The 69,553-nt window shown below is 52.7% G+C and overlaps 1 protein-coding gene across 3 annotated transcripts; it reads left to right on the top strand.

Moving 5' to 3' along the window:
• Positions 1-28,653: 28,653 nt before the first annotated feature.
• TBX3 (T-box transcription factor 3) lies at positions 28,654-43,379 on the top strand. Of its 3 annotated transcripts, none has more exons than XM_057411310.1 (8): positions 28,654-29,107; positions 32,320-32,764; positions 34,518-34,785; positions 35,979-36,125; positions 38,324-38,400; positions 39,688-39,845; positions 41,195-41,898; positions 42,480-43,379. In XM_057411310.1, the coding sequence occupies exons 2-8, from the start codon at positions 32,370-32,372 to the stop codon at positions 42,924-42,926; spliced, it is 2,196 nt and encodes a 731-aa protein (XP_057267293.1). In that variant the 5' UTR covers positions 28,654-29,107; positions 32,320-32,369; the 3' UTR covers positions 42,927-43,379. The 3 variants fall into 3 exon arrangements, with proteins under 3 accessions (XP_057267293.1, XP_057267292.1, XP_057267291.1); XM_057411309.1 differs by lacking the exon at positions 28,654-29,107 and adding an exon at positions 31,036-31,722; XM_057411308.1 differs by lacking the exon at positions 28,654-29,107 and having other exon boundaries at positions 31,036-32,764.
• Positions 43,380-69,553: the final 26,174 nt, after the last annotated feature.

The raw sequence follows: 69,553 nt of genomic DNA, 5'->3' as shown, positions 1-69,553 counted from the left end.
ATAGGAAATTCTGACGGGAGATCTATTGTTTTTAGGAAAGATCCGAACAATAAATGTCATGTCAGGCTCTGCGCGTGTAGATGTGTTAATTAGAGGCTGTTTAAATAAGCGCACGTATGTATAGAAGTGGTTTCCAGAGCTGGGCTATAGATTACATTAGAAACAAAAGAAAACGGGGCTGGTTTTTAATCACAGCGCATGAAACCTTACTTTTCTTAGCGCCGACCTTCCTGTCCCTCCCTCACCCCCAAAGAAACAAAAACGGGGAAAAGTCGGGATAAGCGTTGCCTGAAGAGTTTGGATAGTTTTAATTCCTCGCCGCTTCCTTGACAGCCGAAATTCCCTCTCCGGTGCCAGGAGCCCTTCGCACAGCAGCGGGGAGGAGGGATAGGGCAAAGCCCTTCCCTTAATTCCTAGGAGAGGAAGTGGGGGAGTCCTGGCCAAGAGAGAGTTGGAAACGCTGGATTTGGGGCTGCCAGGGTGGCACTTTTCCCCCTTTGCCCCCCTACCCCGTGTTCCCAGTTGCGGTGGGGGCTCTGCCCTCCCTGTCCCTGTTCCCCCAGCGCTGTCCCGCTGTCCCTCCACACCAGGCTGGCTTTGTCTTCAGACCTAAGCCTCTTGCTTCACCCCCCCCAGCCCTGGGGTGCGGGAGCGTCCGCAGCCCGCTCTCCCCGCCTCCCTCCCTGGGTTTAACATCGATTTCATTCCTTGCTCAGAGCCTCCTACAAAATCGCATTTGCTGGGGTGTTTTTACCCTGGGCTGCCTGCGTATTGTCACTCAGCGGCAGGGCTCCCTCCGTCCTCCCTCCTTTCGTGTCCTTCCAGCCCTTCTGCTTAATTGTATTCCCAATTGCATTTGCTTTGATGGATTTACTTCCTTTTATAATTTCCCAGTTATGGACCCTGGTTTTGCCTTCCCAACACTTTTGTGGAACAAAAAAAAAAAATCTCTTCTGTGCTCAACTTGCGGAGAAATAGCTTGTTTTGAAGATTCTGCTAGGATGTTTGGGGGGGGGTCCATCTTTTATGGGGCCTTGATATCTTTTCAGCCGTTCTGTTGTGTGTCCCCGTTCCTTTGCTGGTGCTCTTTACACATCTATAAATACTTAAAAGACAGGCAGAGAGCAAAAGCTGTGAGAGCCTTAAGGAGGATGAGGAGAGGGAACGAGGGAGGCTGAGGGCACAGGCAGCAGTCACTGCAGGCAGAGCGTGGCACAACCGGGGTGACCTGCAGCTCGGGTGCTCCCTGTGGCTGCACACAGGCAGCTCGCTACAACGCTTGATGTAGACAGCGTATTGTTATGCAGAGTGATGGAGATGAGGGGGTGCGCGCTCGCCCTGGGCGCTTAGAGGATGCGGAGATGCTGATGGAAATGGACCGAGTTTAGGCAGCGAACAGACAGCTGGGGCTTGCTAGGCCGGCAGTCGGGGGCGGGCAGGGACCGGGGGCTGCCCCTGCCCCATCCCCCGAGAGGGGAGAAGGGACTTGCCCTGACACGGGCACCCTTCCCGGGCCGGGCCGTCCCGTCCCACCGCCGGGCTGCCTGCGGAGAGGAGGCAGAGCCGGGGCCGCCCAACGCGGGGGTTACGCTGCGCTCCGCGGGCGAGGAGGGGATGGTTTTGGGGGGGGGGGGGGGGGGGGGCGTTGCTTTCAGTCTGTTGGAAGCACTTGAGCGGCTTCTATGGAGAGCCCTCGGCCCTGTTAGTGAGGGAGAGGAGCTCTTGGCTCCCCAGCGCCTGGCTTCGGGGCTGCCTGCCCGCGGCTGGGAGGTCCGGGGGTCAGGACCCGCAGCCTGGGGTATTGGGCGAGCAGGGGTCAACCCCCTTGTGAAGGTGCTGAGGGACAACAAACCTTTACTCATCAGGGAGGGCCGTAGTTGAATGGGGCGAAACCCCGAGGGAAGGAGCCCCGGTTATGCGGGAACAAGGGGGGCCAGGTGACAGAGCCCCCTGGAAGACCCAGGGCCCAGGCGGCCCTGGGTGGGAGGAACGCTCCTCTTGCCGCCTCGGTGGGGGTGATTTCGTTTACGTCCCCATAGAAATAAGAGGTGCAATGCGCCGGCATCAGGAGATAGCGGTTCTTCTGCTGATCCCCCCCCCTATACCGGATAGGAAGATGGGGAAAAGCGAAGGAGGGGACCCCAGGACCACCTTCACCATGGGGAGGGAGGGGGATGCTGTGCTGGTGCCTCCTCAGAGCTGATGCTTTTTCTCTGCTTTCGGGAAGATGCTACTTCCCCACATCATCTTCTGCCCGAGCGCGGCACCGAGCCCCGGGGGGGGAGCCCTCTTCATCCCCCACCCTCCAGCTGTGGCAGCGGCCCGGGCTGGAAGTGAAGATGCGATAGATACGTGGTGGATGCGCGGAAGCAACACGGGGGACGGATGGGCAAGTGGATGCGGGGCTGGGACCTAAAAGCGGCAGAGAACAACAAAAACAGCGGAGCTGGGGGGGAAAGGAAGGGAGATGCGGCCGCTCCGCGGGTATCTCAGCTTGCTCGATGGACACACCACCTCCGCGGGCGCGGAGCGGCTCCCTGCGGACGGGGGGGACCTGCGGCTTCGCCTACCTGCGGGAGCGAATAAAACCAAAGCGTTTCCTTTTCTCTTTCCCTTCTTTTCTCCCGTTTCCGCTGTGCGGAGCGGGGCGGATTCGGGGTGCGGAACGGGTTACACCTTTGCGCGGGGGCTGAGCCCCTTTACCCTCTCTGTGTGTGTCTTCCCCCCACTCCGGTTTCACGAGTTCATTCATAGGCGGATGAATGAAGGGATGGATGAATGTCCGATGCGATGGCTCGATGAAAACGTCAAACCCACCCTCTCTGCACCCTTTTTCCCGGCTTCTCTCCCTCCCTCCCTCCTGGGTGAGCAGCTCCGACAGTGACCAACCCACCCCTGGGGAATTCGTAAGGGAATCGGGCAAAGCGGGGGGGGGGGGGGGGGGGGGGGGGGGGGGCAAAAGGTTATTGAGGCAGGAAATAAATCTCAACAGCCCGTTCCCCCCATGTCCTTCCTCTCGCCCCGTGTATCAACACGAACACCAACAGCCGGGCTGACACTGTAGCCGTTTGGGGAACAATCCTTTTAATCGGGGTATAATCCACAGGACACTTTAAAGAAAAGCTGCAGCATTAACCCTGTGCCCCAGTATAATTCTTCCAAGGAGCATCTGGTACTTGTATCACAACATGGGATTAGCTTTCTCCTTGCAAGATCAAAGGGGGTTTCCCGTGCTCGGCGGGGACCTTTGCGAGGTGTCCCCGCTCCTCCTTCTTGTCCGGGGCAGGCGGCATCCCCTCGAGCCGCAGGACAGCGCGGGTCCCTACCGCGCCTCTGCTAGGAACAAATGGGCCCAGCAGAGCCTTCTGCCGGGGCAGGAAGGGAGGTTGAGGGCTCGCCTGGGTGCGGAATATCTTAGGGCTTATCCCAGTCCCTTCTGTGCCGCCGAGTCTCTTCTGGGCATCACGGCCCCAGATTTCGCGGCTCTCCAGCCCGGTGTGGATCGGGGTTTGGACAGAGGATGGAACCAGAGCAAGAGCTGCCCGTCCCTGTCCCCACTCCCTTGCTCATCCTGCTTCGACTCTTCTGGTTTAGGCCTCACTGGTGTTCCTGGGCTGGGTCGTAAAAGGATTTACAAGACACTGTTAAAGCAGCTATAAAAACAATTAACTTTAATGGCACCTCGGTTGGGTTTTTTTCCCTCTTCTCCTTTTCCCCCAGAGCCTGCAGCAGGCAGTGCGTGTGGGACCTAGCCGGGGACAGCACCCTGCTTTGGGTGCCTGAGGAGGGGGACAGCTGGGCTTTGGGGTGTCGTGTCCCCCCCAGCAACCCCAAAGGAGCTGCTGAACAGGAGCTCCCTGCGTCTTGGGGCAGTGCCGCAGGGCAGGGGTGGATGGAGGGGAACAAATCAGCTCCTCCACCCGGGGCTCTGCCCGTAGTGGAGCTGCTGCCTCTCCCGTTCTGCATCCCTGAGGGATGCTTTATTGACCCTTCTTGGTTGAGGCTCATCAAGTATCCAGTGTTCCTGGGTCCAGTCAAGGTATTTTTCTTTCTTTAACATCAGGGAATTAATTTCTCAGAAACTGAAGCTGTCAATGGCAGATATAAATCAGAACTGGACAGAGGATGAACATTATCCAAAGTAAAGCAATTTAGTAAAATCATCTCTTTCCTTCCATCTCCCCACTCCTGCTCCAATGAAAATTGAATTATTAGCTCAGCAGTATAAATGACGGTGTGGCCCCAGTTGGAGATGCTGGTTGGAGTGAGTTCATTGGATAGATGGCAGAGAGAAAGATGTACAAATATACCAATAAAAATTGATGTTCACATCTGCTGATCACCAAGGGGGTTATCTGTTAATAATGTGGTAGCAAATGTATTGCCTATAATGACAGAAGAGAGGGCCTCCTTTTCTTGGAATACCTCTGTATTGGCATTTGAGTATCTAGACAGATTGTACCAAACATTCTCTGCAAAAAAAGGGCATTGCTTTGTTGAACTCAGAAGTTATTAAAAAGGAAAGAGCTGGCAACAGAAATGAATCATAAAATACATTTGGGTTTCATATGAAGTTTCTACCCTCTTTTTGCGGAAGACAACAGATCCCAACCAAGTCAGGCTATGGAAAAATCCAAGTCAGCAATCCAAAGATTTCCCATCTTCCTAAATAATCCGCTTCTCCAAAAGCTTTGCTGATGGAGAGAAAACCTGTTTGTAAAAATAAATCCCTTCCGGGCAGAAGCCTGGCTCAAGCAGTGCTGCTGTAGCTGGTGTTCCCATGCCAAAGCCTTGCTTTTATATCTAAGACCACCACGTCAAGAGGCTCCAGCCGTGAGTTCTCCTGCAGGAGATGGGTAGGGAAGGCCTTGACAGGTTAACTCAGGTTGAAACCCTTCCTTAGCAGGAACATCCATACTCCTGGGATGAGCAGTGACAACGTTTGTCATCCATTCATCCTCCTGCTTTTTAAAGCCCAGCCAGCTTATTTCTCACGCTCCCAAACACAGAGGCACCTTCTTAGCACCCGGATGCCACCATGCAATTTGCTTTAGGTTTCTGCCTCGAGCTGTGCCTCTGTGCAAATGTCCGGAGAAGAAGAGAGAAGTGTAATTACCCAGCTACAGCTCTGCTGACACAGGGCAGGGCCACGCCAACAAGCCACAGCCTGCCAGCTTCTTGGCACTAACTGTCTGTGGGACTGCTCTTACCCATCCCCAATGGGAAGTCACCCGGAGCAGAGCCTCCTCCTTCCCTTCTCACCCCACCTAACTTCTGCCTTTCTTCTTCCCTGAAAATCTTTGTTGTGCTTCCAAATTCCTTTAAAAGCATCACAGTTTGCAGACTGAAAGTAGCCAGAGCACAGGTTTTGTCCAGAATAGACAAACCCTCTGTCTATGGTGGGTCTGAAAATGTAGAAACTTTACTCTGAAGTGGCCATACTAACTGCCTGCTGCTTTATTTCTCGATGCCTTGTGCTGGGTGTAGAGAGATGGCTGCTGCAATCCCATCGGCACTGACTCAAGGCACTCATCACACCCTGAGAATAAAAGCCCAGACAGGTAGTTGCATGCAATTAAACACTGTGAGTTGCCACTTATCAGTGGGGCTGTATTACCCAGCAGAGTGTGTGCTTTCAGCATGCTCTAGGCCCAGTGATTTCTGTCTCTTCTCCTCTAATGCTTTCCTTTATTCCCATCCCCGAGTCAGTTGTTTAACCCTGGTGACAAGTGGTTTGTTTTCCAGTTACCTTTGCGAACCTCTTAGCAAAAGCAGCTTTAGACTCTGGAAAACGCTACCCTAGCCTATTCCTGATCCGAATAAACCGAGTTTGCCCCAACTATCCATAGGGAGGACGCAGGCAGGCAGTTAATGCGGTTCAGCTAACGAGCAGTAACTCGTTAAGTTTCAGTGACTTAGTCCTTTATGTTCGCCTGTCTATGAGGGAGACCACACAGAAGCAGAAAGAGCAGCCGGCTCTCTGTGGCCCTGCTAGCCAGAGTCAAGGGGGAGGTGATAATTATTTGTTTGGGCTCTCCTGGTTTAGGAGAGTCCCCATTTGTTTGTTTTTCAACCGATCAGGAGTGGAACCCTGTTTGCTTTGTGCCTTTTAAGGCGGGCTAGAGGAGAGCAGAAGCATCCAGGCTGCGGGTGGCCTTCGAGCAGGGTGTAGGGGCGCGGAGCGTGAGGATGCAGGGGATGTGGGGATGGGACTGATCATTTGGGAATCTTGGCTAATGGTGATTGTGTGTTGGAGGTGTCACATGAGGGGTTAGGAGACAGGCACTCCTGATAGCTCTGTCTCTAGTGGGAGGGGGATTAAGGGATGGTTTCATATATGGCATTTAAGAGTCTTCCTCCCCCGATTTCACAACAGATAGCTAAAGGGAAGAAGAAGTATTCTGTTTCTTGCTCTCCCTAGAGCTCTCAGCCAAAGGGAAACAAAACCCAGGCTTATCTCCAAAGTGTTTCCCACCCCTTTGCCTCCTCTAATTCCAGTTGTAGGCCCTCTAATTCTCCTCCGGTGTTGGAGCTGAAGATGAGGCTAAGCATTTGCAGGACCCCCACACCAAGAGACCCCACAGCTTGACCCATGTCCCCATCTCCCACTCTGAAGCAGGGATGTATGGAGCTGCACGCAGCCAGTCAGGAGAAAGCTGTGGACTGTGGATCCTGGAGCTCGCAGGACTCTAAAGGTTCGCTGTCACCAGCCCAGTGTTTCTACTGGTAACATGAGCCCAAACCCTCTTATCTCCTCCCGTGGGAAGGCAATAGCAGCATCATGCATAACTCCTTGGGGCAGGAGAGCAACAACAACATTGAACTGCTGCTTCCAAAAGCCCTTTGCAGATATGCTTTTCCGCTTTTCCTTTGCTGGTTATACAAGCTCTGCTTAGGAAAAGAAAAAAACCCAAACAGTGGAGACAGACTTGAAACAACTGCACTCTGCTGGAAGAGCGTGCGTGTGAGATACGGAGTAGATTACAGCTTGACATGGCACGTAAAAACACTCTTTCCTTTTAACACCTTTATTGTGAGTTTTAAAGGGTAATCAAAATATGTTCTTAGCTGTTTGCTCCTGTGCTATAAAAGGACACTCATACCTGTGAAATCCTATGACCTACAGGTAGTAAAAAAGGTGTCTTTTTTGCACCAGTGACCTTTTGAGTGAGGCTGCAGAAATGAAATGGGAGAGAAGTGTTGGAGGTGTGTTGTACAACAGGAGCACAGTGGAAACAGTGCTGTTTTCCACCAAAGTGAGTGGAAAAAGAAGTGTTGTGAGCATTTGCTTAAGGGAAATTAATCCGGTCCCGAGGTACTATGGTTTGTCTGGAGTCAGTGGAACGGTGCCAGTGTGCATTGGGCGTCGGAGAAATGCACAATCCTGCTTGGAGGAAGGCACCTGTGCATGCTTTTAGATCCTTCCCTGCCTATCAAATCCCTGTCCCGTGGTTTTCCTTACTGCTTTTTCTCTGGGGGGGTCTGAGTGAATGGATGCAGATCTGATGGGCTTAGAAAGGAGTAAAAGAATAGGCAAAACATAATGAAGTATTGCTAATAAAACCCGATGGCTGCTGCCACCACGGCCCCTTGCCTGCAGCCAAAGGGAGGGTCCACGTAGCACTGAGCTGCAGTCACCCCCTCCTATGCCCATCCCTGCTTCCCCTCAGTGCCCTGCAGAGCCCCTGCTCCCCATCTTCCTGGGACAGGCATGGTCCTGCCTGTGAGCCTCGCCATGGCCCGCAGTGACAGCTCTCGGTGCCTCTGGCACCGGGTCTCCAGTAGCCGTAGCTCCAGGCAGGAGGGAAGGGCAGCGAGACTTCCCTCCCTGCAAACTCCATTCCCTTTGGTATTATTTTTATTCCTGCTGCTTTATGGTTTGGGGTTTTTTTTATTCCCTGAGTCAAACTCAATGAAAGTCTGAGAATGAAGTCGAACAAGTGAATTTTCTGGCCTTGCCTGCGCAAGGTCATGAGATTTTGCAAGAGACCAGGGACTGGAATGCCTTGAGCTCTTGAAGGCAGCACTGTGCTTTGATTCCTCAGACACACTGCAGCTCTGGAGGGTGGTTTTTAGTAAACAGGGCTCATACAGGTACCTGGCCCTGCTTTGACGTGGTGTTTGGAGAGAGGTGCGGGAGCGGTGGTAGCACTGGTTCAGCCGGATGGAGTCTGACTCCATCCCTCTGTCTGGAAATGAAGCAAATGCCTCTGCCCCCACTATCAGCTCTGTGCATCATATGATTCATGCTCGAGGAGTCCCAGAATTACAGCTGTAAGGCACATTGTGTTTAGGCTCACTAAAATCATTCTGTCATAAAAGGGCTGGCGTTGTGGGCGAAAGAAGAAACAGAAAGACTCACAAAGATGAGGCAGGCAACCAGCCATCTTGTGCAATCAATACTCCTGCAACCGCTTCTTTATTCGGAGCCCAGTCCTTTCAAAATGCCAAGCACCTTCTTGCTCAGAGCAGCTGCCTTGCTCTTCCCCGGGGCACAGGGAGGGCATGGACCCACTGTGAACATCCATCCGTGCTGCCTTTCATGCCCATGCATCAGCCACATCCAGCCTTTCCCTTTGCTGCCTTCAGCATGCCTAACATATATCAATTTTCATTTGTTTCCAAATGATTTTGAGATCACGTGCCTTGATTAAAGGCTGGTTGAAGCATACAATGCAATCTGGTTCATCTCCACACTGCTCTTCTTTTTTTTTTCCCCATGGATAACAAAGGGCTAGATATGGTGTGAAGGTTCTTTTCCAAGCCTCTGTCTTGGAGCAGAGCTGCTGAAGTGGGCAGCCAGCATGCAGGAAGCGTACCAGGTAGTTGATGTTTTGCTGCGTTTGGGAAGTGGGAAAAGGAAAAGGGCTTTTCACCATCATCTTTTCTAGATCTGCTTTGAGAAGAGATGCCACAGCAGTCCTGGGTTTTGTCCATGTACCCTGTGCCATACGTGGCACCTGCAGAAGGCCAGCATCTCCTTGCAGCATGCAAGAGAATCCCTTTGCAGCCAAGTAGGTCCCCATCCTCACTCCTTGCAGAGCATCTTTCAGCTCTGGAGGGCTCCTTGCCCAAACCATGGGGTGCCCCTGGTCATCTGAGCAGGCAAGGGCTTGTTGGACAGTCCCAGGGCAGCAGAAGCAGGTCTTGAGTGGCACTGGTGGCAGGACCGCTTCTCTCTCATCGCTCTCGAACTCAGGGGACTGACTGAGGAAGGTCTAGTTTAGGCTTATACCTACCTGCTGCTCAGTTTTATTTGCTGGTATCCCACCCTTCTGTATAACACTCTTGGATTCCCCTGCTCTTGGCAAGCATTCTCACCTAGGCTTGACTTAACTGGTTTGTAGCTGCTACCAAAGCACGCTTGCTTTCTGCCCTGGGTGTTTCTCAGCCAGTGGTCCCAGCTGTACAAGCTCAGGAAAGGCAGTTGGTGAAGGGAGGGAGAAGTGAGGGGGTGGGAATCACTGGAAACTTTATTGCAGTTGAAAGCCAAAGAAGAATCCTGCTCCTCCACTTTCCCAGGGCCAGGTATTTGTTGTCAGTGTGCTCTGGGGATGGCTGCCCATGACAGGAGCATGGGGACAGAGAGGTGGCGTTGAAACGTTCCTGTTCTTTCTTTTATGGGCAGTGAATGAGAATGAACAACACTTTTGGTGCTGTTGGTTTATTCCTGAAGTAATCAAAAGAAAACTGATGTGCTCTTCTAGATCAGACTCTTCTCTGCAGCACATGCAGGCAATGGGTACAGGCTCGACGCTGTTAGTATGCTTCTGTTTATTATTCTGCCAGTCTAATTGCTATTAGTCATAAAGTCATACTACAGTTAACCACTTTCCAAATTCATCCTGGGGACACCTCTCCTAAATTATTTCCATGCTGGTCATTTGCCATTTATTTCCTTCTCCTCTGTTTTCTGTCTCAACAAGTTTTTAATCTATGACAGCACTTTATCTCCCAACCCCATGATTATAAAATTTCCTTCAGAGACTCTACTGAAGGGCTTTATCAAAAGCCCTTTGAACCTCTCCATAAATTAGAATCTCTGTTCTCCTTTTCCTACTATTTTGTTAACTCTTTCAGGGGTTCATAGGGATAAAGAAGGTTTCATTCACCTTTACCAGGACTCTTTCCTTTACTCAAGGTGGTTAATTTACATCACTATTTTGATGCTGTTTTCTCCTTTTATCACCCTTCTCTCTCCCTGCTCAGCACATCCAGACCACTGGCTTGGGACCACATGCTTGTGCTCTCCTAACTGGGGTATGGCCGTGACTGAGCTCCCAGCTCCCCCTGATTCTACCACTAGTGATTGATAGCATGGAGCAGATCCTGCTGATGCTTAATGAGCGGAGCCCTGGCAGGCTGATTTGCTCCAGCCCGCATGTGACACCATCATTTTTTTTTGCTGGCAACAGACACTTTCTTCTCACAAGAATTTGGCATCCTCAGATGTTCTCCTCTTGGTATTTCTCCATGTGCTGCTCTTTGGCTGCTGCCTAGCTTCTCATTTTGATAGGAGGTGGTCCTTGCTCCTTGGTGTTATGAGCAGATCAAAGGGGTAGGTAGGAACAACCTTGTCTGAAGGACAGAGTGTTGGACTGGCACTCTGGAGCCTTGGATTCTTTCTCTCTGCCTCTGTTCTTGACCAGATAAGTAACCCTGGGTGAGTCAGTCCAATTCTCCTTCACTCTCCTGTTTTCCCTCCCACACTCTTTCTGTCTCTTCAGCTTAGATTTTAATATATCTAGTGCAGGAAATTGTCTCTCACTGTGTGTTTGCACAGTGCCCGCTGCAATAAGATCATGGAGGAAAAATCATAAGTCAGCTTGGAAATCTCTTCCTTGAATATCTGAATCTGCTTTCCCTCTTTGATGGATTCTTTCCTGTAACTTCTTCTCTGCCTGCATGTGGATAATACACAGTTATTCTTTTTTCTTCAGACAGTTGCTAGGAAAAGCAGGTTTAGGTAGCTTTGCCTTTCCCCTCCATCCCCTTCCCCTACAACCTTTTGAATGCAGATGTTGGTTTCAGTCAAAGTTGACCAAAGAGTGAAAGTTTCCTAAAACTTTTATTTTAGTGGGATAAGTGGAGGAGGTAGAGGGATAGAGGAATAGTGGGATAGAGGAGACCATCAGTGATTCCCACTAAAGCAGTGGGTGTTGTAGCAAGCATTCACTTCTGGACCTGAGGATCTCCACTGGGGACAGTTGCTTGGAACCCAGAGTAGGTGATGTAGCTGTCACTGGTATCTACACATAGTGGACACTGGAGAAACCACTCCACAGAGGCTCCATCCCTTGTGCAGAATCCTTGGGGACAACCAGGGGATGGTGAGTTCATACCTCAGCCTTAGTGTAACTGGAAGTGGGCAATGGGTGCAGATGTGCTGAAAACCAGGGCATGCTTGTTCTGTTCTGGTGCTCATGGCCCTACGTGCTTCTTGCAACAGAGGTGTCTGCTGGCAAGCACAGGCAGTGAGCCTCATGTGAAGCTGTTTGGAAAATACCTCCCTTCCTCCCACCCTTTGCCCACACACTGAGCTCTCGGGCAGAAGAGGGGGAAGGTATTACCTGTTTTCCTATTTTCCCCTCTAGATATCTCTACAATGAAAGTGCAGAAAGGTTGAGATTTGGGGCTCATTAATAACACACCCTATTATCAGCTGAGTGTAACAAACCACCAGTTTTGGATGCCCTGATTTCTTTCTGAGTGGGTGGTTTGGAAGATGATGGAGTTGACTTTCTGGAGCGCTGCAAAATCCTTCTGCCAAATATTTGGCTGCTCAGCAGGCCTGAATACTGAAGCCTTGAGGGCATTTTTGAGTTGGGAGTGTGGAAAAGGAGGAAGCCTGAATGAACAGACTCGTGAAAATTAGAGGTTCCTCTCTGCTGTGCCTCAGTTTACTCATAAGTAAATTGGGCAGAGTAATCCTTGGGCTTTTGCCTCAGGGGCTGCCGAGTCAAAATCCTTCATGCTTCAAAGTCCTTGAAGGCACTTGAATGAAAGACTCTGGGCACGGTAATTACAGAGCGTTGTGCTTGCATGAGGCTATGAGATAGGGAAACCTTTGCCAGGCAAGGTTTGGAGAAGAAAATCAACATCACATTGCCAAACCATCTGAGGGGAAAGTGGAAGATTTACTGTTGCGAGCATCAAAATCAGCTGTTGTCATTTAAGGCCGTTGCAAATGGATTTGTGGCAAGACTGCATTTGCACAAGCCCGGCTACCAGGAGGCAAGTGAGACTGGTGGTGGTGGGATTTGCATAGGAGCAGGTTAGGAGGCAGTGCCTGCCTGGCCAAAGTCAGCTCAACCTTCCCAACCCAGCCAAGCTCTGCTCATTTCCCTAAGCTGAATTTTTGGCTTCTTTCCTTGAAAAACATCTCCTCAGATTGAGAGAGAGGGAGAGAAAGGAGGTCAGCTGTGTCAGAGGATGTTTTGCCTGTCTCCCTTGGGACTCAGTTATGGATTTAACATGAGATTTCCTTAAAGCCCTGGGAAAAAGGCAGGCTTCAAATTGTAGGTCAGAGCTGTGATTCACCCCTTGGTTTCTGCTTCGCTTTGGGAGGAAGGGGAAGTAACTTGGGTCAACTCTGCCCTGTGCAAGGGGCATCTCTGCACCGTGCTGGCTCCGGTGTGGTTGCAGGATATGGGAAAGAGGTGGGAGCAGGGCTCTCCTGCCCACACTGCTCTGTCTTATCCCTCTTGCTGAAGAGGGAGATGTGGCCCTTGGAGGTCGATTTTCATCATCCAATGCTCTGCCTGGCATTGGAGATAGATTGGAAAGAGGAGAACATAGGGTGTCTGATATTGTCACTCTTTCCTGCTCAAAGGCAGAAAAAACACGCCTCAGGTCTTCCTTTTGCTTAACTATAGGAAGAGCTACAAGACCCCTCACGGCTCATTTTGCTGAAGCCTCTTTCAGAAGTGCCATTCAGGAGCTTTCTGCATCAAGGAAGATGACAGTGCAAGTTGATAAATGATGAGGTGCCTGCGTTATTGCTAAGGGCCCATTAAAAAAGAGGCACCTTTGAATTCACGAGATAATAACAGGCACGGGGTATGGGTTATTGCTCTCCTTTTTCAGCAGAGAAATGACAAATGTTCCTGCCGAAAGAAGTGCCACACCCCCCTCAAGCAAGGCACCCTTCCCTTTCCCATCTAAATTCCTAGGTCAAAGGAAAGGATTTGATTTCACTGTTAACACTCAGCCAGGAGAAATATGTGCTAGGTGCGAAAGCCACCTGTTCTGGGCGCAAACCTGGCAGGGGAGATGTGCAAAGAGGCTGCGAGGCAATTTGGCTGTCACTCATCTTCTCAGGAGCTTAGGAGTGATGTGCGTGTGTGGATGCGTGTGTGTGCAAGGCACGCACACACCCCTAGGAAAACTATCACTTGTGGTGCAAAGTGCAAACCATTTCTTTCGCCATCTCCTTTCTTTAAAAGAAACAACAAAATCAGGAGTTGCCTCGTTGGAAATAAAAGGGAATTGAACAATCTCGGGTCAATAATTTTTTGCCCGTCTACTTGCGAGGGGCCGAGTGTGACCCTTGGAAATCCCACTGCTGATGACTTTGCTCAATGCTAATCTCCAGGTCTTTTGATCTTCATACATTTAGGGCTTGACCTGAAGTCTGGAGAAATTAATGGGAGCCTTTCTTTCTCTCAGTGGGTATTCGCTTGGGGACTGATTGATTGATTTTTAGGTTTGTTGACTGTGCCTGTATCATGGACTCAAAGTACACCATGAAAGTTTAATGCAATATTAAAATGGGATATTTGTTGACGAGAGTGACCCTGTGTGTCACGCAGGAAAAACTGCACATTCGGAAGTGTCTTCTGGATGTCCTTAACTTCCTCCAAATCTGATGTTTCTCAGCCATGTGCTCCATCTTCAGGGCTTCTTTGGCTGGGCAAACTGATTGTGGCAGGTCTTGAGTAGGCTTAGAGGTCTGAGGTTTCTCAGCACACCCTTTTCCATGCCTGGAAATTATGTCTAGGCTGAACACATGCAGACTTCCCAGACGTGGTCATGCAGATAGGCTCTGTCTCGGAGAGATGCCACAAACCCAACGCTTCTGGGATGCTTGGGATGTGTTGTGTATGCTCTGCAGAAGGGGAGCAGTAATAGGAAGGAAACCCGTCGTGTTTGGAACGTGACAGGGCAGCAAGGCAGAACGTGCATGCTTTCCCATCTGGGATATCCTCGTTGGAAAAAAATGCGGATCTCCACCAGGAGGTAACCACATCCAGGCTTTGGTAAATGGAGGTGAGAAGCAGGTTGTCCAGCGAAGGGCCTCTCGTTGAGCAAAGCCTGCTGTCAGCGCTCCCTCCTTCACAAACTCCTCCTGGTATAAACTCCAGTGCCTTCTGTGATCCCAGAGTACAGGAGGGGAAGTGGTTTCTCTGAGACGCAAAGTCCAGATCCTTTAAAACAATGAGGACAAGACCTTGAACTTGACTTTGCGGTGGATCTGAGATCACCCAACGCAGATGTAATGCACCCTCTGTCTGAAATCCTGGCCAGCAACAGCTGAGTAAGTTCCTCCATGGAGGAGATGCATTGCAGTGTCTGACCCTGCGTGGTCATGCACCTGGATTGATGCCTCCCTTTAAAGGTCACCCTCTCAACTCGAGTGGCTGGGAAAGAGGCTGTTCAAACTAATATTGTATTCTATCCTCTCCTTCCCCTTGCCAATCCCAAAGAGCATCTCTGCCTCTTCCCTGAAAGGCATTTACTCTACAGAGTAGTCACATGCAAATTGCTGAGCTGAAGTATTCACATTCAGATGAGAAAACAGGTGCATCCCTGCTCCGTGCTCCTCTGCAGCCGCTGTTATCAGGGCGTTCACTCTTGCCTTGGTTGTGCTCTTTTGTAACCAGCCTGCAAAAGTGGTATCCAGAAACATGGAATGGGAAAGCAAAAATTAGCCAAAACCTTTTATTTCTTAAGTTTCCAAAGGATATCCTGGGCCTCATTGCTTCCTGCAATATTTTCGTTGCAGAATCATCCCAGTAAGCCTCAGCCTCCAAAGGGGAATGCAGTGGGGAGAGGCACCCCTGCTCCTTCCAGGCTATAAAGGGTTTAACTCTCCACCCCGTACCCCTTTGTGATATCCTTATCCATCTTCTTCGCTGTGGTGAAGCATGGCAGATACTCATCTCATGATTACTATGCAATCATAGGGGTGCATCGTAGGTGAAATGGTGAGTTATTAATCTTAATTATCATAGAGAAGGCACTGAAGTTGCACAGCCTATTTTCCTGGCCAAAGACTTCAAAACTCGGCTATTAAGAGGAAGCAAGCTGTGAAATCTATCTCCAGGCATCTGAAGAAGCCTTAAGAGATTGTCAGAAGTGCCGAACCCTTAGATGTTCCCAAAGATGTTAGAGGAATCTCGAGTGCTTGCCTCTGGCTATAACCCCAGCCCAGGGCTTAGGGCTGTCGCCATGAGCAGAGGGACCTGTTTGCAAATCCCCATGCTTGCCTCATTTGGGTCAGGTTCTCTATGCTTTCCTAGCCCCAGGGAGGCAAGAGTCCTCCTGTGAGGCATTCCCAGTCTTTTCTGTTGAAACCGTTTGACTTCGTGTCATTGAGAAATCATCACTGGAATGAACCCAAGAATAGGCACGGGGAGATGAAACACCTTCTCTGGGGGTTTTGTAAGAAGGGTTGACTTTGGCTCCGTTGCCTATTGCAGGGGAAGGACTGAAGCTAGAGATCCCAGGCAGAATGTGACACCTATCAAACTTCAGATGAAGGCGTTTAGAGAAGCTTAGGACCTGATGTTTCTTCACTCTATGCCCTGTGCATCACGTGCCTGAGCACTTTGCTGCCCAGACGCTCTGTTCTGCGAATGTGGGCATCTGGCATGGGCATGTGAGATCCATCAGGAGACCTCAGTTACATACTGCCACGTCATGTGGCTTTTCTACTTGGCTCTGTGAATATAACTTAAGAACCCATGGTGGAAGAAAGCATCCAAAGGTCCTGTTAATTGCTGTTTGCATGAGGTTGGGTGATGAGATGCTGGGCTGCATTGCTTGCTCACAGGACATTTTTGGCTAGGAAAACATCTTGTGGGCAAACAAAACTCATTCCACCCTTCTCTACAAGAGGGGACGGGACCCTCAGCACCAACCCCCGTGCCCTCAGCCTGAATGGCTGCAGCCAGCCCTTTGTCCAGGAGTGCTGAATGCAGGGCTTGAGTGGTCCTGGCTCCACCAGACGCCACACTTGAGAGCTGGCTTTGAGGAGAGCTTTCAGCAGGCACTAGGAGGTGGCAACAGGCCCTTGGGTTGGGAGATGGGGAATGCAGCCTTCATCTTCTCCACAGATGAAGATGGCAGCCGGGTCCGGCCAGATTCCAGAGGCATCTGGACAGCCTCTGTCATCGAGGTGGGATGGTTGTGGGGGGACAGGACATACTGGAGGTTATCTCCCCTCTGCCTTCTTGGCTCAGAGGGGATGGCTGACAATTGGAGGAGGCCAGTGATACAGCAGGAGGCTGTTGTGTGGTGGCTGCAGAGCCTGGGGACCCTGCACAACCAAGGAGGTGACAAGAAGGGGCTCCGCAGGGTTGGCTGTGATATTTGTCTTCCTGAGGCAGAAGGTGGCTGGGGGGAGCTTATCAGTGGGGTGATCTCCCTGTGGTTCATGTCGTGCCATAAGAAAAAGGAGGAAGGGAGTAAGAAGTGCGGGGGGGGGGGGTGTGGACAGAGAGAAAAACAACACGAAAAAGGCAGAGTGAACCTGCTGGCTTCCCCAGACTACCCGGCACCACTGGTCATTTCTGTAGGCTACAGGGGTTGTCGGAGTAAGCTGGAAGGACAGGTGTAAATCTGTGCTGTCATTCCACCCTTCCAGCATCTTCTCACCTGAAGGGCTCTCATTTACTGCAGAAAGTAAGCAAATAAACCCAGCCATCGTTGTGACTCGCAAAGGGCATGAAAAGACACCCCATGCCGCCGGGTAACCCCGTCCTCTGCCTTTCCCCTCCCGTGCGGGGCTTTTACAGCCAGCTTGAAAGTAAACACTAACCCCCCCCCCGCCCCAGGTGTTTGTTAAAGCAAAGCAAATAAGAGCCATTGCAGCCCAGACCAAAATCCACTTGTTTGCAGTCTGATTTTTAACTGCCATTCCCAGCAAAGAGAGGGCAGGGGGAGGGCTGGAGGCTGGCCCCAGCCCAGGGCAAGAGGGGCCATTTGTCTGCCAGGGGGAGAGGGGTTTCGGCAGCTTCCAGGGCGCTCTGGGGCAGGCAGGGGGGATGCTACGGGCCTCTCTGAATCAGGGGAACATCTGCGAAACGACCCCAAAGTGTGCGTCGGGTGGGGACGTGACCTCTGGATGCGGTTTCCCTGCTCAGGCAGGCGAGGCGGGTCCCTTCACCCAACTCCTTCCTCTCCTTCTCTTCTTCCCCCTGCAAACTGTGCTGTTGGCTTTTTGTCCTCAAACCCGGAGCGAGGCCTTTCTCTCCCTCTTTAAGACGCCATCCCCAGCATCAGTCTCCTCATGGTTTTCATTAAGAAGGGGATGGTGTGTTTCCCATCAAGAACAACTTTAATCTTGACTGAGTCCTGAAAGCTAAAGGTTTGCAGTTTTCTTCGGCCACCTTTGATTATTACTTCTTCTTGTTTTCCAACTCAATATTATAGATCCTCCCTCCCGACTGAAGTCCTTAATGGCCCGGTCCATCCCCACTCCCCCAAGTACCCATTCTGTGGATGTAGCAAACTAATTAATTATAACTTATCTCATGACTTGTCAGCATCACATGTTTGATCCTGTTTAGAAACCATATTCCCAGGGGACGAAAAGACTCGGGAGTAGGTTGATGCTACTCAACAGTGATTTAATGGACGCATTAATGCCGAGACAGATAACTGTGTAGCCATGTTAAGTAATACATCAAGAATCTTTCCAGAGAGGCAACTTTACAGGTCACTGCAGAACTGCTAACTGATATTAACCCGCTTTGCATTGTGCAGTGCATACGGGCGCTGGGAGTTCACACACTTTCTTTTGTTTGTGTTTTTTTTCGAGCAGCCTCTTCCCATTCCCCCCTGGAAGCGATGGGGATATTAGACGCCTAATGACAATGTTTCACACGCGGGGGTGGGGTGAAGAGGACAACGGGCTTGTTAGCAGGCTTGATCCTGAGCACGCCCGCTTGCTGGCCGGAAGATGCTCCGGCCTGGGCTGGGTTGGCGGCGGGTCCGCGGGTGGCTCCGCGCCGCCTCCCGCGGGAGGTGTGAGGAGTGAAGGGATGCGTTCTTTTTGCGGAGCATCCTCTCCCAGCCATTTCCCCCTTCCTCCACCCCGAGAGGGATTTCTTTCTGCTCCTGTACCGGGTGGGATGCCCTGCGCAGCCCCCCGGCCAGCTGCCACCCGTTTCTGTCCGGCTCAGTCCCGGGATAGAGAGGCGACGGAGACTTGACCCGGGAGGCCTGTTTGCTGGCCAGGAGGACGGTAGCAGCACCCGGAGAGGCTGCCCCTGCCCCGGCGGCTGGTTCGCGTCCCCGGGGCCCATTGCTGCTCAGCCCCTGAGGAGGGGTGCGGCTTGCCGGCGGGAGGGAGATCGCCGTCTGGTCCCGCCGCTAACTGCAGCACCGGCGTGCAGCGGGTTTTACCGATGGGAACGGTATGGGTCCGTCCGTCGGACTCTCCTAACCCCGGGAGATGATGGGGTACCGGGCCCCCCAGTGCTCCCATAACCATTTCCTCCCTGCCCACCAGACCCCCGCTCTCCGGTGCCTCCCAGCCCCGTCCTGCTCGGTAGCCGGTGGCTGTGACATGGACCGACCCGCCGATAGATCTTCCTAGAGACCCCTCACCTTGTGTTCTCCGAGCTGGGAGCACACAGAGCGGCTCGGGATGGGGAGAATACAGGGGGACACCCCCCCTCCCGTCCCAGCTATGAATTCCTGCGGGCTGAGGGCTCCCCCTCTCTGCTTCATCCCGGACGGGCTCTCGGGTAGAACCGGGGGACCCCGGCGTGTGGTTGCCGCCCCCCGACACCCCGTGCTCAGGGTACCGGCACGGCGGGGATTAACACTTGCTTTCATTGCCGAGGGTTTTTCCCCTCTCCTGCGGCTGGAGGGAAGGTGCTGCCGGATCCCTCTCTCCTTCCCATCTCCTTTTTTCCCTCTCCCCGCTTCCTGCCAGCCCGATCCTTCGGGACAGACGGCGGAGGGAGGGAGGAAAGAAAGAGTGCCTGGGAATTCTTGCTGAGAGCGAAGGGAAACTCCCTTCCTCCAGCCGGGGGACAGCCTGGCAGGACTCCGCACCCCTGCACCCTCGGGGCTCGGTGCCTGCCCGCCCTACCCGGCCCGGGGAGCCCCGCTCCTGGCCGCGGGGACCGGGAAGGCCGCGGGTGACAAGCCGTGACTTCCCTAAGGAAAACAAGCCGGGCGAGAGGAGAAACCAGACGGCGGTGCCGAGCTTGCGGCGGGGCTGGCTGGGAGCGGCGACCGAGGCTGCTCGACGGGTGGGCAGCGGGGAGCGCCCCGTCCAGGTCTGCGGGGAGAAATCCCTCCAGACACGAGCCCGGCTCCTTCCCTGCGCTTTAGGGAATGGCAGAGCCTTTGGGGAGACCCGGCCTTTCAAACACAGGCACGGGTGAAGCCCCACGTGTCCGACGGGGGACCCACCGCGCACCGCGCAGCCCCTGCTCGGGGGATTCCCTATGTTTCCGGGAGGGGCCGGGGTCTCCGCCGCCGCCTCCCAGTTCATAGGACAGTTTCACCCACTTGGGAAGGGGTGGAGAGGGGGGTCTGTCATTATTTCTCCTTCGGGCTGGCGTCTGCAGGGCGGAGTGAAGGGAAGGTGCCGTGGTTTGCCCAGGTTGCGAGGGGAGGATTGTGTGCCACTGCTGATTAAACGCTCTCCCCGAAAGATGGTATCCGACATGAGATAATGAGGCTCTGTGACCGGCTCCAGGTTCCCTTTAAGTTTTCCCATGGACTCGAGCTGTCGCCAGTTCACAAAACGACAGTGTAAGACAGCACCACGCTACTCAGATCCAATTTACGGCGCACAAAAGCTGATCCCCAAATCCCCACTAACAAACCGGGACCCGCAGACAATTCCGATAATGTTTAGTTTTCATTCATTTCTCGACTAATTAACTGGAATCCCACCTCCTCTTCCCCCCTCTTGACAGTGCCCAATTAATCCGCAATGTATGTCAAAGGTCTGGAACCCACTGTAAACTGCTAAACCTTTGCAAAGATTTGTGTGTCTCTGTATTGATCTGATTAGGACCTGGATGCTTTTGCCTCGCTATTACTGCGTGCAAAATACAAATGTCGCGCTCTTTTTGTCCCCCCAAAAAGCGCTTTACTTTCCACAACTCTAATAGGATTTCTCCAAGGCACCTTCAACCCTCCCTGGGTGCTCATGAAAAGACTGGGGGGGGGGGGGGGGGGTATGAGGGGCTCTAAGGAGAATCAAGTGAAATGAAGTTATCTGCGAGATAGGAGGGGGGCTGTGATATGGGGGCAGACTAAATCTGGATTCGCTGCGAAATGTTTCATCCTGAACATAAATACGAGCGGGAAGGGATAGGAGTGGGATAAACCTTTTCTTTGGAGGATAAACCTCGGGGGGGTTTGGAGGGGGGGGGAGAGGCTGGGATGGTGCAAGGCTAGGAGCGGGACTCCTCGGTCAGAGGAGCGGTCGGATCCCAGCCGGCCGAGGCTGCCTCCCCTCTCAACTCCAGTGCGCCGTGGCTGGGGCTGGGGAAGCTCGTTTCCAATCTTCGGAGGGAGCGAATATAAAAGAGGAATTTATTAGCTTTCAGGCCATCAGAGGAATAAACATTGATTTTATTGACCTAATTATGGGCCAAATGACTCCTTCCATCGATCACGTAAAATACTTCATTTGCAGAAAAACAGGCGCGGGCGCCCGGAGGCGGGGAGGAGAGCGGGTGGATGTGCTGCAAAAAGGGGAGAAAAACAAAAGCTAGAAAATGTATGGAGGGGTTTTAATGCAGTTAACGTGCCCGTCGCGCTGGAGCTCAAGCCCTGTCTCCCAGACGTTACAGTGCGGATGTTTTGCAAACTAAAGCTTTTATGTCGAATTCCAATCCGGCCAGTCAATTTGGCTAAAATAGCATTAAACAAATGGACAGCGGTTTATTTATATTCCACTCCCCCCTTACCCCTCTGTATTTTATAGAGAAGAATTACTTGAAATGCATTTTACAAGCATAAGACAACGCGTCGTTTCAGCCCGAGAGCAGCGTTTTCTCGTAATTAGAGTAGGCTCGACACTAATAAAGAAGCAAACAGGCTCTTTTCTGTACTTAAACCCAGCTACTGTCCTCAGCGCTTTGCTACGGGGTGGAATTTGGGGCTTTGTGGCGAGGGAAGGGGCACCTGCCCGGGGAAGGAGCTCCGGGGCCACCGGCTCCTTCCCCAGTAGTACCAGGATGAGCAGGACTCATGAAAAGCGATTTATTTCTCACCCTCACCCCCTTTGCTGGCGGGTGACAGCGAGACCCGACTTTGGATTTATTGAGGGTTTGGAGGGTCTTTTTGGGATGTGTCACTGTATTTCGGGAGAGGAGGCGCTGCGGGACGAGAGACTCTTTTGGCAGGGTGCTTGCTCCCTTCTTGTGTCACCTGAAATATTAGATCTCGCACAGCTTCCCCCAGCCTTAAATGTAACAGGGGTGGTAGTGGATATTTTTAGTCTAGCTGGTTTGTAAGACTGGACCTTTCCCTTCCCGCTCCTTAAGCTCGGTTTAGCGCTTCTCTCTCCTCGCCGCGTTATTCCTGTCTCCTGGTCAGCTTTGCTTGCCTCCAGCGCTTCTAACTCCGACGGCCAGACTCCCACCGCCTGGATCTGATCTCCACCGGTCTCCTTCCCCACCCTCTTTCCCCACCACCCACCCCCGGGACCGGTTACTGTGCGTCACCCGCGCTTCGCGGGTGGAGGAGGCAGGGATGCTCTCCGCCGTGGCATGCATTGTCTCTCAGCCCATAAACGCTTGGCTGTCACTTCTAATAGCTCTTTTATTGCCATTCGTGGAGATGAGCGGTGCCGCTGCTCCAGCCGCTGTCCTGCTCCGGGCGCCCGAGCCTTTCCCCCCCACCTCCACATCCCCAGGGTAGAGCAGGGCTGGGGCCGCCCCGGGAGAGCCGTGGGGAGCGGGGCCGCTCAGGTGAGCTCGGCTCCGGCAGGTGAGAGCCGGCGCCATCCCGTGGCCGGAGCCCGCGGAGCGCTCCGCGGGGTGAGCCGGGCCCTCGGCGGGGACCCCCCCCCCGGCTCACCCGGCGTCGGCTCCCTCCCTCCCTCCCTTCTCTCGTTAAGATACGGCTTTATGCAGAACATCTGTAAGGGAAGGCAAAATAAATGACAACACTTTTACACCACTTCCTACTTAACTTCTCTTTTTATGTGGCTGCTCTGGATTTTCCGACGCTTTGTACTGCTCCAATCTTGTTTGGATGTTTGTACATGTAATACTCTGCCCACTTCAGCTCTTGGGAAGGGCTTGTCTTGTATTTTCTTTCCTATTTTTTCCCACTTATTCCCCTCTCCCACCCCCGTCCCAGCGTGCAGAGTCTTTCACAATATGCTCTGCTCACTTCGCTGTCGAGGGGAAGAGCAACAGGATTCGTGCTGCCTCTGCAGCCCGCGCCAGGGCAGAGGCAAACGGCTCCACAAGTGGCGGGCATTAATCACGCCTTGTCTTTACAGAAGGTGAGCTCCATGCACGGTGCACCCACTTATTCGCTCTTAAAATCTCCCCTTCTCCTTCCAGCCCGTCGCCTTCCTGTCTCCACTGAACAGCATTTTCCCCTGGCCTGGGATCCGGACAATTGTCCTAATGGTGTTTAAAGAAAACACGGATTAAACGTTCATTAATGCTTTTCTCCCGTATTTAGACTGTAACCTCAGAAACCCTGAGCGTGTGTCAAGCCTCACTCTAACGAGGAAAAAGTTGTTTTGGTGGGGTGGCCCTCAGGACCCCCGAGGTGATTTGGGAGTCTGAATGCATTTGATGAACCGGGAATCACTTTCCCGACTGTGTTTAAGCCCCCAAACCACCCAAGAACTAGTCCGAAAGTGGGGAGAAAGTGGCTCTGCTCGCCGGGAGCTCATTCCCCTTCTTATCCAAGGGATCAAGAAGTGATGCCCCGGCTCCCCGTCTACTTTGTCCCAGCCGCCCATCTTCCTTCTAACCGAAATAATTTCTTCCGCCGCTTTTCGGAGCCCGCTTGTGAGGTTTTTTTAGCTTCCCTTTCAGCCCATGCCATTAAAGAAGCGGCTGCAGCTACAGGTGAGCAGGGGTATATCAGGGATCGGCGGTGGCTACCGGTGGCTCTGGGGGGGGACAGCAGGCACCGAGCCGCTCAGGCGAGCAGCGACCGCGGGGAAGGATGCTCCCCTCTGCATCGCGGAGCCCGGCGTCTGGCAGGGGCGAGCCCGGCGGTTCTCCAGCAAAACCCCAAACCTTTGCCCCCTAATCCCCGTCACAGGAGGGGGAAGAATCCCCTCCGGGAAGCGCAGCGAGAGCTGCACAAATATTGTTTACACCTGCGAGGCGAAGCTTGGCTCTATTCTGCTCCGCTCGGCTTTAATTGGAAATCTTTTCCGTCTGCCCAAACTCCCGCATCATCTGGGTTTAATAAATTCTCACAACACTCCTGCTGCTCCAGAAAAACGCTGCGGCAGAAGTCGGCTCTGCCCGGATTTCTGAATCCCAGCAGAAGAGTAATTACAGCAGGAGCAAGAGTGGCCTGGGACTTGGTTTTGGTCCAGGGGAAAAGGGTTGGGGAGGACGGGGAGAGAGAAACCTGGCTATGAAAGTGGGGGCTGGAAAGCTTATGGATGTGTGTACACACACGTACATACGTAGAGAAAAGCGAGGAGCAAGTGCAAGATCGAAAGCAGAGCCTGTCTTTTCTGCAGCCACGTGTGCCATTAAAAGCAAATAATTCAAAGTACTTTTAAACTATAAAAACATGGGATCTTTCCCCTTCTGTTACTCTTATTTTTCGGGGGGGGGGGGGGGGGGGGGAGATCCTGTCTCCCCTTCTCGGATGACCTCGAAGGACCGGTTTTTTCACTTTCCCATGTGTGTGCGTTTGCGCTTTCCGGAAATCAATCTAAAGTTTGTTCAAAATACTAAACTGAAATAAAACAGCGCTGCAAAAACTTCCCGAGCCCTAAAGACAGAGAAGAGCCCCCCCCCCCCCCCTTATTTATTATTATTAATATATTCATATTGTTGTGCTCCCCACGGGAATGATCTCCGAGGGATTTGCTGGATCTTGCGTGGATGTAGAGAAGGGAAGGGTTTGGTGCGGCGCAGCGGGTTGCTGGTGCCCCGACGTGCCGGGGGCTGTCGGCGGGGCGGACCGGAGCCCCCAAAGCCGCGGGGACCTGCTCACGGGCAACCCGCCGCGGGGAGCTGTCCCCTTGCAGCAGGGAGAGTTGGGGAGCGATAGGGAAGGAGGCTTTCTCCTTCCAACACCATCTCCTGGAGTGCCGCTCGGATGGAGCCCGCAGCCTCTTGCCCTGCACGTCGGGTGTCACCTTCAGGCTGGCCGAAGCGGCCAACTCCTTCAGCGTACCCCGAAAGTTTCCCAGGGCGGAGGGGGCACATTTCGGCTGCTTTTTGCAGCCCCCGCGTGAGGGCAGGGGCTTGAAGCCCCAAGCAGATGCCAGGGGTCAAACATACAGAGAGGCTGTAGAGGAGGCAAAAAAAACCCACGTTCCTAGCCGCTCCCAAACCTCCTCACTGAGGCATTGGAAAAAATACAGCGCTTCCCTCCTCCCCTGTGAAATCGGTGGGGTTTGTCGATTTTTTTGCGCCGGGGATGGTTTGGCTCTGTTTCAGAGGACAAAGAATGAAATGAAATTACTGGGGACACGGTCACCCCGTGGGTCCCCCACGGCTGCGAGCCGGAGCCGTCTCCTCGCTACCCAAATGCGCCGGGAACATCCGCTTTTAGCGGGTTTTGAAGTCCCGCAGGCAGAGAGGCTGCTGGGGAGGGGGCGATGCCGGCGGGGGCCCGGCAGCCCCATGGGGACACGGCTCGGTTCGGGCCGGCCCGGCTCGGGCCGCGGTGGATCCGCTCTGGCACGTCGAGGGTTCGGGGCTGGGAGCAAACGTCGCGCCCAGGCAGCAGTTGTCCGTTGCCTCTTCTTCTCTTTCATGTATCTCCTGCCTTGGGGTGCGCGTGTGGGGGTTATGGCTCTGTTTAATTGAAACCTAGTAAGAAAAATAGTAATGGATACCAGGCTGCGATGGAGAATACGTGTCCGCGGCTACATGATGAGTGTTAGTTCAGCAGGCTTTAAGAAGCCGATTCTTCTTCTCTGTCATTTCTCTATTGACAGCAGCCCCTATTAGATTTACCATGTCCTCTTGCAACAGCTGGTGTGCCCCCCCTCCCCAGCTCCCCCCGAGGCCGAGGTATCAATCGATGGCAGGGTGACTTGGTGGCATCTCGAAGGAAACGGGAGTAAAGTGCGTGTCAGCGGCGGTGCCATGGGCTCCCGGATCCCGTCCTTGCTCTGATGCAACCCGGCGTCTACCTTGAGCCGGTGACACCGTTGTGACCGGTGGTACCGTGAGCCCGGCGGTGCTCAGCACCGCCCTGGCTCCAGCACCACTCCGCAGCCCCAGGGGACGCAGAGCAGACCCCGGGAGGCGGGGATGGAGATGGGAAAGGCTCCGGTTTTGGGTTGTTAAAAAACACGGTTGATGCTCAAAGCAGGTAAAATCGGTTTCTTCGCCGGGTGCTCTCCGGTGCCTTGTTCGACGGGGACTGCGGGGAAAAGGGGGAGGGAGGGCAATGTCGCATCCGGGGGGCTGCTGCGGGAGGACCCGTCCCTCCTCTGTCCTGGTGGTGTGGTGTGTGTGTTTAAATGAATAAGTGTACCCACTCCTTCCCTCTTTCTCCCTCTTATGCAGACACACAAAGACAGCATTGAAAAGATAATCTGTTTGACTATAGGAAACGACAATTAGCGCTGCTTCCTGAGCAGCAAACTTATGTATATGCCTGGCTATTAAAAAGAAAAACTCTTATCCAAATAGTGAACTCTATGTACAATTTCTGCTCCGCCAACACTGGTGGAAGCAGAAAAATGAGTGTAAAGACGGCGAGGGAGGGAGCTTTCATTTCACCTCTGCTAGCCACACACTGGTGAGAGCAAGAAGACTGGGGGGGGAGGGATGGGGGGGGGTGGAAAGGGCTGCTGGGGCTGCGGGTGATTCTTTTTGGCAAGGAAAAACAGAGTAGTGCAAAAACAGCTCGAAAAGGGTAAAAGAGAGGCAAACTGCAGAGAGAAGACCAGCCCCAGACCTCGCTATGCCCTGAAGAGCTTGGGCCAGTGGGACAGGGCCTGACTGGGAGGTGAAGGGGAAGCTGCAGGAACTGACTCTGGGTGCTCCTTTATTTTCTTTTCCCACTGGTAGAAGCAACTGAAGAACATCAGAGCTGGCTGGGGACAGGGACGAGGTGATCGATCACAGGTCTCGTGAGGAGGGGAGCAACTAGGGCAGGGCCAGTGATCCAAGCATGAGTGATGTTTGGTGAAAGGGGCTAAAAATCATAATCTTAATCTTGGAGCCCCGATATTTGGGCTTCCACCAGGAGCTGGGCCAGGCCAGGAGTGCTCAGGAGGAGCGAGGAGCCAAGGGCTGAAGTGACCCTGGCCTGGAGGGGGATACAGTGCTGCCTGACCCCAGAGCAGCTCTGCCATGGTCAGTGCTGCTGTGCTCTGAGCTAGGCCATGCTGGACACATGAGCAGCTTTCATCATATCCCAGTGAGGGCCAGAGGATGAGAAACCTCTTCAGAGGCTGCTTTCTCTTTTTCCACCGGTGCTCTAACAGGGCATGTGCAAGGCACATCCTGGGCTCCCCCTGGTCCTGCAGAGCCCTGAGCTCAGCTGCACCGGGAAGAGAACCTGACCCTCCCTGTTCCCCCTACTTCTGTTGAGACATAGGAACAGCCCCTATCATTGTAGCTGGACACGATGGGGCCCAGCCTGCTCAAAGAGAGATGTGGGGTTCCTTGTTCTTGCTATTTCTAATGCATTTTTGGACTCGGGCAGGTTATTTTGCAGTTTTCAGGCCACACTTTCTGTGGGATTTGACTGCCAGTTGGAAGAAGGGCTCTGCCAAAGGGAAAGGTAAAGAACTGCAGTAGTGATCCCCCCCACTGTCCATAACAGTTTATACAGTCCAAGTATATAGACTCGCTCCCTAAGGGACTCGCTTCGTTACGTTTGTGGCCTGCAGTGCCACTCTGGGATGGAGCTGTGTCAACACGGTCCGCGTTTACTGACACCTTTTGCTGGGCTGGGGAAGGGCCTGCTCAGGGCGGGGGAGTTTTCCTCGGAAGAAGCGTGTAATCGCCGCTCGCCAGATGCCCCCCGCGCTCCAGCCGGTATTTACTGCAAACCTGCCAAAGTAAACCAGCCCGCTGCCTTTTACTTCGCATAAACACAGCGCAGCCACGGTGGGGTGTTGCCTTCCGAAGGGCTGGAGCCGGAGCAGAGGCTGCGTCGCCGGGGGAAAGGGAGGGAGGAGAGAGGGATGAATCCTGCAGGGTACGGGGCGGCTGGCAGGAAGGATGGGTCTGGGCCCCTGGGGATGCTGGGGACAGACAGCGTGATAAGGAAATGCAGAAGTAGGATGCAAAACCCCACTTACGTTGTGCGTGTTGGCCCTGCTCACCACGCATCAGGGCTTCTCTCCGGTAAGGCACCCAGCACATGCAGTGGGTGCAAGGGACACCTCGGGGTTTGCTGTCGGAACAGGGATTTGCGGTGTTCCCCAGGGCAGGAATCCCCCCCCCCCTCCCCGGTCGCACACAAACATCTCCACGTACACACACGCAGAGGCCGTGGAGCTCTTTCACAGCCCATCCACTCATGCACACACGCCTCGGAGCTGCTCCCGCAGGCCTGGGAGAGGACGTGTGGGCCCCGAAGTTAGGCTGCCTTTATTTTCCTCTTGCCTCCTTTTCCTCCAGCTGGCTCTTCAGGCCACCGGGAGAGAGCCAGAGCCTCTCTCCTCCCACACCTCCAACACACTCACACGGGGCAGGCTCGCTGCGCGCCCCGAGCTCTCGTGTAAACGCTAAAAGTTGCTTAGGAGGGTGAAATCTGAGCAAGCGGGGCTCTCCCAGCCGCTCCACCACCAAAGGCCCATGGTCTGGCCAACTCCGCATTCCCTCCGGCCTGGATTGAACCAGGGAAAACCCAGAGAGGTGCTGGCGACAGGGGAGCTGGGGAAGGTGGGAGCCTCCCCTCTCCCCGCCTTTAGCTCTTGTGCTCCGAGATTAGAGAGCCCTGGCCTGGCCGCTCTCCGGGGAGACAGCGGAGACCTTTCATGCCTCTTTGAAGAGCCAAGATAGCGTCGGCCTTGGTGCAAGCCCAGCCTGCAGACGGGCCGGGAGGCGCGGGGCAGCCGGCTATCTCAGCGTGCTATCACCCTGCCTCCTCTGCGACCAGCCCCATTCCCATCTCCGCCCCGCTCCCGGCCCTTTGCCATCGGCAGCACTGATCTTTCTTTTCATTTATTTTTATCTTTTCCTTTATCCCCTCTTTCCACTTCTCTTCGCCATCTATTTCTGCGGGCCTCATTTATTTATTTCTCTGCCTCGCGTCTTTATTTCTGGCGAAGAGGCGGCTAACAAGTAGCTGGAAGCACTGGCCAATATTTAACTAAGATGGCTGGCCATCAGGTCCCTTTTGTTTGCTTGCAAATTAATCATCCAGCGCGCAGTCGGCGCCAGGGTAGATTTATCACACACAGAAGGGGGAATGAGGCGGCCGAAGGGAGACAAAGACTGTTCGCACCTTCCCGCTTTTGATCTTAGATTAGTGCAGCCTCCCTTCATAATACGAGTCTCCAGGGGGCTTCGTCGGGGAGGTCACTCGGAACCGGCGGAAGTTTGCACGCCATTAGCCAGACGCTGAAATTGGAAATCATAAGCGGCAAAACACTTTATTTTCCTCCGCGGGTGGGTGCCGAGCAGCGGCGCAAGGTGCGCGGAACAGGCGCGGAGGGCGGCAAGCGACTCCGGCCTCTACCGCGGGGCCGAGGGAGCGCACCGGCGGGGCGGGCGCGGGGGTAAGGGAGCGGCGGGGCTGGGAGCGGCTGCGACTGTCCTGGTCGGGAACCTCCTGGTCCTCGGGGCCCGGTTGAGGCAAATTGCGGCAAACTTATAGAAGCTGCAGGGCGTTTGTTGCGGGCTCTGTTGCGGGCAAGGGATGAGGGTTCGGGAGGTCCTACCGGGCCCGAGAGCCGGTTCCGAGCAGAGGTTGGAGAGACTCGCTGCCTTGGTTGATAACTAGCTGCACAGCGCAGCCGAGCGCCGCACGGGTAGCCAAGCTCCTGGCTTCGAGAAACACATCAGATTCCCCCCCCCCCCCCATCCTCTTTGAACGCATTACTCCCGCTTCCTTTCCTCCCTCCTCCTCTTTTCTCCATCCAACCCCCACCCTCGACCAAAGGGGAGATATTTTGGTGAATGCAAAGCGATCCTAGACGCTGGATACTACAGGGACTTCACCAAGCTGGCGCCAAGCGCTCTTAACCATGTGCGTCAAAAATGCAATGTTAGAAGAGCTAATCACTTTAGAGGTTCCGCTCCCATCTGCGCGCAGCCAGCGCCGGGCCCCCTCGCTCCGCCGCTCCGCTCCCGGAGGATTAGCTTCCCTTCTTTAAAGCAGCATGGGGGTGTCGGGATATCCCACAGCTACCCCCAGAGAGGCGGGGGAGGTGATGGGGAGATGACTCGGCACCCCCCAGCGCTGGGATATCCCTCCCGACACCCGTGGGCACCCCGTGCCCACCATGCCCACAGCTCCCACGACACGCACCCACCCAGCCGCAATTCCCCTCTGCACTGTCCTCACCCCCCCCCCCCCCCCCCCCCCCCCCCCCCATAAACTTCCCAAGCGGATCCTGCCTGGCTCTTTCTTCCCTCTCTGTGGGGCCGGCGCAGCCCCACGCGTGATGCCTTCCCAAGGGGGGTGGCTGGCTCCAGGAGGGCCCGGGCACTGGGGCAACCCGCGGATGGGCCCCCCCCGCCCGGCGTTGCCCCGGCCCTGCCCCGGCCCGGGCGCAGGGAAAGCCGCACTTCCCGTCTCCTCCCCGCGCACCTCATGGAAGAGGAGGGGTGTGGGAGCGTAACCCTCTCAGCGCCGGTGCCAGCCGAGTGTCCTTAATCATCAGCGCCAAAGAAAGAAAGGCGGAAAAGAGGCATAATACAAAAAGAAATAAAATCCCATTTTCCAGCCGTTCCCCTTCAACCTTCCCTATGGATTAGCAGCAGCCAGGCCCGGGGTTGAGCCGAGCTGCGGCCCCTGCTCTCCTCGCTGCAGCCTGATGCCGCTCACAACAATAATAACGGCGGCCGCGGCAGCCGGAGCCGAGCCCCGAGCTGGGGCGGGGGGGGACGGGACCCGCGGAGCCATCCCCCGGCCCGGCTCCCAACCCCTCCAGGAGCTCATCCCCAGATTTGTGGGGGGAAGGAAAGCTCCGGCCCCCCGGCCTAGAGGTCCTGCCTCGTTTAAAGAAACCAACTCTCCAGTTGGGGGGGAACGGGAGTTGGGAGGGGGATGACGAACACCAACCCCGGTGGCTGCGGGGACCGGCGGCAGCCGCGACGCGGCGGGGATGGGCGTGCAGAGCTGTGGGCCCTGCGGCCGGCCGAGGTGGGTCCGGAGCTCCGGGGCGGGGGGGGGGGGGGGGAGCGCACCGTGCGTCCCCCTCCGTCTGCGGGCCGAGGCAGAGCTGGGGTACGATGCGGCGGAGGAGGGGGGTACCCAAAGCCGGACCCCTCCCCACCACGCATGGAGCCCCCCCACCCCATCCCGACTCCCGGCGTGCCCTCGCCGCTTCTCCAGCGCTGCCAGCAGCCGCTGCTTGGGAAGCTCCTACCGGGGCAGGCGGGCGGAGGAGAGAGCGCTGGAAATACCCGGGCCGGCCATCGCGGGGAGCCGGGGCTGGGGGGGGAGGCGGCCCCCAAGAGCAACCACCACCCCCCCCCCCGAGAGGCGGGTGCTGCCGGCCGCCCTCCCCGGCGCTGCCTGCGCCCTCCCCTCTGATCATGTTGACATATTCACACGGCCCGGAGTACTAGTGATGCTTTGCTGCAGCGTTACAGTTTCCGACACCTTCTTTTTATAACTCGGCTCTGTCCCCCTTCCACTCGACCTGTCAAAACCACGCCTATGGAGCCTCACAATTGGTCCGAAAGCGTCAAAGAGCCAATCAAGGAGGCTCCAGCTCCCTTGTAACCCACAACACATCCATACAATCTGGTGCACGCAGAGCACAGACTCACAGGGAATTCTCAGAGCTGAGAGGCTCCTTCTCCCTCTCTCCCTCTCTTTCTCTTTTCCTCTCTTTCTCTTCCCCCCCCCCCCCCTCCCCTTCCTTTCTCTTTCCCTCTCTTTCTCCCTCTCTCCTTTGCTGGAGCGCTGCTGGAGAGGAGACAGGAGTATAATTATTCCAGATTTTTTTTATTTTTAAGGTAGAGTGAAAGAGAAAGAGAAGGGAAAAAAAAAAAAAAGAAAAAGGAAAAGGAAGAGGGTGAAAGAAGAGATCCTGATGGAAATCAGGGCACCCTGACCAGCTCCTTCTTGGAGAGGGGGGAAGGCGAGGCAAAACCGAGATTTCCCTACAAGTTTTTCCTGCTGAAGGTTGCTCAGGAGCCTTCCTCGGCCGGCGAAGGGGGGGTGGGTTTGTTTTCTTCTCTCTGCTTTCCCTCCCTTCCCAGCCTCTGCTCTGCAGCCTGACCGTACGGAGGAAAGGTGGAGGGGTGGGGGGGAGGGGGGGGGGAGAGCCAGCCACCCAAAAAGAAAACCCAGCTTCGAGCCGTCACCCTCCGCCACGAAAGAAGAGACGGGGGATTGAGACTAACAGAAAGAAGAAGAAGAAGAAAAAAAAAGGGGATCTCGGCTTGTCCAGCCCTTCTGCGGCAACAGGAGCAGACAGCGAACCCGGTGGATTTCCACCCCCCCCACACCCCTTCCCTTCTTCGGCGTTTCTTTTCCAGCGCAAGGACTTCCACTCAGGACACACACAAAAAAAAGAGGCAAACCGCAGAGACCGAAGGCAAAAAAAGCAGGACTAATAATGAACAATCCTGTTAATCCGCTGTCCCGAGGGCTGGGGATGTGCCCCGGCTCGGGAAGTTGTAGGCTGTAGAAGTTCTGCCTCTCCCCCATGTACTGTGCTGTCTAGAGCTTGTTTCCCCCCACCCTGTATTTTTTTTTTTTGGTGCTTTCTTGTTGTTATTATCTTAATTTTTCTTCTTCATGATGTGCTGTTAGAAACCACTCCGGGACTACTCCAGCAGTAGGAAGACCGAGGAGTGGAGTGGATGAATATACCGATGAGAGATCCAGTAATTCCTGGGACAAGCATGGCTTATCATCCTTTTTTACCGCACCGGGCACCGGACTTTGCCATGAGCGCTGTGTTGGGACATCAGCCTCCCTTCTTCCCGGCTCTGGCTTTGCCTCCCAACGGGGCGGCTGCTCTTTCCCTTCCCGGGGCTCTGGCTAAACCCATCATGGATCAGTTAGTGGGGGCTGCAGAGACTGGTATCCCCTTTTCTTCCCTGGGTCACCAGGCAGCAGCCCATCTGAGGCCTTTAAAAACTCTGGAGCCAGAAGAAGAGGTGGAAGATGATCCGAAAGTGCATCTGGAAGCCAAAGAGCTTTGGGAGCAATTCCATAAAAGAGGCACGGAGATGGTGATTACCAAATCGGGAAGGTAGGTCTGGGTCGGGGGTTTGCGTCTTTCTTCTGTTTCCACCCCTCTCCCTCACCCTTCAGTCCCTGAGCACCCCACCAAGCTGCTCCAGAGCAAGGCTCTTTCACCGGCGGCTTTCTCCATAAAACTCCTTTCACCTGGAATTACGTGAAGTTTTAGGCAGCCAGAGATCCGAGCCCAACTCGGGCAGCAACACTGCGGGGAAAGGCTCTGCCACGAACCGGCCCTGCTCAGCGAGAGGGTCCCTTCGTGCTTCAGTAGCTTAATGCTACTTGGGGAAAACTGGGAGCGGAAAGAAAATCACTTGGGGTTGGAAAAGGAGCCGGCCTGATTTCAGCCCTGCTGCACGTAGGTTTTCTTTCTTCAGGAAGAAGAAGGGGGAATGAAGGAAAAATACTTCGGAGCGGCGGCTCGCTGCTGGCGAGGCAGGAGCTGCAGGAGGGCAGATAGGTTCAGTTTATCTGTCGCTTCCCTTATGCCTCTCTCTGCTGGGATCTAGGCGTGCATTTGTGCTGACTAATTCTAGCTGGAAAAGCACAAAAAGCTGCCAAAGGCACGCAGCGGTCCCGGCCCCGTAGCTCTCGTCCCTGCGGTCGTGAAACCTTCTCCCGGGAATGAATGAACCCACCCGGCTCCTCCATGCTTCGCGCTTCTGCCTTTTAGAGCTTTACCCACCTGAAATCCCTCTCTCTATTGACATCTGCTCTCTTTTACAACTCTACCTATCGCAGGGATGACACAGAGGGGGGGAAAACCCCCTTTGCACCCGGGTGTTTTTCTAAGGGGCTTTATTAGAAACCTCCAAAACAACTCGCGTGTAATTTGCCAGGAAAATGACTCGAGGAAGCCACTCCTGAAAAGTCTTCTTAGATGGCCTTCTTCTGCCTTGCTGGAGTTTCACCCACTTGCAGGGCACCAGTTCCAGGCTCAGGGGAAAGAAAAACCAAACTAAGAGCAGCAAGGAGGGAAAGACTAAAACCCCCCTCGCCCATTTTACTGCTTTCCCGAAGTTTTCCTGTGTTAATTGTGGTCCAAAAGTTTTTGCGCGAAAGCCTCGGCCGGTGTTAAGCTCTCTTACATGTTCCAAAGTCATGTGTTTCCTTTTGAGATCGCTGAATGCCAACCGCTCGATATAATAAACAGCAAATTTGTGGTATCCTGTTGCACCTCGGAGCCCGGCCGGGTAGCGCGGTGCGGGATGCGGGCAGCCCCCCGCACACCATGGGCTGTCCCCGGCGGGGGGGAGCCCCGCAACCGCCCCGTCCGCCTCAACCGAAGGGGCTGCTTTATTTTTCCTCCTCTTCTGTAAAGTGAAAACATCCCCTCTCCGCTTCCCCACCGGTGGACTGGGTCAGAATCATGCGGAATAGGTATTTTATCGGGGTGCGAGCTGTTCGCATTTCTTTGTTTAGCAGGAAAATAAAGGGAGAGCCGAGAGCCCCAGCTGAGGCTCTGCGGGCTCAGGAGTGGCACGGGGAAGGCGCCTGCAGATTCCTAAGGAACACGAACCTCTCCCTCTCTGCTTCCCATCCCAGGGACCATTTTCTCCTGGAACTTTGAGCCGTTTGAGCAACCGTTTCGCTGTGGGCGGAGGAGGGGGGAGGCTTTTTGCTGCTTCGAGCTGAAGCGATTGCTTGATAGAAGCGCTACCGAGAATCAGGAGCGTCTTTAAACGCTGTAATTAACGATGTTTTATTTTCGTCTTGTCTTTTCTTTACTCTCCCCCCCAAACCCCTTCCCTCTCTGCCCATAGGAGAATGTTTCCTCCATTTAAAGTGAGATGCACTGGACTGGATAAAAAGGCCAAGTACATTTTATTGATGGATATTGTGGCGGCGGATGATTGTAGGTACAAATTCCATAATTCCCGGTGGATGGTAGCCGGGAAAGCTGACCCTGAAATGCCAAAGAGAATGTACATCCACCCGGACAGCCCGGCCACCGGCGAACAATGGATGTCCAAAGTCGTCACCTTTCACAAGCTGAAGCTCACTAACAACATCTCTGACAAGCACGGATTTGTAAGTGCATTTTCCCCTTTGTTTTGCCCCCTCCTTACCTCCGGACCCCCCTGCTCCAGACAGAGCTGGGCCTGCAGCTCCCGTGTCAGGGAAATAGGGAATAACGCGCTTCGGCCTGGTTTACAGCAGTCCCTCATTTTTAGTGCTCCTGATGTCAGGGTGAAACGCTCGAGTTTATTATGTATCCTCTCCGTGCCATTCAGCATTAACTTTAGAGAGGTATATTCCCAGCACAGAGCAACTGGGTATTTGTTAGAGCTGTGGTGACTTTCTGTATCTATTTTATTTTATTTAATAAAGTCGATCACGCTTTTTAAGCATAGGAAAATGATATGTGTGTGTGTATAAAGGCTTAAAGGCCTAAGTATGCAAACATTTAAATATATATTAATCTGGGTAATGTAAAGCAAGCCGGAGTGAAAATAAACAGGGACCAAAATCAGAGGTCAAGTTGCCCATTCATGTCTATCCACTCCTTTACATTTACCGGGTGTGCAGAGATAAAAACTTACCCTAAGAGTGAAATCAAACAAACCTGCTGATAAGTGCTCTGACGATCCTTGCCATTTCTTTCTGTTCCTGGGCAAGCCTCCACCTCGGAGCCGGGGGTTGCTGGTGGTGACCGCGGTCGGGGGATCTCTAATGTGCCGAAGATTGCATTTGCTGGCTGTGATTTGATTAGACGATACATTTTTGCCTTTCGCAGAAGGCCTTAAGTGGATTGGGGGGAGCAATTAGACCTAGTCAAGGCTCTCGTGGTTGTGTTGCTCTTGTAACTGCTGCTGCTTTTTCACTTGGGTTTAATTTTTATTTCGTTTTTAGTTTCTTTCGCTTCGAAATCAAAGCACTTTGCGGCCCGAGCCGAGGCAGTTTTCTCCCCCTCTCCTAGGAGAGCTAGGCTGGGATTTTTACCTCTCTTTCCCCCTCCGAAAGGGCCAGCGGTTGAGCTTAACTCCGGCGAGCTGGAGCTGTCAGTGCTTTTTGTTGGCTGCTGCAAGGCGTGTGCGTGTGTTTGGAGTGTGCTCGGCGGGGAGGAGGAGTGAGTGGAGGAAGGAGAGGGAAGGCAAATTAGGAGGAGAAAGTGCCGGTGGCTGGGGGGGAAGTGCGAGGCGGGGGTGCTTGCTCCTGATGACCGTCTTCTTCCCCCCCCTTTCTCCGCTCTCTGCTGCCGGCCGCTGCTCCCCCACCCCCAGACCATTTTAAACTCGATGCACAAGTACCAGCCCCGGTTCCACATTGTCCGAGCCAACGATATTCTCAAGCTTCCCTATAGCACGTTCAGGACCTACGTTTTCCCGGAGACTGAATTCATCGCAGTGACCGCATACCAGAATGATAAGGTAAGGAGATTAAGAATGGATTTGTTTTACGTGCTTTGGCTTTTGAGAGAACTTTTACTCTGCATTGTTCCCTTAAAAATCGCGAAGCCCATCCCGCTCTTCTCCCTCCCCCCCCCCCCCCATCCTCTCCTCGTCTTTCCCCCCCAAATCTCCTGGATCCAACTTCAGGAAGGAGCCGGGGGAGGGGGTCGGGCACCCTCCTAGTACTGACCTCGGGGAAGGCAATTAAAAGGGACGTCTGGGGGGTTGGGGAGGCCGTTTAGGGCTCTTAACCTTTTCATTTCACCGGTACCACTCCCCGGTATGTGGAAAGAGGTAGGATGGGGTGGGGGATCGCGATCGCCGCTCTCGGTGTGAATTTAATCTAAAATGCATCAGAAAAGGAAAAAAAAAACAGGGAAAAAAGAGGATCAGCGCCGTGTGTCGAAAGACGGAGGGGGAGAGCAGCGGGGCTGGAGATTTTGTAACTCTTCCTGGCCTTTGTGCTGTTTTAGCTCCTTTAACAGCAATTGGCAATAAGGCTGGAGCGCACGTCTGGTTCCTATTATTATTATATTATGATTTTTTTTTCTTTCTTGCATCCTGCAGTGTTTTATTATTTTTTGTGGTGCAGAAGTATGCTCTGATCAGAGAGGGCTATATCTCGCTCGAATTTAGCTGCGAGGTCTGAAAGAGCCAGTGTGAGAAAGTTTTGCAGTGCTGCGGACGCTGCCTTCCCGTTTCTGCTGGTTTATTGTCGCTTGCGACCAAGGTGGTATATCTGGGAGAGGGCAAATGGTGAATTTATGATAATTAAGTCAAGTGGAAGGAAGGGAAAGAGCCAAAAAAGGGGCTTTGATTTTTTTTTTTCCCCTCCTCTCTATAAATTATAACTTTGCACGCGTATGCATTAAGCGCGGAGGGTCTGGATGTGCAGCGCCCACTCGCTGCAGCTTCCCGTCCCTCTCTCTCGCTGCCCCTTCACATCCTTCACTATTAAGGAGTGAAAAGGGGCGACTCCATCCCTTTCTACCCTCCGTTTCCCCAAAGCCGCTTCTCCCTCGGGGGCTCGGGTTATTTTCCTCTATTTCTGCGGTCGGGCGCTTGCAAGGAAATGGAAAGAAAATGTGTGTACAGAGAGTAGACTTTGCTTTGGGACTTATCAGCAGGGCTGTTCGCCCCGCTCTGTCAGCTGGGGCCGGCTTGGTTGAAGGACCGGAATGAGCATACTTGTCTGATTGCCATGAAATCGCCCGGAAAGCGACGTGCGGGAGTGGAGGGAGCCCTCGCCGGCCCGTCGGAAGGCACGGCCGGGATCACCTGGATTAAAACTCCTGCTGGGTTTTAGCAGTGGGTTTTCCTGCTCTTTGCTGATCCCGGCTGGAAGCAGGGGGTGAGGGGGTGGTGGTAACGCGGTGGCCGGTGCCGGTCCTGCCCTGTGCTCAGCTGCAGGCAGGGATTTGCTTTTCCGTGTCCTGCTCTGCCCTCAAACTGGGGGGACTGCGGCACTTCCAGCCCGGTCCGGGACAGGGAGTGGAGCATCCCGGCTCCCGTTGTCCTTATCCCATTATAGCCACGGGAGCCCCGGCTGGGCTTTGAATCAGCTTCCGCTCATTGTATGCAGGGGCACGGGGTGTCCTGCACCCCCGCACTCCCTCCAAACTCATGAAGAAACAGTCGTTCCCTGAATCCCGAGGAAAACCCCAAGCATCCACCGGAAAACTTACGTACCACCAACCCCCTGCCCCCAAAAATCAACTGGCTCCTGGCACCCCCAGCGCCCCAACGCACACGCGGAGCATAATGCGATTATAAAGTATTTTATTATAGCAAGGGGGATGGGGTGGGCATGATTCCTTTGCGGTTTAATTATGGCATTTAAAGAGTTTTAAGCACAGGCATAACTTGCATGGATCGCATTGCACAGCTCAATTAATTCCGATGCGGTGGCAGCAACACGGGGCTCTTTCATTGCCACCGCAGCCCGGGGTCACTGGCCAGCCCTGACAGGGGGTTGGGGATGAGCTGCATCCCCAGGGCTGGGGAAAAGAGAGGTTCACACCAAACCCAGGGATCTCTCCCCCTTCCCGTCCTGCTCCTGCTGGGATCCTGCAGGCACTGGGGAGAGAGGTCTCTTTGCTGCTGGTTTTTAACACAAAATCTCCTTATTTCTGTCCCAACCCCCTACCTATTTGTTTTTGTTTCTCTCCATCCTATAGATCACTCAATTAAAAATTGACAACAACCCCTTTGCCAAAGGTTTTCGGGACACCGGCAATGGAAGGAGGGAAAAAAGGTGAGTCTGGATAGATTATATAGAGGCGCCTCATTGGGGTTTTGTGGGTAAAGCTCAGAACTCGAGCAGAGGTCAAAATCACCTCGCCTTGCCTCCAAACCACAAGTCCCCCCGCCAAAATTCATACGGATCTTGGCATTAATCATGCCAAGCTGATTGCATGGGAATTCTTTCCTGCTTTCCATGCGGGTTTTTTGTTTTCATGGCGCAGCGAATGGCTTGCCAAAGGGCTGGTGGATTATTAAGCATATATCACAGGAGAAATAAGTTTTCCTTAGATTTTTGAGAGGGAATATTACATTATAGTATGTGGGACTGGGAAAGAGGGAGAAGGGAGGGCAGAGCTGATCGCCGGCTCAATCTCTGGTGTTTTCCCGGGGACTGTATTGAAAAGCCTAATATATGGAGGAGAAACATGTAAATAAACTGTTGTGACAGAGGTATCTCGTGAATATGGAAATAATTAATGATGGAAGAATCTCTGTCTTTTACTGAAGGCAGCAGGATGCAGTTTGTGCCTCAGGTAGACAGATGGACAGGACTCGTTTTAATGGACTCCAGAATTCCATTTTTAATCATGGGCAAAATAGAGAGAGGGATGATTTTTGTTTCCTTTGATGGGGGATACGTCTTTATTTTGTTTTTATTTTACCCATTTGCACTCAAGTTTAGATAATGAATAAATCTGTTCATTTCTCTTTTTTAACAACCACCCACCCCTCTTCCCCCCCCCCCCAAAAAGGGGGCTTGGAAATGTAATGTAAAACAAGAGGCCTTTCTCTTTACCTAGCCCTGAGCCCGGTGCACACATACACACACACACACACATGCCAGCTCCTTGTGTCCGCCAGTGTGAAAATAGAGCCAACGCTGGAGCCACAGGACGGAAATGATTTCTAATTTATCTCTAAATATAAATAGATTTTTACTCCGGGTTAATTGTTGGTGAAAAGATTACATAAAGTGCCTAACAAAATAACCACTTCCTAGCAATCTTAGCAACCATTAAGATGGCTCATATCTCTGGAACATCCTTGCCTTTTAAAAGCTAATCTCCAGGGAATGCTTCCCTCTTCCCTCGCCTCTTGTCTTTAATATCTGCCTTTGCTGAGGAGCTGCTCACTGCTTCCAAGAAATCTCCTCTCATTAGCAGCCAAGGCATTCCCCCCTCGAGGGGACCTTGGCCCTTCATTCCCCTAATCATCCCCAGATAGGAACTCGTGAGGGATTGGGGAAGGGATGGGGGTCCCTGGGGTCTGCTCTCCCAGCGGGTGCATGTGCCCATAGGAAGCAGCTGACCCTGCAGTCCATGCGGGTGTACGACGAGAGGCAGAAGAAGGAAAACCCCACCTCGGATGAGTCCTCCAACGAGCAGACGGCCTTCAAGTGCTTCGCCCAGTCCTCCTGCCCCGCCGTGCCTGCTGTCGGCACCTCCAGCCTCAAAGGTGAGAGCTGTGGCCCCCGGGTCCCTCCCAAGGAGAGCCTGAGCCCTGGCTCTGCGTGCAGGGGACAGATCCCAGCCTGTACCGCTGCCCTCCAGCACCCACGTTCCTTCATTGCTTCTTTCCTTTATCTTTCCTTCTTTTCTGTTTTCTCTCTTTACTGTCTTCTCTTTCTTCTAGCTTCTTTCTCTTGACCCCTTTTCCTCTCTCTGTCCTTCTTGCTGTTTCCTTCTTTCCTCTTTCTTCTTTCCTCCTTCTTTCCTTCTCCTTCTTTCCTTCTTTTCCTTTTATCTTTCCCTTTCCCCCTCTTTTCCTCTCTCATTCTCTCTCCCCACTGTTTCTCGCCTTCTCCCTCTCCCCCGGCCTCCCTCTCCCACTGCTGCACGTTCATTCCTCCCCTCCTTGGTTCAGAAAGGAGCCAGCTCCAAGTCAAGGGAGCAAAGACAGACCACGGGGCAAAAGTTCAAAACTGGAGTCACTTCATTAATATTCCTCTCTGAATCTGTTATTAGAGGAAGGATCTTTCCCCTGGATACACTCCCGAACTTTGCTATAGAAAAGTCACCCTCGATTCCTCCCCGTGCGGTGTTGGGAGCTGTCTGCAGCTCTCTCCCATGTATTAATCCATCCAGGGGTTGAGGGGGGGGGGGAGCAGGGGGAGGAGGAAACAACCTCTTTTTTGTTGTTGCTTTACTCGTTTGTTTAAAGTCCTGCCGAGAGAAGGGGAGGGGAGCTGGGAGGGGACCCGAAAAGCAAACCAGAGCTTCGCACCTGGGGCGCTGAAACTGGGAGATGAAGTGCAGAGGAATCCAGCGAAGCCGTGCATGTGTTTAGGGAGGAGGAGGAGGAGGAAGGGGGTGATGGAGGCTGCTCTGTGTGCGTGTGTGCGCCCGTGTTCAAAGTTTGCCTGTTAAAAAGGCTGAAAACTCGGGAAAAAGTTCTTGGAAGAGGCATCCCCGAGGCCCTCCAGCCTTGCTGGGGGACGGGGCAGACCCTACAGCTTCACTGCTTCCCCAGCAGCCAGGAGACTCCTGGGCTGAGGGGGTGCCGATACCCCAGGCAGCCATGGCCCCCCCCAAAACCCTCGGCCTAAGGAGGCCTTCCTTAGGGCTGCTGCTTTGTTTCGCAGCCGGTTTTGCTGCGCTGGGTAAAACTCGGGCTTGGCTTGGATAGGGCGGGGGGTAGGAGTAGGGGGTGTATTTATTTATGTATAGAATAATCATAATAAAAGGAAGTATTTACACCTAAATCTCTGGCCGGCCAGGAAGTCTCTCTGCCCCCCTCCCCAGCCCGATGGGGATTTAGGGACGTGCAGCTCCGGATCCCAGCCCCAGGCTCCCTTTGTCTTGCAGATCTCTGTCCCAGCGAGGGAGACAGCGATGCAGACAGCAAAGACGATCCCTTGCTAGAAGCCAACGAGACGAGCAAAATCAGCACGACCACAGCCACCACCCCAGCGCCTGCCAGCTCCGCCGCGGCCGCGGGAGACGACCCCCGGGACAAGGGGGGCAGCCCCTCTAAAAGCCACTTCTTCCCCAGTGACTCAGCGGGGAGTCGGAGCCGAGAGAGGACGGAGAAAGCCCCTCCGGACTCCCGGCACAGCCCGGCTACGATCTCTTCCAGCACCCGGGGGGGAAGCCTGAGCGGCGAGGAACTGAAAAGCCCCCTCAGGGATGGTCCCAAAGTAGATGAGAACCGGCTGCTGGGCAAAGAGCCCTTCGCCCCCCTCACGGTCCAGACCGACAGCACGGCCCACCTGAGTCAGGGACACTTGCAAAACCTCGGTTTCCCCCCTGCCCTGGCCGGCCAGCAGTTCTTCAACCCGCTGGGGAACGGGCATCCGCTGCTGCTGCACCCTGGGCAGTTCGCCATGGGGGGGGCTTTCTCCGGCATGGCCGCCGGGATGGGCCCCCTGCTCGCTACCGTCTCCGGGGCATCCGCCGGTGTCTCGGGACTGGACAACACGGTCATGGCCACAGCAGCAGCCCAGGGACTCTCGGGAGCATCGGCGGCTGCTTTGCCTTTCCATCTGCAGCAGCATGTCCTGGCTTCTCAGGTACGGCACCCCCACCCCGGAGCAGGGGGGCTCCGTCCCGGGGAAAGGGGGGCAGCAGGGCACCAATGTGAACCCCTGGAGCTCTTCCGTTCACACTCTGCCCCTGTTGTCCTCTAGCTCCTGTGACACTGCACCGGGGTTTTTTACCCTCACCCCCTTGTCTTGGCAGTCCCCCCGGCCCAGCAAGCAGCTCTGTGGAGTGAGGCTGCCCTATTGGGGGAAGGGTGGGGTGTGTATGGTTGTACCTGTGGGGCCAGAGCATTTCACCCAGTGAAAGAAAATCTCCCTGCAGAGAAGGTGAGGGGAGACAGCATGTCCCTTGTCTGATTTTGCCCCTATTGGGCCACGACCTCCCCACAGAAGGGTCTGCCTCGGGGGTCCGGATGGTTTTGGCCTCGGCACTGGGAAAGGATGGGTCTGCATCCCCTCCCGTGGGCAGCAGCTTGGCCACTGTCAGCTCTCCCAGTGGCGTGTGTGTGTGGCGGGGATGCCGGCGTGGGGGTACCGTGGAGCACCCCCCGAAGGGGGGAGAAGTGCAGGCTCGTAACCCTTTCCCTTCTCTCTCCTCCCCCGTCCCGCAGGGCCTGGCCATGTCTCCCTTCGGAAGCCTCTTCCCCTATCCCTACACCTACATGGCAGCGGCGGCCGCCGCCTCCAGCGCCGCCTCCAGCTCGGTGCACCGGCACCCCTTCCTCAGCGCCGTGCGTCCGCGGCTCCGCTACAGCCCCTACCCGCTGCCCGTGCCCCTGCCCGACGGCAGCAGCCTCCTCACCACCGCCCTGCCCGGCCTGGCCGCCGGCTCCGGCGAGGGGAAAGCGGCTGGGCTGGCCGCCAGCCCCGGCTCCGTGCCCCTGGACTCCGCCTCAGACCTCACCAGCCGCTCGTCCACCCTCTCCTCCGGCTCCGTGTCCCTCTCCCCGAAACTGGGCGCAGACAAGGAGGCGGCCACCAGCGAACTGCAGAACATCCAGCGCTTGGTCAGCGGGCTCGACCCCAAGCAGGACAGATCCCGCAGCGGCTCCCCGTAACCCCCCCCTCCCTCCCCGCCTTCGGGAGCTCATTTCAAATCAGTCTCGCAGTGCACTTTGTTTGAAAGAAACCACATCCTCCACCCCGCGAGTGTTTGGGTTTTGTTTCGTTTGGGGTTTTTTACCCCCCTGCCCCCTTTATTTTGTCTTTTTCTTCCCCTTTATTTTGTTTTTTTAATATAAAACCCCCCAGTGTTGTGTGCGCGTTTATCAACTAAAAGGTATCTGGTGAAGCAGGGGAAGGGGGTGAGGCGGGGCGGGGGGGGGGAGAGAGGGTTAAGGATGGGAGAGTGGAGCCGGGGTGGGAGAGCTGGGTCGGAGGCTGCTCGCAGGGAGCGGCCTGGCTGGGCCGGGTCACCGGTGGGGTTGTGGCATCCTCTTTTCTTTCTTTTTTTTTTTAATTTTGATTTTTTTAAACTGTGTAAAAACAATCCCGAAACGAACCAAAAACCGGGGAAAAAAAAAAGAGAAAAAAAAACAGGAAAAAAACCCAACCTTAAAGCAAAAATAAAGAAAAAAAAAATCAAACCAAACGTATGGATAAAAAATAAGCAAGAGAAGTGATTCGTTTTTGTTTTTTTCCAAAAGAGAAGTGTGTAAGTAACTCGCATATCGGTTCTTCAACAGTTGTTTCCTGGGCGGGTTGTGAACGACAACCCCCTTAGTCAATATTAAGGGAAGCTGTGTGTTTCAAATATCGTTGTGATGCCTGAGAGCCAGCCGGTGGCTGGTTTTGCATGTTCCATAGTAGTCTGCTTTTTCTTTGGGAGGGGGGGTGGTGTGTTATTTTTGGTTTCGGTGGGGTTTTGTTTCTTTTTGAATGCTCGTTTCAAATCCCAGGGAAAAAAAATATTATTAATAATAATAATTAAAAAAACAACAAAAATAAGACCTACCTTAAACCTTTCTCCCTGTAGCAGCAACAATAAGAAGTGTAGTTGGAAAGAGAAAAAGAGGTGAATTTATTTTATCTCCAACCCTCTAGCTTGACTGTAGGTTTATCACAGCTTTCCCTCTTTAATTGTATATGCAATAACAAGGTTTAAACATGCTGAGAAGAAGAAAAGAGCGGACACTATTATTAAAACAAAGTATTTATGTAATTATTTGATAACTCTTGTAAATACGTGGAATATGAATACTCGAAATTAAACTTTAATTTATTGACATTGTACATATCTCTGTAAATACGACTGCAGCCGTCTTCTTTTGTTCCTCTTCTGGTTTTATTTTTAGTCGTTTTCATTTCAAGTTCGTAATTCCTTTAAACATACACCCCGACCCGGAGGAGAAATCCCCCCGTTTCTGAGGGCTCACGTTTTCAATCGGAGTTCACCCCAGCGAACCTGACCTCGTCCTCTTGTAAAGGAGCCGAACGCAAAAGGCAAAGCAGAAACAAGCAAAATTAATCAAAGACCTTTAAAAAAGAAGAAGAAGGAAAGATTAAAAGGAAAGGCGATGTGCCATGGTAGCTTTTAATCCTCGATTTCTTCAGTGTTCAAAGCGCTACTTTCCGTATAGGATATCAACAGAAAGTTATACACACGACAACAGGCTTCTCCAGCGGCTTGAGAGACAGGAAAAAGACGAAGATTCTGAAAGTGTCTTTACTTTGTATTATTTTTTCCCCCATTTCCTTGGTGTGTCTCAAAAGAAAACCCCCAACCAACCCCACGATGGAGTTTTACTACTGTGCTTATCGTTGTCTTTGTTTGAGTGAGTGCATATTTTCTTGGCTTGAAAGTCAGGTGCTCAGAGCTGGTTCAAAGGAAAAACCAAAACTAATGAAGGTATATTTTGTGTTATATAAATGTTGAGAAGTTCTTGCTATTTCTATTTTTTTTTTCTGTATTTTTCCCCCCCTTTTAAAAGTCACTGAAGTTTCAATAAATTTTTATTGAAATGTCTTGGGCGTACTGTGAAATGCCTTCACCCCAACCCTCCCCAACGTGCCTGGGAGGATGGAGGGGTTGAAAGATATATATCCCTCGCCTGCCTTTCTCCTCCATCCCCCATCCCAATATTAAGCTATTTCTCCTGGAAGAAGCTAGTACGAACCAGTCGGGATGGTGTCGTTTGAATTGTTGGTGGGAAAGTACGAGTTTTAAGCAAGCTGTTTAATGTACCTTTTTCTTCCTCATCCCTCTCGCTTTTAAAGTCGATCCAGAGGCTACTCAGTCACCTCTTTTAATGGAACAATATTAAGTGGCGTTTGAAAAGTTAATGAGAAAGGCTCAGCTATGCTTTTATCTGTCATAAATTAATAACGCAAAAGTGAAGAATTAGAGAATCGATCGGTTAAATTTTAATGCAGAGCCCTCCTTGAAAGTTTCCAGGTAAAGTGCTCGGGAGCTGCTGGGCTCGTTTTCCCTCCCGTCCGGGCAGAGGAATTGGCTTTTCCAGTCACTTATCACCTGGAAATCGAGGAGTTTGTTGTTTTTTTCCTCCCTTGGTTTCGCCCCTTCTCGCCCTTGGGCGAGATATGTTGAGATTAAGTAGAAAATAGCTGGAACGGGGGCAGGCATCCAGGCTGGACCAGTGGCCTGGGAGGTCACTGAGAAGAGAACTGAGACCTGGCAGCTCCTGCCTGTATCTTTGCCAGCCCATGAGCACATCCTTTAGCACAACATATATATTTCTCTCTGCTAAAGAGATTCCCCCCCGCCTCCCGTCAACAGTTAGTGGCCCATATATTGGAAAGTGATTCATCCTCCGCCAGTAATAAATATTATAAGGATGTACTTCCAGCCTGTATCCTGTTTGATACTCGGCCCTTGGCCCCTGCACCGGCGAGATAAAGCGAGCTTCGGTGGGGGAAAAAGGAGAGAAAACTCCGATTTTTAACAGGTCCTCAAGCCCCCCCTGCACATCAAATCCAGCTCAAGTCCCCTTCATGAGGGGACGGGACCCTTCCCATTTCAGCTTGGTGGGTGTGTGTATGTTAAACTCGCGGGGCTTTGCAGGGGGGGAAAGGTTTGGGCTGAGCGGGTGGCCCATATTGATGGCTACTGGAAGTGTCACTAAGTGCGACTGCAGCTGATGCTCTGGGCCAGGTGGGGTTTTAGGGATAGAGTCTGGTAGAAGAAATAACTCCCTTCCCCATTCAAGGCAGCCAGCCTTCGGCCTGCACCCCACAAGCCGGTTTCCATCGGAGCTGTGCCCCCCCCCCCCCCCCCCCCCCGGGCTGTACAACCCTCCTCGCTTCGCCTTCAGCCTCCTCCTCCTCTCTCAGCTCTGGCCTCAGGGGCAGCGTAGGGGCATCTTTCCAGTGTTACAGCCCTTTCCAGCCCCCCGCTGCCATTCTTTGGCTTCAGGAGTGATGGGGGAACACCCCATTCTCTCCCCGCCCCCCAGTTTCTGCCCCCCACAAATCTCTCTTACACAGGGAGAGTGGTTGGAGGGGGGGGCGTGTGTTTGCAGTTGACAAAGAAATTCGCTTCTGGTGTTCAGAGGAAAACAAACATCCCCCCCCCCCCAGCACCCCCCTCTCTCTTCGCCTTCCCGCCGGCCCTGGAGCCCAGTAGCCGCTCCGCAGCCCCGGGGCACCGCAAACCCGGAGTTTACGATTTATTTCCCTTTATCATTATATTTTTAAAGGCTGAGGGTGCAGCTTGATTGATTTAACCCCCTCCCCCGGGCCTAACGCTGACCTCCCCCTCCCCATGCCCTTGCAAGAAATCCGTGTACCGCAGGTGTAACTCTGACTTGCAAATGGCTTTATCTCTTGTGTATCTTATTTGTATATAGTAACGTTAATGAGTAACTCTTGTGGCGCTTGTGGATGGAGGTAAACAGCGAGCAATCTCTCTGGATTATCCTGTCTATTACTCACCTGGCGCCTGTCTTGATATCCTCAATGGTTTTATGGCTGATGCAGGCGACCCGGCGCTGGTTGGAGGGGGGGGGTCCGGCCTCTTGGGAGGGGGGGGCTGCGGGGCACCGGCGCCACCTCTCGGGCAGCCCGGGCAGTGCGGAGCGGACCTGGGGCACCCATCGGTAGCTTCGAGGATGGGGGGAAGATGAAGCGGTCCCGTGTCGTTCCCCCCCTCCATCAGCCCCCCGGTGGGGCTCGCTGTGGGCTTTGCTGGGTTTTAACGCACGGGAGGTTTAGCCCCGAGTCCAAAGTCTCTGGGAAAGCAGGAGAGGAGCGCAGGGCTTGGGCAGCGGGCACCGGTACCGAGCCCCCCCCGCGGGGCCCGGCCGTGCAGGCAGCAGCCACCGTCCTGCCGGGCCACGCTCCGCTATTAGTTAATTATTGATCGATTACAAGTGAAAATTTATGAGCTGTGTCCCGTCCCGTCAGCTCCCCCCGCCCCCCCGCCATGCTCCAGGCCCCCTCACACGCTCCTGCCCTCTGCAAACACTCCGAGGGAGGCGGGTTGTTGGTTTTGGCCTTGACAGCTTCCAGGAATATGAAATATTGAAGCCTTTCGGTCGCTCTCCCGTACCCTGGACTCCCATTTTTTCTCCCCCCCCCCCCCCCCGCTTTTCCTTTGTCTTCCCCTTTCTATTCCTTGTCCCAGCTCGAGGGGGGGGGAATTATCTCATTGTGGCCGGGCCCCCTCCCCACACGCAGCCAGAGCGCCAGGCCTCGCAGATCAAAGGGACCTCTCCAGCTTCCGCACAAGGGAAGGGGGGGGGGGGAATAATAAAAGGTTGATTTCTTTAACGATTGGGTTTTTTTCGTAGAAGTCTTGGAAGCTGGGAGCATCCAACCTCCTCCCTCGCCCCGGGCTGCAGGATTGCACCGGGAAACGATTTTGGGAAGGCAGAAAGGGGGGCTGAGGAGAAGGGAAGAAGGGAAAGAAAGAAGGGGGGTGGGAAATCGGAGGAGCTGCTTGAAATTTAGCAGCCGTGTGTCTGCCGAAGCACACATCCCATCCCGGGGGGGAGCGGGCTCTGAGCTGCCCAGGTAGGCAGCGGGACCCGGGCCGTGCACCACACCAAATGCCGTCACAAGAGCCGGGTCAAAGTGAACCCGCAGCGTCTTGTTGGGGGACCGCTGTGGACGCGCAAAGAGCGCACCCCCCATTTGAGCAGCCCGGTGCGAAGCGGTGACCGGAGCGCGCTGCTCCGCACACGGACACGCAGTGCCCCGGCTGAGGCACGGACAGACGGACGGGCGGATCGGCTGTTTGTTGTCTCGGGAGGGTGAATGGTCTGATGTGGCGATTGCCTTGAGGCGCTGGTGCTTGACGGGGCGGCGACGAGCGGCCGCGCACCCTGCGGGGACAGCCCGCTCCTCCCCGGTCCCTGTCGCCCAGGCCCGGGGTGGGAGGGTGGGAAGACGACGACAGCGGGGGCACCCGGCCGGGCGGATCCGTGCTGGAGGCGCCGGCACGGCGGGGCCGGGGTGAGCTTGGGAAGGGGGGGAAACGGGGCTGGAAAAACACCTCCCTCCTTCGGCACCTACTGCACAGAACCCCCGTCCCCGGGGGCACCCCCGAGCCCTCACCCCCGCCCACAGGCTATGCAGGCACATAGAGGGGAGCAAACAGCCCCACGCGGAAACATTCCGGCTCGGGTAGCAGCGAGTTATCGGCCTGACCAGCCGAGCTGCCCGCAGTACCCCAACCGAGCACCTGAGCCCCTCGGATTGCGAGCGGGGAGAAAGAGCCACCGGCTCCAGGGAGCCAAGTGTGGGTGGGTGGGTGGGTGGGTGATGCATGGGGTTGGTTTGGGGGTTTTCTTCTCTTCCTTTTCCTTTTTTTCCCAGCCTCAAACTTCCCACGTGCTTCTCCCCAAACCCCGCTTTATTAGTGAACAATTAAGGCGTGTAAAAACACGGCGAGGCGAAGCCCTTAGCTTGAAGTGGCCGTTCAAGGCGTTATTTATTGTAACTCCTGGCTCCGGCTCCTCGCCCCAACTGAGGCCGGAGCTGCGGGGCTCGGGAGCTGCGTTCCCCTCTCCCGCTGTTTCGGCGGAGCTCAGCCCGCAGCCGCCCCGCACACAGCATCGTTGGGTTTTCCCTTTACCAATGCACTTTTTTTTTTGCCATTTATTTACTTTTTTTTTTTCATAATTTAAGAATTTATAAATTTTTGATTATTCTGGAGAAAATACCCCTTTTTCTTAACGCTCTCATCCAAAACATAGTCCAACCTCCAGCGCAGGTAACCCCGGCCATAATTCCTGCGGCATTTCACGTTGGTCTCACTAAACTCAGCTTCCCCCTCACTCCTTTTAAATAAAGCCCTTAATAGAAGGGCACTGAAAAAAGGAAACCAAGCGGGCTGGGCTATGCGGAGCCCGACCCGACCCCCTCCCAGGGCAGCCCCCCTCTGCCCTCCTCTCCCAAGCCCTTTCAAGCTTTATTTCCTTGCAAGACGCCAAAGCGCCGCAGACAAAAATTACGTTAACAAGGAAATTGGCTGGGCTGAAAAAGCCAGGGATGCTTCCCCGCTCCAGACCTGCTCCTTCCTCTGAAGGTACGAGCGGAAGGTGGGCGCCAGCTGAGGAGACTGGGCGGCCGGGCTGGGGCATCCCAGCGGCTGGACTGAGGGCTCGCTGGGATAAGGAACCCTCCTTAGGTCAGGGAGGAAACTGGAAGGATTTGCCCCAAGCTGTCTTGTAAAGCGCGGAGGAACGTCCCTGATTCCTCTGTGGGGACGAAGGAGGTCCCCTCTTCACCACCCCCCCACCGCGCTGTGTGCTCCATGGGAAACACCGGGATCTTGTGGCAGGATTATTTCCATTCTGCCGGGAAATTTTTTCTAGGCTCTCTCACATTTATTTTTCGTAGATTTCTGGAAGATTAATCCCCCCCCAGCTTTCCTTTGCTGTCCGTTCATGGCCTTCCCCGCAGATTTTTGTGGGGCGCTTTTTAGCTCCTCTGCTCTTCTAAGTCTTATTTCAGCCGGTTTCCATTTTTCCCGACTCCGAGCGAAAAAACAAACGGGGAGATAAAAAAAAGCCCCAAACCTTGAATACAAACAGAATCCGGGTCAGGAGGTTCCCCCGCTCCTCTGGCTGGAGCGGGTGGGGGTAAGGGCTGCCCCTAGGAAAAGTGAAAAGCTTGTTTTAATGGGCGGTCATTGCTAAATCTCACCTTAGGGCCAAAACGACTCGCGACCCATTGCCCTCCTTACGATGTATTTATTTGTCTCAGTGGCACCAGCCGTCAGTCATTAGTGGGGGGGTTAAGCCGGGAGCCGCACCACGGTGGCGGCGGTGGTCCTGTGGCTCTTTGGTTTGTTTTGAATATGATTTCTCCACAGGAACCTGTTCAGAAGCGATGGAATAACCTGTCCCGGGAGGGCTCCCGGGTGAACCACGGACGGTGAAAACACGCGGGAGGGGAGCGCTGCTGTTTCTGTCTGAGAGAAGGGGGTGTTGGTTTGCACCCCGAAATGGTTCCTCCAGGGAAAAGCTGCGGGTTGGGCCAGCAGGGACTCTATTTACTGCACCGATATCCCAACGTTCTTAACAATGACCGAGAGGAGCAAAATAAGCCCCAAAACCCAGCTGCAGCAGCGGCAGCCCGAGCCCGCGGGTGAGCTGCCGCCGACCCGGGCCCGAAGCAGCCCCGGTCCCCCCCCCGTCTCTACCGGCTGCGTTCACGAGGGCGCATTTCTCCCCCTTACAAGCCACTGCAGAACCCAGACCTCCTCCGTAGCTGCGCATGGCTTTATTTAGCTAGAGCTCTGTCCGTGCGTAATGTGTATAAAGCGCTAAGCAGCTTTATATATTTCAAATATTTATATAGCTCAACTGCGTATATGTACGTGTCGTTATATAAAGATAATACAAAGACATGAGGCTGTGCGCGCATTCTTTACGCTTTGCACAAGACGTGTGCGGTGTGAGGCACCGGGCACGGTGTTTCCCGGCCCCCGACCCCGCTCACAACCCTTCCCGGCTCCGGGCCAGGCTTTGTCGGGGTCTGTCCCGCCTGGCCGAGCCCAGCCGCACTCAGGCTGGGGCTGGGAGGCTCTAAATGGTGTGTATGGTCTCTGTGTCCCGGTTAGCTTTGCATTATCTTGGCTATCTCGGGTCCTGAGTAAGTTCATCTCTGAACGCAGCAGCTCGACGAGCAGACCCGGGCTACCTCGCCACTCCCGGGGCAGCTCTGCGGGTCCTTCGCTGCCCATCTCGGCTCCAGGAAACGGGGAGCATGTTGGACCACATTCCCCACTCCGCTGCCGCCCCGGTGCTTTTCCAGGCGGCTTCCTGGGTTGTTCCCTCTGCCAAACATTTACCCGGGGGCAGGGTGGGGAAGAGAAATAAAACATGAATTTCATCCTTAAATCTCATCTTTCTCTCCCCCCCCCCCCCCCCCCCCTCCTCTCAACCTCATCCCAGCTTTGCATCCCGCTACTCCAAGATGCTTCCAGGAGGAGGGACCAGCGGGGAGGGAGCGCTTTCCAGCTCTGCCCGGCTGACCCCGGACCCGGGCCAGAGCGATGCGGGCGGGGGGTGTCCGGCCTCCTCCCTTGCCTCCTGCCACCTTAAACTCCCGGAACAATGAAATCAGGGAATCATGAATTCACGGCAGGACCGGGATGCTCTTTGCAGGCAGCCAGCAGGTAGAGGAGGAGGAGGAAGAGGAGGAGGACGGTGCCTTGATGCTGGGGGTGTCCCCCGCGGAGGGGGTCGCTCCCGTTCCCGGTGGCGCCTTTAAGCCGCTCCTGGAGCGCCACCTGGTGGGAGCTGCCTGGCAGCACAGCAGGGCTCGGCTCTTGGGGTCCCTGCAGCCGCTGCCCCCCGGGAAGCGCCTCCCTATGGCTTGGAAGGGGAGCGGGGTTGTGCGGAGCATCCCCAAGGGCCTGGCAATGAGAACAGCAGAGGATGCAAGGAGCAGCATTAAGAAAGTGTTTCTTCTTCAGCGCCTCGTCTGGAAAACCCACATTCCCACCCTTCTCCGGCTTACTTACAGCAAGGAGGGGGCTGAGAGTGTGTGTGTCCAACTCTGGCACGACAACAACCGGTGGTTTCAGTGGCCTCCGAACACAAACCCTGGTGCTGGGTGTTGGGTGGGAAGCAGCGTTAGGCCTGGCATTTTAGTAGGAAACATCCCAGAGTTTTACAGGTGTGTGTGTAGCTGCGCTCTGAGAGCAGGAGAGCTCTTAAAATGAGCCATCACCCTCCTGGGGATGCACCGGTGGGCTGGTTTGCATGGCACAAGCCTGCCCTTGCTTTGTCTCTGTTGCCCTCCCTCACATATGCACATGTGCTGAGCTATTTTGCTTCCCTGTTTTCGGCTTTTCCCATGTGCTAGCCTCACCACGTGCTCGCTCATACACTCATACAGCTGTGCACGAGCACGAAATGGATCTTTTCCTATTTTGTGTCATATTCATATTCTTCCAACTTGTCTTACACTTTTTGCTCTTTTACACACACACAGAGCTATTCTTCATGAGCACATTGTCCTGTTACATCCCTTTTTCTGCCCTCTCCCTCATTGCAAATCTATTCCGCCCCAGAAGCTGCCCTTTTGCATGAAACACTTTGCTCCAGGCCAGAGATCAACTTGCTTTGGTGGAACTGGGGGACACTAAAATGTGAGAACAAGGATGTAAAAGCAGGAAGACAAGCATCAAACTTCAGGGTAAACAATGGGAATGATATTGATTGCCTTTTAATGTGCTGTGGTCACACAATGGGGAAGAAAGCCTTCCCAGGGAAAGAAGAAAAGACACTCGCCCCTCTTAAGGAACTGGTGGCAGACACATGTGTCAGTGATGGATCTTCTGGACCAGCGCAGAGGGAACCTTATCCCTGTGTTCCTGGAGGGAAGTGGTTTTCCAGGTCTAGCAGAGCTTCCAAAGAAAGTGCTGTCCTACTTTCTGACTGTCTCTGACGAGGGATGAGGAATGCCCATTGTCTGCGCCCAGGCTGGTGCACGCTCTCATTAAGGCCCCTGAATTGTGTGTGTGCACGTCTGTGGCCGAGCTGTTTGGCAGGGAAAGACAGGCAATTCCCAGGTTCCAGCAGCATGAAAAGCTTCTGAAGGACCTTGGAGCTCCCAGTGCTTCCAGGAGCGGGGGATAGGGAAGGCAGGATGATGGTCTGAGGCCTGTTTGGTGAAGCTGTGCAACCAGACCTCCGGGGAACACCACAACTGCAAGGGCAGTGATTTCACAGGATTAATTTGAGATGTATCAAAGTAACCCCGCTTTGCTCTTTGGGTGTCAGGTTCTGATCTGAATTGACAGGGGTTAGGTAATGTGGAAACCAGCCACCCTGCCTTTCCTTAATGAGTTATCTCAAGTCCAAACCACTTCATCTTCAGTAAGGAAGGGTGTAAGGCGCAAGGAAAAGTGTCAGGAAACGCGAAGGCACAGCTGCTCTTTCCACTTGGGTAGCAGCTATCAGTTTGAATAATGGCTATTCTGTTCAGCTCCTTTGAGAGGAGCTTTGGGTCTCTCCAGCTCCTTGCTAGGAGGAGACACAGTGATTTATCATTTATTTATGGGATTATAACCCTGTTCTATGGGTAATCAATTGCTGCTTTTCTCAACTTCCTCTTAAATCACATCACCCTGGTGCATTCATGGGGTGAGACCACTCCAAGTGCACAGAGGTTTCCCTTCAGAAAGTATTTCCATCAGTGTTAGGTGTTAATGTGAGTAACTGATGGAGAAATAACAGCCAAGGTCTGGTTTGACTGCGTACTCTGGGGCTGAGTGAGCACCCTCGTACCCATGCCCTGAGGACATAGCGATGGAGGGTGATGTTTTCCAACCTGCTTTCATTGCAGGGATGGTGGCTTTGGGCACCATGCACTGATGTTCTCTTGCACTGAAATGAGTTGTAATAGAAACAACACCCATTCTGGGGCTAAACTCTGTTTTTCCTGCAGAAATAGAGGGGGGAGATGCTCTGTAAGCTCAGACACCAAGGAGCTTTGAAGGCTGCTCTTTATTCCTAGCGCATCACTTGAACAATCCCCCTCAAATACCTTCCCACCCTTGAGCAGGACCTGACATGTCTCCAGCCTCTCGCTGCCTGCTTTGGCAATAGGGCTTCTCCTCATGCTGTAGACCCTGGGCTTTGCACTGGTGCAAGCCATTACAGAGCAGGAGCAAAGGGAACCAGCTGTGATTGACTAAGTCTAAATTAAGGTGTGAACTTGCTGCAGGGAGGAAGAGGGATCTGAGTCTTTATAAGCTTGGTTCAGGCCATGAAAGGGTCTTTGCTGGATGGCTGCAGTGTCAAAGGAGCTGTAAGCATCTGCCGAGGTTGCAATGAGGAGCTCTGGAGGTAGGAGGCTGTGTCGGAAGCAATGGGGATGTGGTGTGGGCACAGTGCTGTTAACAGTTGCTGTGTGGTTTCTTTGCTGCCTTTAAGAGCTGTGAGGAGGGTGTTTTGCTGTGTTAGATGTGCCTTCCTTGTGGCTCAGAGGGCTCCAGGGCCTTGGCGCTCTGGTTTCTGCTTCTGTGGGGACTGTGTGATGAGCAGAGAGTCAAGCGATGTGATTTACATGGAACTGAAGTGTGAAGGAGAAAGATGCTCTGTGCAAATCTGCAGTGTCTGTGTGTGAAACCTGGGGGGCAGGAGGTGTTTGGGGCTGGTAGAAGCTTCTTATGGTGCTGCTTCTCCTCCCTGGGATGCTGGATTGCCTGGGCCCTTCAGCTGATGCTGTGTTTGCAGGCTCCCATCCCATGGCTGTAAGTGCTAGTAAGCCAAAGCATTAAAGAACCCAGGGGTCCAGGTTTTTCCATGGTGCCTATGCAGTTATCCAGCTGGTTTCCTGCTCTGATGGGGCTCTTCCAGACTTCCTTTCTCATGTCTGTGGGACTAGAGCTAAGCCAACCTGAGTTTTGGTCCCCAGGTGCCAATGTGTCCTTGAGGAGCTTGTAGCCAGTCTGCTCTGCACCTGAAAATGGATGTGAAATGATTTGAGCTATACATAGGGTCTTGTGGTATCAGTCTGTTGTGTCTTTATTTTTTGGAGCTCCTTGGCTGGAGAACAAAGGCGCTGGCCTGGATTTGGGGAGGATGTCGAAAGTGGGGGATGAGTGTGGCAAAGATTCTGTTCCAGAGTCAGGAGCATAGCTGGAAGGGAAGGAACTTGATATACAAGTGACATGCTGCCTCGAGCTGGCCTGGCAGCCTTTTACCACCCTGCCTTCATCTGCCAGCCTGGCTGGTCCGTTCAACACCTGCTTTCTTATGTGAGAAGTCCCCAGCCTACCTATGGTGTTTCTTATTTCTAAGGACCTCAGTCAGGTAAAGCACCAATGTGTAATTTTCCCTCCTTGGCAAGGCACATCACAGTAAAACTGGGACCATGATCTGATAATGAGTGCCACTTGGGGCTGTGGGTGTGCTGGGACACGTACTCTTGGTAACCAGCATGCAGGAATAGAGTAGTGGTTGTGATGAGCTTCTGGGGTTACTCGATGCTCTGGTTTTGTTTGGTCTGAAGAGGAGTAGAAATAGGTATTGCTCTTAAGAAACTAATCCCATGGAACTGTGATGTTTTGGCTTTAAAATAATCTGAGGTTTAATGAAAAACACCTTGGAAAAGGGTGGAGGGAAAGACTGGATGGAGCCACCTTCTTTTCTGGTGTCTGCTCTTGTTATCTGCTCTTAGCCACCCCTTCTGAGCTTGAAGCTTTGGCTGAATACCATTATTTCCCCTCAATAGGCGAGTTTCTCTGTACCCAGCTCAGCCAGCCCATTACCCTTTCTATGATGAGGGGGTTAACTGCAAAATGGGCTGTAAACTGGGTCAGTGACTTGTGCTTGAGTAGAGACCTGAATCAAGATCTTCAAAGCTGGGTGGAAAGCTGGGCTGCTCAGTTTTGGTGCTCACTCTGCTGGTGGTTGGTGTGCTTGGTAGCCTCAGTTTCTCTCCTAGTGCGCTCAGTGGCCTACAAAACTGAGTTGGGCAGTCTGGCTCCATGTCCTAGCTCTGAAGAACATGGGGGAACAACCATGAGACCTTCTGCTAGAGTTACTAAACAGGGCTTTCAATGAGTAAGACCTGTTTCTTTTACCAAAAATAAGCCTTATTCCTGCACTATTCCTGAGATCTACCTTTTCCTGAAGATAATGCTTTTGGAGTTGGGTTTATCTGCAGTTTGTGGTTAAGAGCCTGTTTGCCCTGGAATCTGTGCTATGATGGAAGGAGATGCTCTCTTGAGAGGAGGGTTCAGGGTGTTCATGTTCTTCTACGCTCCTTGGACTGTGGGGCTCCTTCCCTGTGCATACACAGGGGAGGGATCTGAAGTTTATGGGGTGAATTTGAGCCTGTATTCTTGTGGGAAGGGCTTTTGCTTTCCTAGCACAGCAGAGAATCAGTGGTGTAGGCATGAAAAATGCAGTTTAAAGGACTGAGTTCACCACAGAATGGTGCAAAGGCTTTATCTGGGGGCCTCTTTGCAGGTCTTGAGGGTGATCAGCCTTTAAAAGGTCCTAGATGAATAGAAAGAATAGAATCTTGTATGTGGTATGTGCCATGTCTCCTTTGTTATCTATGTCCAAAAGAGTTCCAAGACAGGGTATGTCATGTTCTTTAGGCTCTCTGTCATACAGACTGCTCTTTGGGGTGGAGAAGGTGATGGAGATAATACTGGTTGAAGAATGTGAAGCTTATTCTGGCTGGATGATCCAGTTGAGGCAGGTCAGACCCAACTTCTGCCATCTGGCATTAAGTGAATGTCTGCTCAAAAGCAAGGAGAACACATCTGGATGCTGACCCCAGCTCCATCCAGTTAACCTGCTGGAAAAGAGTGGGGAAAATCAACCTGATCTAGAGTAGGAAACCTTCAAAGGTCAGCAGTATGAAACTGGTGGGTAGGTACATGAATGATGCTTGCTGTAGCTCTTGTGGTCACTCACATCAGCTACTTGGATACAGAGCAATGGGAGGTGGTCAAGACTGCAGCCCTGTCTGTTCTTGGGCTCACTGTCTGCTCTCTTGTGCCCAGAGAAATGGTGATGCTTCCCTGTTGAGCTGTAACCTGTGTGCAGGCGCGGGGCTGCCCTCATCCTCCTGTTTCATGCATGTTAGGGATCCAAATCTCTTTGGGGCCAGGGTCTGCAGACATCAGTGTTTTGCTTCATTGCTCTATGGGGGAAAATCATTAGCATTTCACTGGTACTGGTGCAGCCTTGTTAGATTGGGGGATGCTTTTCAAGGAGGAATAAAAGCCTTTAGAATTAGCAGTCCTGATTCTTCTGACTTGGCTGTGAGGTGCCAGGCTCGGTGACCGAGATGGTTTCTCGCTATTAGCCTGCTGTCTTTGTGAAAGCATCCTTTAGGGTTAAGTAACCTTATATGCTCTTTATATAAAGACTGTAAATAGAGGGGGGGAAACATATGCTGCTCCTGGTCTGCCAGGGGAAGGGCTTGGGGAGCTGCTGCAGGAGGAGATGGCTGTGCTGGAGATCCTGATTTGCGTTTGGATGCAGAAGGATGCGCATCGGGCTCCGAGAGAGCCACGTTTGCATAAACCCCAGGTGAGCGCGGTTGAGTTTGAAGGAACTATATTAACATATGCCACTAGATGGCCCCAGGGAGAAGGCGGTGCAGGGGAGCGCAGCCTGCAGCAGGCACCTGGCCGGACCCCGCAGGGCTCCTCAGCTCTGGGCGAGGGCTGGGGTTAGCGCAGCCCAGCTGCTGGAGCACCGCTGGTGGGAACGGACAACGGGAGCACTCGCGGCTCCCACACAGCCCCATCTCTCACAGCACCTTGTGATGGGTCTTGTGCCGTGGGAGCGCGCTCTGGGGTGCAGAGAAGCATGAGGTGCGGTGCCCGCTCTGGGGAGTGGTGTGAGCCGCTGCTTGTAGCGTTGTGCCCTATAGGAGTGGCATGAGCTTGCCTGTTGTAGTGATGTGCCCCTATCTCGGCACTTGCAGGTGGCTCCTTAGCCTGCGTAAGTCATGGATCTGTGTGTTCTAATCGGGTTGGAGAACTAGCCAGGTTTCTTGGAGCCCTGGGTAACCCACAGGCAGAACCCTCCATCTGAAACCAAACTAACAACTAAAACCAAACTAACAACTGAAGTCGCAAGCTAGAGAGCCTGAAGTTGCACTTTAGGGTCAATGACACATAGAGCCCTATGATGAGTAAACCCCTGGTGTCTGAACAGTGGGACTTGGGCTCAGGGCTGCTCTTCAGGCGACTGTCTTGTAGTTGGGATGCTGAAGCAAGATGTTTTTCCTTTCTGCTACTCCACAAGGGAACCTTAAAGGCTGACGTTGCAAGGGGACGCTAAGTGTCTTGTTCTGGTTATAGCTGTTACTTCAGTTAGAAGTAAGATGTCAGCCAGATATTTAGGTCCTAGTATAACTCCAGGTCATCTAGATGGAAAAGTGGTGTACCTGTGCTTATTTCTGAGGGAGCAAATGGTCTTATCTGAGGGTTAGGAGGGGAGTGTAAAGCCTGCAATGTGCTTCAGACCTGAGCCTCTGGAAACCAGGAGGGATGTGAAGCTGTGAGTAGTTCGAGAGGAGCAACACTTCTCTCTGGGGTGCTGATGAGCTCCTGTGGAGGCTTTAATGAATGGAGCTTCGCTGATGGATGAGATAGGAAAAATCACTAACCTGGGGAAGTGTAAAACGGTGCCACGCCATACCGTGAGCCTGGCCCGGTGGTCCTTCAGGAGGAGCCGCCTGCTCCACAAGCCAGTTACAAGGGGGAACACAGACAGGGAAGGAGCTGTCTGGAGGTGCCACAAAGTCAGCTTTCTGGGACGTGCTGGCACAAAAGTGTGCGCTGAAATGAGGTCTTGGAGGCTTTATTGCTGCGGGCTGGTGTGAGCGCTGCCAGGGCAGGCTGCGGTGCAGGCTCCCCTCGGGCTGCGAGGCTGTTTCCCTGCCTCACACCTTGCTGCCAGCTGGGGAAGTACCTGCTCTCCTGCAGACAGGGAAGTTGTGTCCCTCTTCCCTCTGATATGGACTTCTCACGCGGCCTGAGGCGAGCGGCGCTGCTCTTCCAAGCCAAGCTTTGCTCCCGAGGCGAACTGGAATGGGTCCAAGGGTTTGTCTGGTTTCCTTCCTAGGTTTCCTCCCCTGTTTAGTGGGTTTAATAACACCTGAGGGTGTCAGAGTTACTCACTGCGTCTGAAAAACCCTGTGCAATCTATTGTGTGAATTTACAAGATGAGGCTGCCGCCGCCTGTCTCCCAGAGGAATGATGGATGTCGGAGGGCTGAGCTCCCTTGGATGGCTTTGCCTTTTGAAGGGCACAAGCTGAGGCTCTCCAATGGTCCTAAGAGCTGTGTGTCGCACCTGCTGATGCCAGCAGGAACTGATGGTGCACAAGAGGGAATCGCTCTGCTCTTGGGAACTGTTCAGTTTAGGAACTGGTCAAAGAGAAAAGGTAAGGGCACAAGACCCCTTGCTCAAAAGAGGAATCCAACCTTCAGAGGGAAACTGCAATTTTGTATGTGGCCATCAGCTGTCAGTGGTAGCGCTTTTAGGTGAGAGATGCAGTGTTCATCCTATGAAACCCATCCATGTGCCTGAACTGAATTTAGTTTGGGACGTTTTATCCAGATTTTAGCCATAGAACAAGTATCCCTTTTCTTTAGGCCTTGATATAACCAGTGTGAGTTGAAATAGCACCTGCTGCAAAAAGATGCCCTGGGCAGCCATAGATAGATCCAGGTAAACGTGGCTCAGAAAGGGATCGACAAGCCTGAGACACCTTGTCTCTGTAGCCTGGAGCTTCTCCAGTGAAAAGCTTCATCCTACCCCTGCCCATGCCTGAACATCAATTCAGAACCTTTCTTTTGTAGGGACTGTAGTGATAGGACAGGGGGTGATGGGTTAAAACGGAAACAGGGGAAGTTCAGGTTGGAGATAAGGGAGAACCTCTTCACTGTGAGAGTGGTGAGGCGCTGGCACAGGTTGCCCAAAGAAGTGGTAAATGCTCCATTGCTGGCAGTGTTCAAGGCCACGTTGGACAGAGCCTTGGGTGACATGGTCTAGTGGAAGGTGTCCCTGTCCATGGCAGGGGTTGGAACTGGATGATCTTCAACTCCTTTCCAACCCAAACCATTCTATGATGCTGTGATTTTCCTCCCAGCACTGTTTCTAGAGAGCATCCCGGAAAAAAAAAGCTGTTCACTGAATAAATTCCTCCTGACAGATAAACTGAAACCTGCTACTGAGCACTTTGGGGCTGGGCATTCAGCGAAGCTGCAGTGCATTGGGTTTTGCTTCTCTCTGTCAAGGGAGGTTTAGTTCCAGCTGAACCATAGCAAGTACCTGCTGAGTCAGTCTGGGTCTCTGCTGTGTGATGAGAAGCAAAATGCACTCCCTGAAGGTCTCAGCCAGCATTTTACTTGTGGGAGGAGGGATTTCTGGAAGGGGAAATGCAGAAGAGAGTAGGAGCGATTCCCAAGTGTTTGAAACCAAGGTGAACCTGTTCTGTGGGATGCAGGTCCTGCTGTAGAGCTTGAACAAATACTCAGTTTTGTGGGATTTAACAAGTGAACCCAATACATCCCTGTGAGGATCTGACTCCCAGACTTTGTTAGTCTGGTTGCTGCTGAGTTTATTGGGTGGCAGCAGGCAGCACAAGGTTGGATCCCTTGGATCTAGGCACTACGGGGGATGTGTGATATGAATTCACCCAGCTAATTGCATAATGCATCGTGAGGCTTTTGGTGTCTTGAATTTCAGGCCTTTTAGCAATGTGGGGAATTAAGGAGTGCTTTGTGGTGTGCATGGTGAATGTGGGAGGGGGAAACAGGTATTCAGTGGGCCCTCTGGGATGGAGAACAGCATGAATAGCTGTGCTTGGAGGAAATTGGGGTGCTGTTGCCTCAAATGAAACCTTTTGGCCTTATATTGTTATTCCCACCCTATACTACCCAACCTGATGTCCAGTGTTCAACTCTTTACTGCCATATTCATGGAAACCCTTTGAAATATCACTGCAAGCTGGGGAAGAAACTCTGGGGATGATGGAGAAAAAGACCTTTAAATACTAATAGGGCTGCATCAAAGGTCCCTGATGCATGGCTGGTTGTGCATAATGCTAGGGTATCTGGCTTGGCCCACTGGGGTGTGGAGGTCTGGGGCAGGACAGGAACAGGCTGTGCTTGCCCTGTGTTGCAGTGCCATGCCTGGCATGGAAAAAGGATTGCCAATCCCTGCCAACAGTGCTGCCGGTGCCGTGGTTTCCTAAGCAGAGCTGTTCCCATCACTGGTTATGCTGCTTTTGGAGGAGCTTTGGAAGAAAGCTGATTGCTTCCCATCCCCTGCTTGACTGAGGGTAGTTTTGTCTAGGGCTGATCCCAGCTGATGGGTTCTACCTATCCCTTTGCAGACTGCTTGGGGTGGGACACAACCTCCATGTAAGACCATGCATCCTTGAGCTCCCAAACTGCAGTCTGGGGTCAGAGGAGGGGAGGGGCGGGTCTTGCTCGCCCCTTCTCTCCTGAAACGGGTGTAGAAGGCTGGTCCATGAGCCGGTTGTAAATCAGAATGCACGAGGAAGGCAATTTTCTGCAAGTAAAACCTGCCCTAACGGAGCCCTGGGGGAGGGAGTAGAACTGCAAGTGTCAAGGTGAGGCGGAAGAGCAACAGAACGAGATTTAATTTCCTTCCCAATAATTTTCTCAAGCTGTATAAACTTTCCTTATTTAAAATAAATACTCCCTGAAAACACATTCTGTGTCAGTGGCCCTGTGAAAACACCCCCAGTCACAACCTGTGCCTGTCCTTGCGCTTGCAGCCTCAGCCAAAAGCCGGCAGTTTTACATTCTGCTCTATTAACTTGAGCTGTAAATTTCCTTGTGCAAAGTCTCCCAGGCTGTGGAATGAATTTAAGTAAACAGGGCGTACAATAATAGACTTGTGTTAGGGCAGGTTTGTCAAGTGGCCTGTAATGCTAAGAGTAAGTTCTTCTAAATCTCTCCCTGTTACGGTGCGCGGTGTGTGAGCTTGTCCAGAAGGTGGAGGAAGTCATAGGAGAGACGTGGCCGGTAACCTGGCATCCTATCTGTGGTCCAGAGAAGAGCACCCAGTGTTTGATAAGCAAAGCATTCACGTGAGACAGCCTCTTGCTTTGTATTTCATTTTGGTTCAAGACCCCCATAGTAAGGTTTTTCTCAGTGACAGCATCTGTGTGAGATGCTTAGAAGGACTCTGAAGGGTTTTTCCCCCTTGTCCTACAACATGCTGAGTGCAGACTCTAAAATCAGTTTTCAGAAGGGGTTTCAAAGTTAACTGCTAATATAAAGCACCCAAAATTATTTGCCTGGTTTGGAGGCTATAGGGTTAGTTCCTTCTTGGAATTATTCTCTAGGGAAAAAAAGCAGGAGGGGTTTCTTCTGTAAGTCGGGTGGAAAACAATGTTCTGCTTCAGGTTTGTGGACATCATTGCTCTAAGACTTCTGAATTCTGCCTGCTTGGTGTACAGAGGTGCTGCATGCGTCTGTGCCTCATTGCCAAGGAATCTTAATGGGTTTTGAAGCGTTCATGTTTCCTGCTAGGCCAGGAAAGCATCTCTGCTACAACCTACTTAGATCATTGTCCAATCTTCAGCTAAGAGCAGGCTCAAGATCATAGAATCACAGGATAGTTAAGGTGGGATGAGCACAATCTAGATGGTTATGAGTGAGGAAAAACTGATTCCACTTTGCAAGCTCAGCAGTTTTCCTACCTGATGCTTCTGCAGATGATTCCTGTTTTCCCCATGAACTTGCAGTTAAAATGTCCATCTGGTTGGTGCCTTTGAGTCGTCCTGTAAAAGGGTATTTGATCATTAGATAAAGAGGAAAGCAACTTCTGGCTTATAGACAGCCCTTTCCTGAAAAACGGAAGGTTGTAAGCAATAACTTGGCGTAAAAGCCCCCAAACAGGGGTTTCTGTAGACTCCCCTGGGTTTGGCTGTGTTGTCTGGTTATCTAACCTTTCACCAGCTGGCTCTTGTAAAACTGCAAAGTGCTTCTGACTTCTGCTAAGCTAAGCTGTGGGGGGGGGAAAAGGCAAGAAAACATCTTTAAGGCCTTTATCCAGAACTCAGTAAAACCAATGGAAAAGCTCTGGGAGTCCGGGGGATATTGGATCCCTTCCAAGGTGTTGAGGGCACTGGAGAAAGGTTGAGCCCAGCTTGTGTTAGAACTAGAAGCCAAGGGAAATTCTCGGCTTCTGGGAGTAGAAAAAAGTCTTGGCAAAGGCTGGATCTCAAGGCTGGAGCAAGTCATGGACCCAAAATGGTAGAAGTTGGGATTTGGAGGGGTAGGAGGATAAAGCCTCTTTGAGGTACTTGAGCGGCTCATGAGCTGGGCATTTCTTCTTGGTCTTTTGGTATAACCTATTAGATAAAAGGAGAGTGATGCTTCCTGACTGCTGCTGGCTTGGCCTCTGCTACATCTCTATTGCTTCTCTTTGGATTCAAACCTCCCACTTTCCTCCCAGTAGGAAAACGATAGGGCAACAAGGCTTAACTCAGGTGGTTTTGTAGCAGCTAGCCCCAAAGGAGGTTGAGGGAGGTTCCTGTGGGACCGAGTGGTCCTAGACCTGCAGTGTAACTGGCAGCATAAGATCACATTTGCCCAGCGGAATGCAAAGGCTTTTAGATAAAAGAAAGTGTTTGCTTTGGCATTCAGAAGCATGGAGATGCCACAGATGGAGAGCTGCCAGTTGGCTCATCACCAGCCACTGACTCATAATGGAGAAGTGTATTGTGAGTCTGGTTTTTTTTTTTGTCTCCTTAAACTTTATAACTGGCTTTTTTTGTTGTTTTTGAGAGGAGGAGGGAATTCTCATGGTTTTAAGCAAATCACAACTGACTCAGCCTAAGCCCAAGGGTAGAATGGAGAAGGCTTGATGGATTAAGTGTCCTGGAACAACTGGCTACACAGCTCTTTCTTGTTTTCTGGCTGTAAGGATTGTCCTTTTGATCAGATTCTTTTCCCTACCCCTTTCCGGGTTGTAAATCCAGGTTAGTCATGGTAGGGTGGCAAACAATTAATGGAGTAGGAGGTTGAGCCCTGGGAGTGAGAGTGGTGGCCTCTGCGGAGTGAATACACCCTGGTGGCCAGGTAGAGAAGCAAGGACATCTTGAGGCCATCTACCCATGAATTTGCTGTTTGGAAGGGTTGAGAGCCTGAGACTCCTACAACAACTCCTGTTTCTGTAATCTGCTCAGAGATGTCTCCAGGTGTCTTGTAGCCAGGGGAGGAAGCTGTAGCTTGGTCATTTACCATCTTTCCTATGTATTTGACCTACATTGCTTCCTGCCTGTGCTGCCTAGGCTATCATTACCCTCAGGATCCACTGGTTAACTGGTCTTTGAGCGCGTTAGTCAACTGCTGCTCAACTCCTCTTGTGGTACTGATGATCCCTACTGCGAGTTGGCTTTCTTGCTTCTCTGGGCATACAAAGTTCCAGGAAACTGGGATGGTTTTATACTGAGCCTGGAAAACAACGCTTGTCAGGTCTTTAGTGACCATGAGGAAATGTGTAGCCAATCCCAGCATAAGAAGACAAAGGCTTAAAATACAGGAGACAAAGTGTCCTGATTCCCAGTCTGCTGCACTGAGGGATGAGCAGTGGTGTGCACAGGAATACCATAGCTCTGCTTGTCTTTGGTTTAAAGCCTTTACCAGCTGCCATACTTGCATGTTAGACCGACAGGCTTGTTTTGAAGGCCAACGGGGGTTATACTTCCCCAAACATCATCTGCTGTGCCTTCAAATACAACTGCTACTACAAAATGACCCGCGTCCACAGGTGATGTCCTAGCAAAGGATGAAATGACCATGCACGAACGGGGTTGCCTATTGCATGTCCAAGTCTGCATAAAATGTTATTGTAAGGCAGTACTTGGAAGCAGTAAACCTGTGACATAATCTGGGTGGGATCCTGAACCTGTGTAGCTCACTGCTGGAGCTCGCAAGTGATGCTGTGTGAATCTGCAGGCTTATTTGCAATTAACTTATTTGCCTGATTAAGGTGGCTTATGAGCACAGCTGCTGCTTGGTGCATGGCTTTTGACATCAGTAGTGTTATACCAGGGGTGAAATTGGCCTTCCCTATATTGTTGCCAGTTGCAAGAATTTATCATCCACCTGTGCTCTGATTTACGTGTGTGTAAATCCTGAGTAACTCCATTAACATCAATAAAGCTGCTTGAATAGATCTCTATCTGAATTGCGTGCTGAAGACTTCTCATGTTGCTGCTAGCTATGCAGGTGCAGGGATGTGGTTGGGTTCAGCTGGGAAACATGATGCCATCCAAGAGTGTTTAGCATGCAAACAAGGAGAAAATGCTGAGCTGAAACCACAGTGCTCACTTAAAGTGATGCCATGGAGCTTTCAAGAGAACATTTCTCTTTGCTGTCCTAAAATATTTGAGCGGGCAGGAATCTCTGAAAGGTGTTTCCATGGCCACTTGGAAGAGAAAATGATGTCCTGCTGCTTTGTGGTAAAAGAAATGGGCTGGTCCCAGAGCAGTTTTGATGACTAAGTTGGGGAGAAAATCAAAATCATAGAATCAGAATGATTTGGGCTGGAAAGGAGCTTAATATCATCCATTCCAGCCCTCCTGCCATGGGCAAGGATGCCTCGCACTAGACCGTATCACTCAAAGCTCTGTCAAGCCTGGCTTTGAACACTGCCAAGGATGGAGCATTTACTGCTTCTCTGGGTAACCTGTTCCAAGGCCTCACCACCCTCACAGTAAAGAACTTCTTCTTTATATCTAACTTGAACTACCCCCATTTCAGTTTGAACCCATCATCCCTCTATTTATTACCACAGTCCCAATGAAGACCCCCACCCCAGCATCCTTGTAGGCCCCTTCAGATATTGCAAGGCAGCTTCTCTTCAGGCAACGGAGAAATGGAAGGAATGGGTTTCTAGTCCTCATTTATCTCCACCTTCACTGCACCTATACCTAACTGTATGCAAGGGCAGCTTGCTGCTTAGCAAGTGTTTTCTTTGTGGGCTTTTGCCCAAATTGTGGAAGCTTAGAAACACAGGGAGCCATGGTAAGGATGAAGGGTGGAGCAGTGCCACCTTGCCCTGTTGTACGTGTTCAGTCGTCCTGTTGTGACAGCAGCAGCAATGAAGTCACCTGGAAAAGCTCATCACAGGGAGATGAGATACCTTAGCCCTGGGATAAACTCTCCTCTGAGCTGGTGGCTGTCAACCCAAAGCATGTGGGGCTGAGAGCTCTTCTGAACCACTTGTGATGTTACTGGAGACTCTCACAGATAAGACGTCTACTGATTCTGAACCTCCCTTTCTAAGGAGACTTTGGGATTTTTGGGTCACTTGGCAGCTTCATGGATTAAGGTGCTGCAAAACACTATCAGTTTGGATTGCCTTTGGGTGTGTGCAATGCAGCTTTATTTGCTCTGGTGGAATTTCTCCTGATTGGAAAATAGAGAATTCAAGGTGGTTCGTTTTCGGAAGCATGTGTTCGTGTTTTGGGGACTCCATCACTTAGCTGACATTTGATATATGCTGGGGAGAATGAAAGAGTATAACTGGAAAGCTTGTTGGAGAGAATGAAAGGATAACTGGAAAGCTTGTTGGGGAGAATGAAAGAGGATAACTGGAAAGCTTGTTGGGGAGAATGAAAGAGGATAACTGGAAAGCTTGTTGGGGAGAATGAAAGAGGATAACTGGAAAGCTTGTTGGGGAGAATGAAAGAGGATAACTGGAAAGCTTGTTGGGGAGAATGAAAGAGGATAACTGGAAAGCTTGTTGGGGAGAATGAAAGAGGATAACTGGAAAGCTTGTTGGGGAGAATGAAAGAGGATAACTGGAAAGCTTCTTATGAGTTGTTGTTTCAGGAGATGAAGATAGTTGGCTCCTTGGAGTGAAAGGTGGCATCTCCCTTAAGGAAAAGTCTTGTAGCATCCTACTTTCTTCCATTGCTGGTCAACTGGAGGGATGTTTGCTACATGCTGTCAGCTGGTGATGGTCTGGATAGGAGGAAGGGGATGCCAGGCTTAGACTCTGAGGAGACTGAGTATCTTGCTGTGAGGCTGTAGGGACTCATGATCATCTCAGCTCTGTCTGTGTATAGACACTGTATCTTACAGGTCTGCCCTTTGGCCAACTTATTATATTCAGCCATCTGAAACGGGTCAATGGTGGGATGGAGAACCTGGCTCCATTTTTTACTATCCCTTTGGTTTGATGGTAACATGTCCCTCTGAGCTGGAAGCAAAGCAGGACAAAAGATAAAACCAAGCACATTAACCCCCAAACCAAACCATATCCTTTCCCATTCCCATTCCCTGCAACGCTGCCTTAGGCATGAGCAAAGTGTGTGCTTTTTAAGTTGTAACCGTCGGAGTTGGTGGTTCTTTAGCATGAAGAAGTGTTGGAAAATGTCAGTTTGGATCTGATACTCATCTACCTCCCATGGCCCCTGAAGCAACCGATGCAGTAGTTGCAGTTCAGGTGTCTCATGTGCCTATTTTTCATGAGCAGGTTTCCCACCCGGTCGGTGTCTCACATGGCAGACCATAGCTGTAGGTCTCCATTGGGTATTCTGGCTGTTTTTCCCACAGGCTAATGCAAACTACAGCAGGAGATGGGAAGTGGGCAGGAGTCTGTCTTACAGAGGGAAACAGGGGCCTGACTAGAAGCTTGTCTGCATTTACATTTGGAATGGCATTTTGGTAGCAATGCCTTTTGTCCATGGTGCATCTCATGCGGGCAGAATGTGTTGCAGGTAGTTTTCCTTAGGGATAGAGAAGCTGGAGTGGCTCTTGTAGAAACGCTACCTGTAAAGGTGTGAAGAAGGGGACCATTCAATGAATAATTCCTTTCCAGCCTTAGTGCTCTCGTAGGTGTACACAGGCTTTCTAAAAATAGGCTCCTTATGCTGTCTGAAAATGGGATGCCCCAGGCATTTGACTCTGTGCAGCTCCCCTCCTTCTTTCCCTGCTTTTGAAGTTGGATGCTTATGGATGTTTTCTAGCTTATCGCAAACCCATCGCAACTGGCAGTGCTCCACTGTTCCAGGGTTGAGGGTTTTCTTTCTCAGCCTCCACCCATGCATGTACTTGTCGGGAAGGGATCACGTGAAAACCCCTGCCTGCCTTAAAGAGAAGATTGTCACTTCTCCATGCCTTAGAGATCAGGCTTAGCATTTATCTCACTGAGATTTTCCCACCTAGGGGACCTCAGACACCGGCTATGCCCTTGATCTCAGCAGTTCCTTCCCTGTGACAGACTAGTTCTTGTGGCCTTTAGTCTCTGCATTGAACCCTTAAGCTTGTCCTAAGGGGTTGGATCGGCCTGCAGAGGTATTTCTAGGAATCTTCTGTTTTAAGTATTTCTCTTCCAGAGATCACAGGGAGAAGAAAACTTGCTGTTGATACCTGCTGAGATTTAAGGAGTTGTTGCCCCATCAGTAGCTGAAGGTGTCCCAGGTTGACCTTGCTGGCTGTGGGGCACGTTAGGGGACAGAGAATTAGGCTGGAGAATAAGCTGCTAGAACGGAAGGACATTTAGGAAATGTGATTTGGCCCAAAACATGGCCCCACAAGCGTGAGGCTGGTGCAGAAGCTGCAAGGCACAATGAGGTGGGCAGTGATCCAGCTGGTGTTTCCACTGAGAAAACGTAGACAGAATAACAGGGTGACTTTAGCAGGCCTGTGCTGAAATGTCTGGGCTGGATGTGCATGTGGGCACTGAAAGACTCTATCCACAGACAGCTGAAGGCTGGGAAAACACAGTGGGAAACAGAGTCTCACTATTATACTTGCCCCATTATACTTGCCAGGTGTGGGCTATGAGCCTAGCCAGTCAGGATGCTTTCCTGACCCTGGCTCTGGCTCTTATAGCTGGGTTGTTTTATAAGCTATATTTCAAGGAGTGGAGGGAGCAGGTTTCTGCCACAGGTGTGTGCTTCCAAGTGGCTTATAGCTGAGGCCTGAAGAGGTACGCAACCTCTCATCTGGTGCTGTGTATGGCTCCATGGGTGGAAGCTGTGTGCAGAAGCTGAGACATGTGGACTGACCACAGCTGGAATGATGTGCTGGAAATGATTACACTTGCCCTGCCACTAATCATTAGCTGGTGCCCAAGGTCTGACTCAGTCCTCGTTTGTGTGATGAAGCAGACAGGGGAAAGCACCCCAGGTGGACAGCATGATCATGGTGGTGTGCCTTGTGAAGCCAGTATTGCTGAGCAAGGCCATGTGGATGAGGGGCTGCTGCTCCACCAAGCACCTTGGGCTGCAATAGAGGTTAACTGTCATAGCTGTTAGATAAGAGGCCCCCCTCTGGAGAAAGGAATGGGATTTTCCCATAATTCACATTCTGCTCCAAGTTTGCAGGCATGAGGCCCTGCACACAAAGGCAAACAAGGAATCCCCACCACATCCTAGCACGTTTCGGTCATGGGAACCTTGGAGGAGGAGGAGGAGAGGTGCACTAGGGAGGTGTGATTTATGTGAGGTGGTTTGTGTGCTTGCTTATAGGTGAAAGGTGCTCCGTCTTCTCCTTGAATCCAGCCAAATGCTCTTGCATTTGAGTTAATTCAAATGTGTTTGGCTTTGATTTCCACCTTGTGAAAAGGGAAAAGCAGTGGAGCAAGAAAGCTATTAATTTTAAGAAGAAATCACAGATGCATGTGAGAGGAGCTCAGCAAGAGGGTATGTGCAGCTGGAGATGGACCCAAATCTAGCCACATTTCCATGCCTTGTGACTGTCCCTATTGCTTCAGGTGTGCATCCATGGACTGCAGC

Source organism: Pezoporus wallicus, unplaced genomic scaffold (assembly GCF_028554395.1).
Source record: "Pezoporus wallicus isolate ANWC-B61680 ecotype Strahan unplaced genomic scaffold, APGP_CSIRO_Pwel_v1 contig_6401, whole genome shotgun sequence".
Classification (NCBI taxonomy): Eukaryota; Metazoa; Chordata; class Aves; order Psittaciformes; family Psittacidae; genus Pezoporus; species Pezoporus wallicus.
This window is presented reverse-complemented; position numbering and strand designations above follow the sequence as displayed.

What these genes read in the sequence shown, in the direction of transcription:
- TBX3 (XM_057411310.1), top strand. Translation starts at nt 32,370, where the DNA reads ATGAATATACCGATGAGAGATCCAGTAATTCCTGGGACAAGCATGGCT. An exon ending in TCTCTGACAAGCACGGATTT is followed by an intron (nt 34,786 to 35,978) that starts GTAAGTGCATTT and finishes CCCCACCCCCAG; the next exon opens with ACCATTTTAAACTCGATGCA. An exon ending in AATGGAAGGAGGGAAAAAAG is followed by an intron (nt 38,401 to 39,687) that starts GTGAGTCTGGAT and finishes ATGTGCCCATAG; the next exon opens with GAAGCAGCTGACCCTGCAGT.